Source organism: Vanellus vanellus (genome assembly GCF_965231255.1).
Source record: "Vanellus vanellus genome assembly, chromosome: 1".
In the NCBI taxonomy this organism is placed as follows: Eukaryota; Metazoa; Chordata; class Aves; order Charadriiformes; family Charadriidae; genus Vanellus; species Vanellus vanellus.
In genome coordinates, this window is record NC_138905.1 from 190,112,781 (window position 1) to 190,173,728 (window position 60,948).

Sequence of the window (60,948 nt, forward strand, 5' to 3'; positions counted from 1 at the left end):
CTGGGGGGAGCTGCAAAACAGCTCAGCCTGAGGTTATCTCAAGATTGAATGTAAGAACCAAAACCAAATGGCCCTTAACAAACAAAATGCCCTGAGTCCCATCCCACCACTACTCCCGTGACTTTGAGCGCCAGACATCACAAATTGGCAACAGAGACTTAGCTATCGCACCACCAGAGGTAAATATCCCAGACAGTGTAATCCACTCAGGCACAATCCTGCACCCTCACAGAGTCAGGAAATATAAACTGCAGGGTTTGGGGAGAAAAATGGGGAATCCTCCAACAATACAGCTGGCCTGTAGGAGATCCGTGTCCCCCCCATCCAGGACGCTGTACAGGGTAAGTTCCCAGAAATTGAGCGACCTTACCTGAGACAGGGTAAGTGACTAAGAAACATATGTACGGTATATGGCATGCTATTAAGTTTGTGATTGGTGCAGTCTTTTAAGGTATTAATATCTAGCGAGCTTGTGGTTTGTGTTGTTACTTGTTGGGATCATTTGTAGCTTGCAATAGTGTATCCCGATAATTTATTTTAAACTGCAATAGTGTAATCGCCTTTGTACACCCAGAACTTGCAATAGTGACATATTGGACCTGTGAGTGAAGTCCAAATAATTTGTTAATTTGAACCTCTCAGTGAAGTCCTTTTTCCCGTTTCGTCACACCAACTTCAGACTAAATTTCGGAAGCCAAGCTACAGCTGCCTTTGCTACAGCTGCCTTTCAATCATGAATAAAGAGCTGTAAAAAGTGCTATATTATGGGCACTGAAAGAGTGCATGTAAACAGAATTTCATTGTTGATCCTACTTGCCAACATTTTGGGATTTATGTCCCACCATGCAGAATATTTGCTTCACCTTTGTTTTATGGCAGTGAAGGGTTGCTCATAGGCTTTGAATTATGACAGAATTAGAATGTCTTCCACGGTAGAAAAACCTTAAATATACCCTTAAACATTTGAGCTTTATGTTGAGGTGATTATGAAGGCTGGATTTAGGCACCCTTATCTCCTTTCTCCCCAAAATGTGCCCTCCTTTTCTGTACTGGGAGTCTCACTGGGCAGACTTTCTAACAATTTCTGAAATCCCTGCCAGAGCTGGGGCTTTGCAGCTGTGGAGAGAGCCAAGCAAGGAGGTTACTTGGTTGGCTGCAAAGAGCAGCAAGAACAATTTAAGTAGCAACAGCCAAGAGGCAAAAGTGGGAGAAGGCAAGAAGCTCCGTGGGCTCTGCAAGTCAAAGGGTGAAACCCAGGCTGAGACCTTGAGAACGGTCTGAAAAGGGTGGCCACCAGATGAGGAGGAGGACTGGGAAGGAAATGGAAAGGCTGAACTGTTGGTGTGGTCAGGAGAAAGGTCTGAGAGAAGGACACATGGCATGTGAGGAAGTCCATGTCAGGGAGGTCACATTTGCACTGTGCCTTCTGCCCCATTGAAACCAGAAAAGCAGGATGCTGGAAAAGGATGGAGATGCCCATCCTAGAGAACTGTTGCTGTCACACTCATCCTGCCAGAAATGCACTGGTCCTTTCGCAAGGGGCACGCCCAAAAATGCCAACAGCACATTCTTCATTTCAGTAGGTATTTCAAGAACAAAAGGTGACAAGTAGCAAGAAGTAAATAGACCGGAATAAATGAATACTTGAGGAATATCCATCCCCCTAGAACTGGTTGTGAGCAGGCAACAAAAGCAGCATTACATAGGTCTCTACCACGGTGTACAAATTGCTCTGGAAGTTTAAGCTAGAGAAACTGTTTTTATTGGGGTTTTATTGCTTTTGTTTTGTTTTAATTCAGCAGCAGAATATTTGTCGGAGGAGCTGGAGAAGCCAGTTTCAGTCCACAAAAATGCCAATGATTAATTTATTGCTATCATTTAGGGAAAGGGCAGCAGTTTCTGGTTCTGAATATTTAACATCACAGGGAAAAGGCAAGCCACTCTGAAGCCTGCGTGCTCCAGTGAAGCACTGCAAACCAGCACACCTCCCTGGCCCCCCAAACTGGCAGGTGGGAGAGCTCTGAAGGTATGCCCCAGCATACTGTGACAGGGACTGAGACTTCTTCAGACCTCAGCTTGTGTGGTCATGAGCAGCCTGTTGAAGAGACCCTAGCCCCTTACTGAGAAGTGACCTGCTATGAAAGTCCAGGTAAGGAGGCGAGGTGCATCTGCAACTCAGAAGGCATTACCTGAGCAACATTCATCTCAGGAAAATTACATTTTGTTTTACTTTATGCATCATTTATAATAATTCCCAGGAGAGCAGATGGTTGGAGACATGAACATCATTTTTTTTTGCCTACCCAAAGCTAGCTACAGCAAGATGACTTTTGAAACACTTGCTCATTCTTAACTTCTTACATTCTTAGCTTGCTTCCCCCTCTTTCTTGGATTTTCAAGGGACTGAAGCAACAAGCCTCAGTCTCTCTAGCTACTAACTGGCCTAACCCACCAGATATTTCCCGAAAAAGCATTCAGGAGCAGCCGGGTCACAGCCACACATGGGCAGAAGGGAAATCAAGAAAAGACAATTTCCCATCCTTCTTGTGTGTCACACTCACTGGAGAGCTCCCCTCCTTCAACATGTCACCTACTGTGGTGGGATTTCACCACTGTTATTGGCTATGGAGGACTGCCTGACTGCAGATGGGACCAGGTGGCAGGAGGTGGCCAGCACTTGCCTCTGACTCTCTCCAAGGAGCCATCCAAGGGAGAAGTTCTTAGAGAAGCTGTTAGAGAAGCCTGTGCCTCCTTGTGACCTTTGCCATCTGTGAAACACCTTCAGCAGAAGAAAGGTACCATCACCACCCCTCAAGTGTATGGAAGAAAAAAATTTAAGGTTATTTTTAAAGGAGAGCATTTCAAATCAAATCTCATAGCCAACTTGCAAACTGATATTCCAGCTGCATTGTTTTAAATCAGTATTCAGCAGCACACACTGTGAGTCTAAGGGGCACAGAATTCAACAGCAAGATCAGTACACAACTTAGGACTGTCCTGATACTTTATTTTCTGAAAATCTCCTTTTGAATGCTTAAGGAAATAGCAGTTAAAAAGATTATATCTGGCTATGGTTATATCTGTCCTGGAGGCAGACCATCTAGCAAGCCTCTCACTGCCCATCGTGATACAAGAGTGAGATTTACCCATGCTCACAGTGGCCACCCACTAGCTGTCACCCCTGATTTAATTCCCTGATTTAATTCAGGGTGAGGCTTCCCAGGCCCCGGCCCAGTGGAAGTGGTGACTTTTTCTTCTGAAGCTTTCATTGTTTGAGTCGTGAAGGTTGCTTCCTCAGAAGCTGAAGGGAGCTCTGAAACTGTGAGCTCCCCGGGGTTTGGTCATGACCACAGGGTAAGAGTTGAACCACTATTGCTAATATGGAAACCTGGGTGCTCTTGTCCCTCATTGGAATACTTTACCTTTTACCAGGCACAGAGGCCTCCTTAATACCAGGCAATTAGTCAGACAATGAGGGAAACACATTTGCATAGCATGCTCAGACCAGAGGTTTCAATGAGTCATCCAGGCTGGTGTTTCCAGGACAAAGCTGTTGTTTCCAGTGTTGCTGGAGGGCGACAATAAATTGATTAGCCTCTTTAAAATTTCTCATAAAATTGTATTAACAAAATGGTAAATACATTACACAGAGACCGTAACCACAGAATGTTTACATAATGCCCACTGTGGATGAGTACTAAATACCATAAAAGACCTGAGACCCCCCCGAAAAGTCCGCAAGTTCTGGCTCTCACAAGGCAGCTAGAGCACCATAGTTTCTCCTCCTCCTCCTCTTCTTCTTCCTCCCCCTCACATTTCGTCTTCGGTGTTGTGAACTTTGCTGGTGGTTATTGCAATTCCTATCGCTAGACTTCCGTTGTCAGAAAAGAGCTGAGCCAGGGAAGTGTTCAGCACAAGGCAATCCCCGTCAGAAATGACAGAGTCAACACACTCCAGGACCGACCTGGGGGTTGCCTCCCATTTAAGGCGCCTCTGGTTCCTGTTGAGCTCAAGCCGGTAGGTGAAGTTGTCAGCTTGGGTCGGTGTACCGATAAGCATCATCGTAGCGAAGAACTGGGGATGGCCTTCATACTTCTCTTGCTTCCTGAGGACCAGTAAAAACTGGTGGCCAAGGCAAGAGTGCATGATGATCCAGTCTGTGGGTGCGGGCAGGTGCATGTCCGTGGCCAGGAAGACAATCTCTGCTCCCTGAAGGATGTTGATGCGGTGGGTCTGCCTCAGGTGGGACACCACCACCTCCAGGTGCCCTTCCCATGGGCAGGAGAAGAGCGGGCACGTGCAGGGAACCAGCTGGGGGTCGTGTACTGCTTCGTGGTGATGGCAGGGAGGAAGGACACCTTGCTCTGTGGACGTCTGTGCAGCTGCACAGCGGGTCGGTGCATACTACGAAAAGAGAGAAATTACAACGTGATAGCAGGTGGACGAGGAACTGGCGCAGACACACAAGGTGTAGACCCTGCAGACAACAGTCACCTAATACCCCAACCGAAACAGCACCGGTGGGAATGCCAGGAACTCAGCACTGCTGAAGCCAGGCTGAGATCAGGGGCATTCCAAGCCTGGATCTGCACAGCAAAAGGTGCTGGCAGTCGCCTTGTTCTACAGGAGAAGAGAAAAAACACTTGAGCCATGATAAGTTGTTTCAGATGAAAATGATGTATGTGTTTAAAGAGTGATTTCATTAGTTTTTTGGGGAAAAATCTGATTAAAAAGAAAAAAAAGCCCAACAAAGCAAGGACAGCATGGGGCATTTTATATAGTTAAGGCTCTTGCAGCTCAGAACAAGGAAATGAAATATGTATGGTTTTATTATTCTTTAATGAAACACACTGGCAAATACAGGCATTTCTCCTGAAACAATATGCTTTATAATACCCATAATTTGTGAAATAAAAGTCAGTTTTTATTGTATATGATGCCTTCATTATTTTTTTTTTGTCAATGTATTGTGCTTAATTGATGCGTTTATCTCCATAAATCTTAAATGGCTCTCAAAGGTGGATGGATGGCAAATTTAGGGCATTTTTATACTAAAATATATATACAAGTAAATTTGGATTAAGGTAAGGCAGCTAGCTGAAAAGGCAGCAGTTCTTGCGGAAGGATTCCATGTGAGGATTAGGAAGCAAACCACTCTACCACTGTCAAGCGGATGTTGTTGAAGAGAAATGAGTGAGTCTTGTCTTATTCAACTAAAAGTGTATCCCCACGTAATGCTATTCAGGAAGAGTAATGGCTCTCCAAAATAACTCTGTGAGTAGGCAAACCCTAAGGCACAGGCATGCCCGTCATGATTCATCCTACCCAAGTTTAAGCATTTACTTCAGCCATCCAAGACAGAAACTTGGTTACCTTGGATTGACTCTGCAGTCAATAGAGGGAGGCATCCTTTCCCAGCGGTGGATTCAGATCCTAGCTGGAGTAATTCACCTCCTAAAGGTGGTAGCAACCGCTGCCAGAGTGACTAAGGCAATATGTCTGTGACAGATACAATCTGTCTAGTTGTACCTACATTTTAGGTGATTAAACGTAGGAGGACAATGCCTCCCTCTGAATTCCTTTGGAGGTGTTTGTAGGGAGTATAAGAATTAAAAGTACATGTGAGTACACATATATATGTACATTTTGCTTTAACATAGGTTTTAGGAAGGTTGATGTAATTCCCAGGATACTGCCCCATATCTGCTTTTTTTTAACATATGTACGTACCCAAAATTGCGGGAACAACAGTACGTTTCTAACATCTAACAGTTCTTCTCCATGCCACATCTAAGTCATAGCAGATTTGGGCTTCATTCAGCTATTTTTGAGCAGACATTTGTTTTAACCAGGGACAAGCATCATCATAGAATCATAGAATCACAGAATCATAGAATAGTTTGGATTGGAAGGGACCTTTAAAGGTCATTTAGTCCAACCCCCGTGCAATGAGCAGGGACATCTTCAACTAGTTCAGGTTGTTCAGAGCCCTGTCCAACCTGACCTTAAATGTTTCCAGGGAGAGGGCATCTACCACCACCTCTCTGGGCAACCTCTTCCAGTGTTTCACCACCCTTAATGTAAAAAATATCTTCCCTCTATCTAGTCTGAATCTTCCCTCTTTCCGTTTAGAACCATTACCCCTGGTCCTATCACAACAGGCCCCGATAAAAAGTCTGTCCCCATCTTTCTGTAGGCCCCCTTTAAGTATTGAAAGGCTGCAATAAGGTCTCCCCAAAGCCTTCTCTTTCTCCAGGCTGAACAACCCCAACTCGCTCAGCCTGTCCTCATAGGAGAGGTGTTCCAGATCCCTGATCATTTTTGTGGCTCTCCTCTGGACCTGCTCCAACATGTCTACGTCTCTCCTAAGCTGAGGGATCCAGTATAATAGGTGCCAGATATGTTGCAAGTGGTGCATTGTCTCATCTCTCTATGGATACCATGATGTCTTTCATTACAGCCTTGACATGAATAAGCGTTATTACCCCAAGCAGTTTTTCCCACCAGAACTTGCACTTTTGCTTTCCAGGATGTTTTGGAAGGCAATCTCTGGGGTCAGCTCTCCCAACTCTCAGATGACCAGGGCTTCCTTGCCAACCGGATGACAAAGTCCTGGATCTCCATTCACATTTTGTCAGTAGCTGCCAAGGGACATGATGAGCAGAACAGCTGCTCCTGCGAAATTCATAGTTCTTCCCAAGGCACTGGGTATCACAGGGAGCTGTTTCTTCCTCCTCTGACATTTAATATGAAGAATAATTGACTATTTAAAACCTATTATTGAACCTTGAAGCTTCTTCTTTGAAGAATTATTATTTCAATAGTTCTGTTCTACTTTTCCCTTCCTCATATTTTATTTGTTTTGTTGCATAAAATTCAAGAATATAAACTTTCCAAGAAGATAATGAATTGAGGACAGATAAATGACTATCATTGTCTGAGGAATAAAATAGGTCATTATAAACTAATCGAGGTTTGTGGCTTTAGCTGCTTGCTTATCGCAGTGGGATAGCTGGTTCACACTTAATTCTACATTAATTTTTGCATCCCATTAGGATGAAAGTTATGGTTAATTTAAACTCTTTTTTGGTGAAGGAGGCTACTGCAATGGCAGATCATAAAAGCCTTTTAAAAAATCCCTGAAATGCTAATTGCCTCATAAAATGAATTTTAATCTCCCAATCTAATACAGTGGGTGTGAGCAATTACTTTCTCTCACCAAACTGTTAATGCAACATTAGTGATTATACTAATTAAAACTAATGAACTCATACTCACATGCTGATAAACCTCTCAACCACTTGACAAGTTCCAGCCTTCTATCAGTTTTATTTAACTCCTCTTTAGGAAGATGAATCTTAAATTAACCTCTTGAATAACATTCAAAATTAGGTTTTGAAATGTGAAGCTTTATAGACTGTGTATAATTCCTCTCCAAAGATTACCAGAGTCAGAGAAACCATTTCCACTGAGGTTGTAATTGAATTTAGAAATGCATTCTCCTAATTTGATAAGCATGGAGAGCAACGGTAGCTCATCCATCTAAACTGTATCCAAGGTAAGAAAATACAAGTATCTCCAAAAATCACTTTATGACAAGCACGTTTCTATGGCTCAGGAACTGGAAAAATAAGTTATGATGAGCAATTTATTCAATGTATCTTTCGTCTTTCCTTCATTTGTGATTTGTTTTGTGTGTGTACAAATAATTGAAATTTCCCTTTTCATCTCACATTTTTGAAACATTTCCTTGAATCACTTCAGTAAAGGACTTTTGGTCTGACTTTGCTCAGTTCAGGTTTACTGAAAATTCTGGAAATCCAGCACAAACCACATGATCTATTTTTATTCTCTGACTAGGTGAGAATCATCCTCAAAATCTAGTTTCTGAATTATTCAACATTCCTTTTTCTAAATTCTAAATTTTGAAATATTCTGAGGGAAATGTTTAAAAATTCTCTGTATCTGAAAAATAGTCTCACAGAAAACTTTTATTTTACTTTTACTTTCGAGGTATAAGGGTAACTATTGGGGTACCTGTGCCCTTGTTGGTCTTTCATATGGCTGTGAATCGAACCTCTAAAACTGAAATGCAAAATGGGCACAAAATGGTCACCTTGAGTGCATTTAAATGATGGAATAAATATTTATGAACATTTTTTCCATGTTTAATCTGCTCCAGTATTTACTTTCCGTCATTTAGTGCCTGATTACCTAATAAAATTAGGTTTATTATATTGTTGTGTCATGTGTCAGTTCAGTATTATTCTCAAATACCTTTTAGCACGTTGGCCAATTTCAGTCAAATTTACCTATGTAATAGAAGTCTCAAAGGCTTTAATTTTCAACTAGTTTTGTGGGAAGAGGCAGGAGGGTACAGAAGTATGACCCTTTCGCATCTCCGGGGAGGAACTGCTTGCCATGTGGGCAATATTACATTGTCAGATAGGAGAGAACCTAAACAACAGCAGTTTCACCCCAAATGTAACATCGACACCACAGAACCCACATGAGACGGCATCCTTATGAACAGGAGAAAAGGCTTCAGCCAGAGTGCTCCTCATTAGACGCAAGATAATCCCACCGCGAGACACCAAACCGCAGGAAACCAGGCTCTGCTGCTCACAGAAAAATTTCTTTTTAATGATGCAGCTTATTACAGTGTAATTCTCTTTAAAAACAAGTCATTTGGCAAAGAGTAGTTTATAACCACACGGTGCTTTTCTAATGAAAGGGAAAAAAAGGTTATATTTGGACCTGGGACAGGGGGCCTCTGGGTCCTGTCTCAGCCTTTCTACAGGCTTTCTGCTAAAAATGCAACAAACTGCTCTAGGTGTGACTCATCTGTTCTAACTTTGATGTCTGATGAGTAGGTGGCTAACTCTGAAGAACATCAGCTCCTTTTACAGCCCATGCAGAGCCATGGAGTGCAATGCACTTCATCTCAAGGGATGCTGAAGGAACATCCCCCCAGACATCACTCTCTACATGCAGCCAGGACCGAACCCATCCTTGGGGCAGACCCACAAAGGTATTACAGGTTTCTAGACGAGGAGCAGAAGGGTGCCCCTATTTGTGTCACGAGAGAGCTGTACCACTGTGGGTTTCTCCTGCTGCGCTGGAGAAAACAGTCTGTGGAGAGAGAAATAGATGCCTGTTCACATGAGGGTGTAAATCTGTGGCTCCCTACCACCAGTACAACTTTAGTCACCAGTGACTTGATAGAAAATCCAGGGGAAGGTTGAAGGGTAGGTCCAAGAGGTAGAGATCTCCAAGAGGTAGAGGAGACACAAGCATATCTCTGAGCCTGCAGCTGCAAAGCTGAGGAACCCACCCAGGGGAAAGGGCTTTGGTACTGCTCCTCATGCTCTGGGGAACCTTTTGTGTTTTGACTAGCAAAGACTTTAGGTCAAGTATGGTAAAAACAGTGGAAACAGAGGCCGCAACCCACACTGCATCCTTGCTGGCTGAGCTTCCAGCCCTGTGGGGTGCAAGCACCAGCTATACTGCGATCCCTCAAGCCCCGTTTCTCTGCTGCACGTCGGCACAGCTTCAAACCTGAGAGCAAAGCAGCCAAATGCCTTGCAATTAAGGTCCTGACTTGCAAATGGGGAATTTGCTCGATGCAAACCCCTCAGGATAAGGGAGGGTTGAATCCAGTCCTCCCACCCCATAGGAGAGGACCCGGACCCCGATGATCTGGAGTAAAAGGAGGGCACGTAGCACTGCCGCGTTGTAGAAGAATAAACTCTTCTCAGGTCTTCAGAGTGAAGGTTAATCGTCACCTTTCTGCACTTTCCAGTGTTCCCCAGTTTTATACTGGGAGCCTGGATGCCTCATTTGAATTTTTATTATAGTGATGCACATAATGTGCAAAAAATTAGCCTTTTACATGCCTATGAACAGTGCAGCGTGTGCCGAGAACATCCCAAGGAGTGAGGACAAGGACTCATTTTCTGCCCAGTCAATAAGGGTTTCTGACAGCAAAGCAGGTGCTGTGAATTATCATCCTATTCTATACACTTCACACCTGTGCAGCTGCATTTTATCCAGTGAACACACACAACTTTCCAAACACTCATTAATTCACCCAGGGGCTGGGCTATTTGCTCGGGGAAGTCAATGGTGTAGTCTGATGGCCATGACAGTAGAGCTTCTGAGCAGGGTCACACAGAAAAGGGTAGAGATGAAAACAAAGCCATCGGACACGCCAGCCAGCCTGAACCAGCAGAGAGTGCTCCCTCTCCACCACGGTCCAGTTTTAGCACACCTTTAGACACAGCCACCTAATCCTCCTCCCGAGGGGGAACCTGTGTCTGCTCCTTCTGCAGATCCAAACTCTTTCCTCCTCACCCACAGCTTTCTTGGCTGCACGACAGGAGACTTGGCACAGAAGCCACGCGTGTCTGCGGCAGCACAACAGCTTCTTCGGTGGGTGGCAGGGGTCGAGAGGGGCTGCACTCACCCACCGTGTTAAAAACCTGTGCTAACGCCGCCTCCTGCTACGGCCGACCCCACTCCGAGATCCAGTTCCCTATTGTGTACAGCTTTGTACAACTTCGGTTGCTTGGGATAACACCTGATTCAGGCTGACTTTAAAATATGTATTAAATTAAACCATGCTTACACAAACACACATACACATATTTATATAGAGATTCATAACACAGATCTGTTTCAAATGTTTCTAAGAATAAGGCAGTGGGGAAAAATGCAGTTTTGTCCAGGTTAAACTATTGTGATACCTCTTTTATTTATAAAATGGTGGGACCTGGGGGGATGGAAGCCCATGCATTTTGATGATGAGCTTATTTTTGCTATCCTTGTAAAAATAGTCCCAAATTTCAGACTGCTTTTTTTTTTTTTTTTTTTTTTTTAAACTGCCACTGAGAAGAGTTCATTTTGTCATGTATTTTTTCTTCTACAACACTCATTGCTGTGGCTGTCTCTGTGCATCACAGGCACCTGTTAGCTGATACCTATGGTGTCGAGCTGAAGTACAACAGCAGTATTATTTCCCAGTTTAGAGTGAAGGAATTTAGGCACGGAGAGATTAAAGATCCAAGATTATTGAGCGTATTTTGTTGCCCGTCTTATATCACACTGCTCCTGCTTTTTCATCATAGAATTGCCTCCTACAGTGCTTGATATTTTCAAAATCCAGCCTCCATTAACCTCAGGTGCAGCTACAAGTGACTAAACTATCCACAAATCAGGTCTAAGACTCTAGGTTGAGCAACTCGGGAGCAGAGACCGACTGACTAGAAGCCATCCATGGACAGCTTGCTGCTGGCAAACGACTCTCCTGTATCACACAGGGCTTTATCTCCTCCATCACCTTACGTGTGACAAGGGACAACACGGGATGCTGTCAGCCTGTAGGTAGGTGAGCAACCTGGAAACGTGCCATGAGAACTTGGTGGACTTCTGTCTTTAACCTCAGGATTTCTGCAGGCATGGAGGGAGCTGGGCCTGCAGCTTTGGGATGCTTTGGGTGAAAGCTTTCAGGGTTTCTGTTGAAACAAATTGACATTTTCTTTGCCAGTGAAATGTGCCATTTATTCAGTTTTCTTACTGTCTTCCTCCTCTTCCTTGGCTTCTCAGGGTCTGATTGCTTCTTCTCATCTGTATGGAAACTGCCTCCAATAATTTTCTAATTCTCAGCTTCTTTCTGCCTCGTAAAAGCTTTGCCACCCACTAACATCCACCTCCACGTTACTTACACCCACCACACAGGGATAGATGCTCAAAAGAACTATAAAGGTGACATGAAGAAACTAGCAAGTCTTTTAATCCTGGTCTTCATTTAATTTCTCTTCTGCTATTTTTTAGTATGCTAATGAGATTTTGTAAATCTCTCAGATGAAAGAAAAGAAGGAAGGAGAAAAAAACCCAACCCTCAACCTATTTTGTGAAAAGCTGTACTTCTATATCTGAAATTAAGAAGTCCAAGCCAGGACTCATGTTGGGGATTTATTTAAAATTTTAATTACACTAAATCCTATTCATTATGAATGCATCAGTTGAATTTCTTAAGTACTGAATATTAGTTGCAGCTCTGGCAGTGGAAGGATTTGTTTTCCCTACTATCAAATGGCAGCAAGAGGACAACTTCAAGCTCATTTTGCTAATCTCACTTTGGAACATAATCAGGCGTGACTTGGTGACACAGTGCAGGGGATGTGTTAATGGCTGTCCTCGTGCTAATTACACACCTCTGAGTATGCAGAGAAAATGCTGCTTTAGTACACGTCCGCACTGTAGCACCACACTTCTCTGTATCAGAGGACCCTGAATTTTAGATGAGGCCACATATTTTCAGAGGTATTTTGGAAAAAAATAAAATGTTTTTTATTTTGTAGCAGTTATAGATGTAGCAAAAATACGTTACAGAATTTTAAATGTATCCCAGATGGAAAGAAAGACGTTCTCAAATTAAAATCCCTTGCTTGCTTTTCAAAAATCAGGGTTTTTGGCATAGTCTGTCATGCAGTCTTGAAATGCAAGCAAAAAATATCAAGAAATTTGACATTCTTCAATATATTGAAAGCAATGTAATTATAATGAAACAGGATCCATACTAAAGTGTTTCAGTCTCATAGATGCTTTCTGAGAGACACCTAGGCGTAGACACCGGCAGGATGGAGCAGGGTCACGCTCTCCAGTTGTCCTGCTTTAAAATCAAGTTTGACAGACCATTGGCAGCCCAGGTGTGAGGACACTGAAACTTAACGTGTTTCAGACTGAAGGGAGATGTACCCCCTCGCTAACCCTCAGCCAAAGCTGCAGATGGGTCATGGACACCCAGATAAATGATCCCAGTTTAGCTACTGCGTTTGCTGGATCCTACCTGAGATCACTTTCTGTGCTTTCTTTGAGAAATAAAATACATTGAGTAGATACAAGCAAAACCATGGGCACGGGCAATTCCTGTGGAGCATCTGGCAGTTATATGCTAATATATAGCAGGCTGTGCCTGCTCCAAGGGCTTAATTGAGGATGAATCTTAGCTTTAAGATCTGTAACAACAGAAAAAAAGGCATCCTGGCTTTGAGTAAAGACAGTATGAGACCACGACTGTGGAAATACATAGGACCGGACACGCACATAATGTCTGAAGCATCCTTGCTCAGTGCAGGTTTATCCTGCACCCACACTCACTACCATCACCCACGTTGCCTTTCTTCTACTCTGTTACCCCTGACAGAAACATTGGCTTCCTGGAAATTTTGAAGGGCTTTTAAAACTAAGGGGAACAATAGAAGACAATAAACTGCTCCTGTTCCTTGAGGAGAAGCCCACAAGGGTGCTCTTTTCAGTACCGTTTAAGCCCTTTGCAGAGGTACTGAAGCAAGGAGCTGAACTGAGCGCGTTTTGGTAGAGTAGGTGCTGGTGTCCCCACTGTGACTGGGGAGGGAGCGAAGGTAGACTCTGCCTATACCACTCTCCCTGTACCACAGGGAGGTTCCCTGAAGTGCAGATGGCTACGGGGGACAAATCCAGACCCCAGATCCTGAGTTACAGCTACCACTAGCAACAGAGGTGGAAAGAGTGGGCAGGTCAGAAACGTGGCCTTTCTCCTCTGCTGGTAGTTTAGAGATAATCTGACCATTTCCCTCTCCATTTCGGTCCTGGAGGACCATGAACCTCCTCCTGGCACACTGCCCAGCCTTGCAGACAGGCTGTAGCCACTATGGATACAGAAGAAACCACACTGGAGAGTGGGACGTGCCCTCAGGGCCTGATTTGCTAATTGAGTTCCCTTTGCTGCATTTTGGGACTGGGCACAATGCAGTCATGACAAACCAAAGTAGAGAGTATTTGCTGTTGCATTGCAACTGCTGAGGCACTGGGGCATGGAGAAGTTTACCTTCTTCGCCTTGGAGTAGAATAACTTTCATACCTTGTTTAAGCAAGGGTGATGCCTCTAAACATCATCCCCTTGGCCACACAGAGAAAGTATCAGAAGCCAAATCATATACTGTCAGTTCTTGCTCCAGAAGGGCAGGGTGTAACCCTGTTTATCACCAAATCGCTCATGAGGCAATGCTGGTTGTGGCTCTGGGTGATGTAGTGAACAGCACGCATATGTAAAAAGAGATAATCCAAAATGTAAAATTATCTGAAGGTTCACTTGATCCTTTATCCGCTTTGTATTTTGCATAAAGCCTGTTAAAAAAGTGCAAATCCATTATAGGCTTTAATTAAAAGCAAAGTGATAAAGTAGTTACAGGCTGCATCTGCTCTGCCTGATAGGGGAGGCAGAGTTCACAAGAGCCCTATAGCTGACCTGTTGATTTTGTGTTTTACATTCACACTGAGGAAGAAATTAATATGGAAAAGAAAAAAAAAAAAAGAAGAAGAAGAAATTATTGCCCACTGTGCTCATAAACTTTCCAGTTCAGACTGGCTTTAATAACTCATCATCCAATATTCATTTACAAGTTACTACAGTAACAGCACGTCTCCAAGAGGAGCAGATTTTCTGGTGTCATCTGAGATAATTAGACCAAATCCACCCCAAGACAATCGAAATGCTTCCCTTCCATCAGGCAACCTCCAGCTATCACAGTTATATGACATTTAACTTTACTAAATGCTGTTTTAGGAACGCACCCTGGGAGTGCCAAAGGACAGCAAAAACATTAATGATCAGCTGGAAGGAGAGAAGGGATTGAGGTGGTGATTGTTGAGCAGGCCTGCAACCCCTCTTGGTGGGACTTATGTCTCCAATCACATACACCCCCAGCCAAGGATTTGCTCTATGGTCTATGACACATTGCTCTTGCAACTGGCATGGGATAATGAGCAATTAAGCCTATGCCAGGCAGATCACAGCTGAGTTCAGATCCTGGGCTGGGGCTGTGTAGGTGGAGCAGGGAGAAAGGACAAGGCACCCAACGCTGCTGACACTGTCTCCCTGTCCTGTTTCATAGGCTGTGCCCGCACCTACATCTCTGCAGCAATCACTGAGCAGCATATCAGCCATAGGATACTTCTTATTTTTGGTTAGGACTTTCTCCTGAGAACTGTGTCTGGAGGAATGCAAGACTGGCTTAAAATCATGTTTACCCCCCTCCTGCTGAGGCACCGCTGGTACCGGTGGGCGACAGGCATCTCAAACCTGTCCACAATGGTGGGGTGTGGTGGAGGTCATGCGCAGGTTTGGGGAGCATTAGGATGTGAAGAGGGGAAAGCAAAGTGTGCCAGGCTCAGAGTAACTCTCCTTTCCCTTCGTGTCCCTGCCCCTTCTCCATTACTGACCCAGCCCTGAGCTTTCGGCTTGCACTTGCTCTGTGTACCTGCAATGTGAGTGCGGCGCTGAATGAAAAATCTCCCTGTTACGAGACAACCCAAAATTCGTCATTACTCCACTGTCAGCTGAAAGTGTGGCTTGAGTTTGTGCAGTCAGTCTAAAGGAAGGGGAAGAAATGCAGAACAATCCAGAAAACCAATGTGAGCCATTACCTTTGGGCATGAAAAACAAACTGCAAGTCTGGGGAATTTTTTTATAGTTTGTGTAATGTATGCTGCTATTTCATGGATATATTCTTTGCAGTAAGGAAAGGGACATTTCTGTGGCTTGTGTCACAAATACTTCTTTGCATTTTGTGCAAATCATAGCCTGTTCCATCTTCCTCCCCCTCAAATTCTCAAAGAATAGTTCTTCTAGAAGTTTTCTTCACATGGGGAGGATACAGGTGGAAAGAAAGAACAGAAAGGGAGGCTCAGCTTAGCCAGAGAAGATAATGTTCCACCTACAGCACAAGAATTATCTCTATTAATAAAGTGAAAGTTTAAAGGGTTTTGTTGAAGACAAAAAAGCCCACACACAACAATCTTCTAAGTTAACATTCGTGTTTACGGAAAGGTACTGTATTGACAGCCTCCGAGTTTGCAGTGCTATGCCTGCAGAAGGAGCACAGCACAGAGAGCAACAGCATTCTTTTTTTTTTTTCAACCTGTCCTGTCAAAATGCCTCAGATCTGGGACAAAATGGTCTCCGCTAGCCAGGAGAGGTTGAGTCAGTCTCCATGCTGCCCCTCCTGCAGCATTGCCCTTTTGCAAAGGGAATCCTGTGGTATTCCCTATCCCGCTGGCACCTCCACTCTGACCTCGTGTGCCACCAGCAAGAGGGAGCATAAAATCACAGAATAGTTGGGGTTGGAAAGGACCTTTAAAGGTCATTTAATCCTACCGCCCTGCCATGGGCAGGGACATCTTTCAACTAGATCAGATTGCTCAAAGCCCCATCCAACCTGATCTTGAACACTTCCAGGGATGGGGCGTCCACAACTTCTTGGGGCCACCTGTTCCCATGTCTCACCACCCTCATCTTAAAAAATGTCTTTCTTATGTCCAATCTAGGCCTACCCTCTTTCAGCTTAAAACTGTTGCTGCTTGTCATGTTACACAGGCCGTGGTAAAAAGTGTCTGTCTTTTTTTATCAGCCCCCTTTATATATTGAAAAGCTGCAATAAGATCTCCCCGGAGCCTTCTCTTCTCCAGGCTAAACAACCCCGACTCCCTCAGCCTTTCTTCATAGGAGAGGTGTTCCAGGCCTCTGACCACTTTTGTGGCCCTCCTCTGGACCTGCTCCAACAGGTTCATGTCTTTCCTGTGCTGTGTACCTCAGGTCTGGAGGTGGACCTTCAGGTGAGGTCTCATGAGAGCAGAGTAGAGGGCGAGAATCACCTCCCTTGACCTGCTGGCCATGCTTCTTTTTATACAGCCCAGGATACAATTGGCTTTCTGGGCTGCAAGAGCACATTGCTGGCTCATATCAAATTTTTCATCCACCAGTATCCCCAAGTCCTTCTCCACAGGGCAGCTCCCAATTCATTCACTATCCAGTCTGCATTGATATCAGGCATTGCCCCAACCCAGGTGAACTTGGCCTTGTTGAACTTCATGAGATTCACAATGTCCCACTCCTCAGGCCTGCCAAGGTCCCTTTGGATGGCACCCTTTCCCTCAAGCGAACCAACTGCCCTGCTCAGCTTGGTGTCATCTGCAAACTCGCTGAGGGTGCACTCGATCCCACTATGTCATTGATTGAGATATTAAATAGTATTGGTCCCAGTATGGACCCTTATGCGACACCACTTGTTACTGGTTTCCACTTGGATATTGAGCTATTGACTGTAACTCTTCGGACGCTGCCATCTAGTCAATTCCTTATCCATCTAACAGTCTGTCCATCAAACTCATCTCTCTCCAATTTAGAGGTAATAATGTTGTGGGGGACTGTATCAAAGGCCTTACAGAAGTCCAGGTAGATGACATCCACAGTTCTTCCTTTGTCTGCTGATGCAGTGACTCCATTGTAGAAGGCTGCTAGATTAGTCTGGCATGGTTTGTCCTTGGTGAAGCCATGTTGGCTGTCTCTAGTCACAAAGCTGTCTTCCATATGTTTCAACATCTTCCAGGAGGATCTGCTCTATCATCTTACCAGGCACTGAGGTGAGGCTGACTGGTTGGATGTCACCAGCGGATGACAATGTTGTTCATAGGGAAACCACGAACAATCCAGAGGCGAGAGATCTGTTGCCCAGCAGAGCTGCAGATCCTGGAGCCCAGTTATTTTTAAAGCCGGGGAAGCTCTTCCTGGAAATCCATTGGCATAGGCTGTGCAGGTCTGGCTGCAGCACTACAGGCTCTTTCCGTTGGCTCTGATCTCTCTGGCTCTCCATCCTAAAATTTCCTAGCAAGTATAGCATTGGAGAAAGGGGGCAGAGGTGTCACATTTCTCATTTAAAGCGATTCTTGCACTTTAATTTTCCCCCTTCACACCCTCACTTGTCTTGTGGGAAGTTTTTATGTTTTAATTTCAGCCAGGTCCTCCCCATGCAGGTAGCTTAATGCATGTTCTTATAAACTTGTCTGGCTGTGCAATACTCCGTACCTTGCACATCATAAAAGTGAATAACTGTACAACTATTCTGATACACTTATGGGTTTTGAGGGTTTAAGAGTGGGGTGGATTTTTCTTTTTTTTTTTATTTTCAGCTTTCTGTAGAGAGATTTTTATAGAGCTTTCTATGTGATGTTGTTGAACAAGATGACAGACCACTCATTTCATCACATCAAAGGCATTTCAGTCTTTCTTTCCCACAACAAACCTCTCTCCTTCTTCCCAAAGGACCAGCAGGGCTGGAGGGAGGAAGCATGGTGGCTCAGGGATGGGACACTGAGGGAAGATCTGCTCCATGTCTCTCGTGCTGCAGTGTTGCCTACCTGCTCCCTGGGTCAGGGTGTTTACATGCGAGAGGTCATGGCTCCACTGCTGAGGGCTCAGGCTGCTCCCTGCTCCCTGTTGGGATGTCACCTGAACAGCATGGCTTTACTGCAACAAACTGCATGCCCCTGTGACAACTTGACTTAGTTGGGATGAGCACTACATCCCTTTCTGGTTTTCTATAGGGCTAGGAGAGCTCTGGGCAGGCCTCTGGGACCAAACTTAACAAGCAGATGAGGTGTTTTGTGTAACCTGTCAGACCAAAGGCATGAATCACTTGTGTAGCTGCTTCAAGAAAGAGACCCACACTCCTAGGAGGAGCCACTCAAGTGTTTCTGAGACTTCACCAGCAGCTCAGTGAAGGCTGTTAGGTACCTGCAAGTCTTCATGCCCCGATCAACATAGCTTCCAACTGTCTTTAAAACTCTTCATTTCCCTTCTTTCCACCCTATGAGCGTGCAGTGATGGCTCAACCTGTAATTTCCAAACCCACAGCAAGTCCATGCTAACTGAGAATAACATCTTTTATATGCATGGGGCCTGCAAAGCCTTCAAGGAGAAGGATAGCATTACCTAGCAGAAGAAACACCTGTGACAAATGACCGGATAAATTTTGGGTGGGATTTGTCTCACCTAAATATATATGTCTAAAAGATAGACATGTTCAAATTTGAGCTACTCACCTGAAGCTCCTTAATAATGGAGGTAAGGGGTACCTCTACAGAGCAATTAATCTCCCTTATCTTGAACATCCCCATCTTCAGGGAAAGATGAAATTACTGTGCAGCACCTATAGGAGATGTCCACTTCTCTTCCATGGCTAGAAGTGGAGCTGGGGTCACTGGCCCAGAACTGGACATCAAACTTGAAAAGTTTCACCATGTTCAGTGCAGCAGGATAGTCACGACTCAAGTAGCAAAGAGTGTCAGGAGACAGCTGCTGTGACTGTTTAATGGGTGATTATGAGCCGTCTATTTGCCTAATGCAGAAAATCCCTTGAGCTGACACATTTTCTCCCCAGCTAAGGTCTGGTCATCCTAATTTTCAGGCCTCTAGATTTAACAGTGAAATAAAACTAATTTACAGCTTTTGCCATTAGGAGGACAAATTTTCATCTCCTTCCTTCGGGTGAGAGGCACTATAACAAATGAATGATTACTGACCCATGATACCTATTAGAGATTGCAGTTGGGTCATCTCATTTGTTGTTTTAACACAAGAAATTAAGAGCTCTAGCAGGGCTGTCACAAAAATTGAATTGATAATGAGATGAACACTGCTTTTACCAGAGGCTCTTTCTAGAATTACATGTGGGAAAAGCTCAGTGATGAGAGGACCTTGGACCTGTGGGCCTGATTCGTGGAGCTCAGCAGGACTTTCAGCTTGCACTGGCACCTGGAACTGCAATCGAGCTGCTGCACGTTGGACATCATACAGACTAAAGAGGAGTTAGCCATGTACTTGCTTGGCCCTTTTCCCTCCATCACTGTGCGCAGCTAAATTGCCCACCAAAGAGGTTTTGAACCAAAAGGGGGACAGTGTTGGGACAGTTTGCTTCCAACAGCAGCTACTGTTGCAGACTCCTGTGCTCTTAGCCTGATGCTGATTATAGACCAGCCCCTGCTGCCAAGCGACAACTCTGGTCTTCAAAAGCATCCTCAGTACTGGGAAACCAATAACTTTCAAGTTCTTCAAATACTGAAGAACGTGATGGATAACCTGACTATGTGAAGGTAGAATTAGACCCTAGCAGTCCTGCAGAGTCTCAAGCTCAAGACATACATATTTGGCCTCTGCTCAGACCCTCTTGCCCCTAGACCGAGGGGGCTGTACATCAGGCACATGTAGCTCAGCACCACAGCGCCTGTCCCAGTCTGAGACTGTGTTCCAGCTGCACTCTGGGCCCTTGGATCTGCCAGACATCTCTGATCTGGGAACATTGCTCCTCCCTGCCACCTATGCTGACACGCCAGGCATTTCCCATCGTGTGACACAGTGCCCTGACATTGTCTCATGTATTGAAGGAAAGAAAATTGTAAGAATTGACTGCCACTTAAACATTAGTTGACTAGTTGTTCCTTTTTCTGACCTAACATAAGATGGAAAACTGTCCCATTGCCCTTAGTTCACAGACATCTGTTTAGTGCATCCACAGGCAGGCAAAGTACTCAGAGTAGTATCCTACTCTTAATTTGTGGAGTTGGCTTATATCCTTCCTCTCCACACTGGGGTTTCAGCTTAGCGTTGGATGTAAGGAAATCAGAGCTATAACTCTTCTGCAGCAGAGCAGCCGAGTTGACTGCCCTGTTTTCATGGACTCAGGGAATCACAAACAGGAGACTCTGCAAGGTTGTAGTGTGAAGCTATATGGCAAGACATGCTTCAAATTTAAACCATAGCCCAGAAGTTAAATAACCAATGAAGAACTTAATATCTTCCCTGCTTTCCTCCATCCACAGCCACTCAAACCAGTGCATTCCAGCACAGAGCAGAGCTGTACCAACAGAGCTCCTCCAGCGCTGCAAACCAGAGCAGACCTAGTACTCACCAACTTAGGATGCAGGTAGAATCAGACTCATGGAATTATTCAGGTTGGAAAAGACCTTTAAGATCATCGAATCCAACCATAAACGTAACACTGCAAGTCCACCACAAACCCATGTCTCTAAATGTCATATTTATACATCTTTTAAATACCTCCAGAGATGGTGACTCAACCATTTCCCTGGGCAGCCTGTTCCAATGCTTGACCACCCTTTCAGTGAAGAAATATTTCCTAATATCCAATCTAAACCTTCCCTGATGCAATCTGAGGCTGTTTTATCTTGTTCTATTGCCTATTACTTGGGAGAAGAGACTGACCTCCGTCTCACTACAACCTCCTTTCAGGTAGTTGTAGAGAGCGATAAGGTCTCCCCTGAGCCTCTTTTTCTCCAGACTAAACAACCGCAGTTCCCTCAGCTGGTCCTCACTTGTTCTCTAGACCCTTCACCAGCCTTCTTGGCCACGTGGACACACTGCTGGATCATATTCAGCTGGCTGTTGACCAACACCCCCAGGTCCTTCTCCGCCAGGCAGCTTTCCAGCCACTCTTCTTCAAGTCTGTAGCGCTGCATGGGGTTGTTGTGACCCAAGTGCAGGACTTGGCACTTGGCCTTGCTGAACCTCATACCATTGGCCTCGGCCCATCGATCCAGCCTGTCCAGACCCCTCTGTAGGGCCATCCTACCCTCAAACAGATCAACACTCCCACCTAACTTGGTGTCATCTGCAAACCTACTGACGGTGCATTGGATCCCCTTGTCCAGGTCATTGACAAAAATATTAAAGAGACCCAGGCCCAATACTGAGCTCTGGGAAACACCACTTGTGACCAGCTGCCAACTGGATTTAACTCCATTCACCACAACTCTTTGCGCTTGACCACCCAGACAGTTTTTTACCCAGCGAAGGGTACACTCATCCAAGCCATGAGCAGCCAGTTTCTCCGGGAGAATGCTGTGGGAAATGGTGTCAAAGGCTTTACTAAAGTCCATGTAAACAACATCCACAGCCTTTCCCTCACCCACTAAGTGGGTCACCTTGTCATAGAAGGGGATTGGGTTAGTCAAGCAGGACCTACCTTTCATCAACCCATGCTGACCAGGCCTGATCACCTGGTTGTCCTGTACGTGCCGCGTGATGGCACTCAGGATGATCTGTTCCATAACCTCCCCTCACAACGAGGTCAGACTGACAGGCCTGTAGTTCCCTGGATCCTCCTTCTGACCCTTCTTGTAGATGGGCATCACATTTGCTAACCTCCAGTCAACTGGGACCTCCCTGGTTAGCCAGGACTGCTGATAAATGATGGAAAGTGGCTTGGTGAGCACTTCCACCAACTCCCTCAGTACCCTCAGGTGGATCCCACCTGGCCCAATAGATCTGTATGCATCTAAGTGGTGTAGCAGTTCACTAACCATTTCCCCTTGGATTACGGGGGCTTCATTCTGCTCCACATCCCTGTCTTCCAGCTCAGGGGACTGGGTATACAGAGGACAACTGGTCTTACTATTAAAGACTGAAGCAAAGAAGGCATTAACTACTTCAGCTTTTTCCTCATCCTTTGTTGCTATTTTTCCCCCCACATCCAATAAAAAATAGACATTCTCCTTAGCCATCCTTTTGTTACTAATGTATTTATAGAAACATCTTTTATTGTCTTTTATGGCAGTAGCCTGATTAAGTTCTAGTTGGGCTTTGGCCCTTCTAATTTTCTCCCTGCATGACCTCACAACATCCTTGTAGTACTCCTGAGTTGCTTTCCCCTTCTTCCAAAGATCATAAATTTTCTTTTTTTCCCTGAGTTCCAGCCAAAGCTCTCTGTTCAGTGAGGTCAGATCATTAACCTCACCCCTGCTTGAGGTCTTGTCAGCACTGGTGAAAGCAACTAACTTCAGGCCAGGCAGTGGAGAACCTGTTTCCACAGAAAGTGCTGATGCAGTTACGGTAGGAAACCACCTACTCCCTTTCCATTTCTGCAGTCCCAACTCATTCATCAGAAATGCTCTTTCCCTAGAGCTGCTTTGTCTTTCTGGTGGACCTGATGTTGCGAGGTCAGCACTTCAAAGTTGGACCTGCAAGTCACATCTGCATTTTGCTTCCCACATGAGCTTTCTCCTCATTTATGCTGCCTGTTTTACATGAAGATCTGCTTTAGTTTTTGGGCTTGCTCCAGCACCACTTGCTAAAATTATATCAAGTATTGATTGGTAACAGATATATTACAGGGGCAATGCTATTGAGGATACATTAAGTAAATGGAGGAGCAGGCCCATACTGCTTTATTCCTTTTACTCTGTTGCTGTTTATCAGAATGGCAATCAGCAGCAGCAGAGATGTACAGGATCTGAATCAGCCATGGCTTAAACTGGCCAGAGATCGTCCAAATTAATAGGTTATGGAGAAGACTCGGTGTTGTGTTAAATAGCTGTGGGCCTGGTACTACCCGTGGTTACACAAATAGATCTTGTGAAACGAGAATGGTTCAAGGAAAAAAAACTCGTGGCTCAAGAACCTCAGCGTTTTGGTGGTCTGCCACACTGCTCCATGTTTCATTTTCACTTATTATCACTTAATATTTTATTTCCTTCTGCATTTAGAAAGGTGCCAAGCACTGGTGAAAGTGGTGGCTGGCTACTATTTTTTAAGCCATGCAACCCAGGTGGTGAAGTAGGAAAGACAGTAAGAGAACAGGAAAGGGGAGACACAGTTGCAACTGCAGGTGATGGACATCAGGGTGACGCTGGCAGAAAATAAGAGGAAAATGAATGTTTCACGTTGAGAAACTGAGGTAAAAAACAGTTTCAAGCAGCAAATTTACACTGAGATATGGAGCAAAGTAAACCACAATTCTTTCTTAACAGTCAAATGTGAAAATGAGCATCAGTGGCACCGGTATCAACCTAAACTGACTTGCAAATGCCTTTTTGCTGGAATTCCTTGCTACTGACAGGTGACTGTAGTTAAAGGAATGCAGGCTGAAAAATTAGACAACCCTTGTAGGTGAAATAACATCAGGAATAAGTTAAACCATCTGAAAGTGTAGAGTGGCAGACTAATAGCTAAACTTCATTTCCAGTTCAGTCTGTCATTGTCCTGATTCTGGCATTATTTGGCTATTTCTCTCCACTGCCTGCAAGGGCAGTTGAGGGTGAATAAGCCAAGCTCAGACACAGACATCTGGTTTTCAGCTCCTACATTCAGCTGAGATGAATCCCACTCTGCTCCTGCCTTGGCTCCTGAGCTTCCTGGTCACCCTCAGCCTTCTGATTCTGTCTCTTCCTGATCCATCTCCCTGTCCTTGCATTGGCTTGACCCTACATTGCCTCAAACATGGCCCCCTTGTTGACCCCATGTCCTTCTTGAGATTAGTACCTTGATGAGTTTAGGCTCTCCTAATAACATCTCTGCTCTTTCCTGAATTCTGCCCTAAATGAGCCATGAGACAGGACTGTTAACATCTCACTCTAACCCAAGACTGCTTTCGGGATCTCAGCTAGCCAGCTGGAGTACCTGCATGCCCTCTCTTTGCTGTGTGAAGATGTACCTTGGCACTGATCTTCTAGATAACAAACTCTCTAACTCCTGGTCCCTCATGTGAAAGACTCTGTGTGACAAAGGAAGCATCCCTGTTGTCATCACAACTTGCAGCCTTTAAAGGACAAGGATACAAAGGACAATGTGCAAGGTATAAACTGCCAAATAAAGGAGGAGTAGGGACAGACGGCTGGTTCTAAGCTCAGGTGACACAACCTGGCTTAGAGACAGTTCTTCATTGAAGGGACACAGTGCAGTCTGAACCCATGCTGAGGAACAAGGGGTGCAGGTGGTCAAGGTCCAGACCTCATCTCTAATTTGTTATCCTTTACGCAGGTTAATAAAACAGGCCAGGAGCCATTCTCTGGCCCTAAAGACAAGTGGCACAGCTTGAGTCCATGTGGTTCAACTTGCCTCTCACACAGGGTGGCCTCTGCATTGTGCCTGGTGGGAACAACACCTGGTGTCTCCCAGCCCATCAAGGAGAGCACTTGCTAGCCCAGAGAAAATCCAGGGAGAGTGTTGGCGACCATAAAGCATGGGTGATTGCAAGTTGGTGCTGTGGCATGCTGCAGCTTGGTGGATACAGCCATACCCAAATTTCCTATGCCCAGAGGTGGCTCAGCTTGCGCAGGCGAGAGGCAGAAATTCACATCGGGGGAGTTCATGTGCTGCTTCCCGAGCTCTTGAAGGTTAATGTTTGCACGGAAACTGTCAGCCTTCAGGGACATCTTTTGGCACCTTTACTAAGCACTCGGTCATTTGGAAGGGAAAATAATAAGTGCTTTCCTGTGGAAGGCTTTTTCTTTTGGCATCTTATGTCAAGATTCAGTTACATGTCAGCTACGTGTTTGTTTTCATAAGGCACTATGTAAAAAAAACATCTCTTCCTTCAAGTGCACGTTGTGTCAGCAGCTCTTTTGGACCGATTTTAACTGCTCGGCCACACCGCAGCTCTTCTACAGCTAGAAGAGGGCATTCAGGCTTTACCTTCCCTGTCAGCTGAAGAGTCACACTGCTCTGCAAACTGCCCTTGAAATCAATGTGGTTGCTATATTAGAAATACTTAGCACATAAATTGTAGGACATGGAGGCAGTGCATGTTACAAGGCATGATAAGTGTGCAGTGAACCTGCTGTACAAGCTCATTTCAAAGTCTAGAACAAACTCCTTCCTCTCCCGCCTGCTTGGTTCAGAGCTTTAAGGGAGGGCATGCTTGTGAGGGTACATGGCTAACCCCATCCAAAATCCAGTCAGCCAAAAAAGGGGCTGAGCTTTCTCACACATTATATTTTTTTATGCTGATATGCCCGCACTGCAGGTTTGATGGTAGAATGAGCTTTCCCACCTAATTAGTGCACTTTCACCTGAATCTGAGGATGTTACTGGGTGGGCAGTGGTTAAAGAACAATAAAACAGGAATGGAAGTGGCATTCCCACATTTCCATGGGGCTTGATTTTGTGCACAATGATAAATAAATGGGCACCTTATCCTTGAATAGTGAGACAGCAAGGGAAAGAATGGGAACTATCTGTGCAAGTTTTCATGTGGCTGGGTATTTGAAAGCCAAGGAGACCACAGTAAGGATGCATCCATAAGGTGTTCTTGTTTCCAAGCGCACCAAGGAGAGCTATATCTAGGTATGTAACTATTAAAGGCATATCTTCTGTGTTCGCAAACCCGAGCCTATAAAAAGACAAGCTCATTTACCAGGGAAAGTCTTTCTCTGTGAAAAACCTAAAGGCTCTTTAGACGTGCCAAATTGATTTCTTTGTCTTCAAGCACGAATATCAATTAAGCTGAGGTTATGTCCTAGCTTAAAAGCAGGGTGAGATTTATGTGAACAATCAGTTTCAGTTACAGGGAATTAATCTTAAGTGTATAGTCCGGGCATAGGAATGCATTACTTTCCTTTTATGTCATTTGTTTCCTGATACTGGCACTCTGGAGCAAGGGTATCTCAAGTAAATTTGGCTTCTCATTATACATCCAAATCCCATCAGCACAGCTACAGACACCTGGCGAAGGGTCACATTCAGTTGAACATGCTCAGCTGCGTTCAGGTGACATCATGTTTCAGTGGAAACCTCAAGGTTTCAGAGACGTTGCTGATAGAGGAGCCATGGTTCCACGGAGAAGAGCAGATGCTGAGCAGCCAGAATGGGTCTCATTTGCGCTGGAGCGATGCATTTCTCACTTGGCTGCTTTACCATTGTGCCACCCTCATTATTTCTGCTATTGTTATTTCTCCAGCACTGAGCATAACAGGTACCTTGAAAAACGGACCGTACAGAAAGGGTGAACTGCTACAAACGCAAATTCTCAGCTGAACAAAGCCAGCACACCTCCACTGCAGCCATTGCACCTCCGTGACAAAGCTGTGCTGCTTGGAGCAGGGAAACATGGGGACAGCAGAGGCTTTCACAGTTTGTGTGCTGCCGTGAGGGAAGATAAATTTAGGATCCAGTCCTAGTTTTTGCGGATTGTGTTTTACACAAGACAGTCAGTAGCTAAAAGAAACGAGGCTGCTGTTCACTGTTTCCACAAGAGATGTGGGCATGGAGTCATATTTCTTCTACCCTAAGATGCTTGTGGTTTTGACTGCATGATGACCTCACTTCAACAGAAACAGTGGAGGGTGATCCTTGCCCTGATCCCTTCCACCATTACAGCACTCCTGTGGGAAGTAGGAGATGCGGCTCCCACCCCATGGGAGAGATTTCTTGCATCTAGGTTGCTCTGCAAGCAGTGAATGAAACATAGACTTAAAGCTGCTGCCAGTGTATTGTGTCTTCTCCTTCCCTCCATGCTGTCACTCTGTGTTTGATACACTCACAAATTAAATGCAGGATCTAGTCCCTCAGGGGGCATGGGCCTGCCTGATTTTGCACCCAGAGAGGTACAAGGGGGAGATGCTGAGCTGAGAAAGATGGTGTCCTAAGATGTCAGCCCTCTGGGGACAAGGAGGCACAATAGGCACATTAGCACATCCTCAGTACCAGCTTTGTTGTACAGGCACTCTTACAGTGTCTAAGTGAGCAGGTGAGTCTTTTGGAATTAGAGACCAAGTAGCATCTAATTGTATTTTAGCAGATGGATCTTGCCCTGAGTCCCCAAAAAGTCATGTTCATGGACAGGTAAAGGAAATATCACAATTTGCTCCTACACTGGCGAAGGCACCATCCATCATGGGAATTTATCCATCCCCTCTATACTGGAGGACCACTGAAAACCTTGGGTATCTCAGTCTATTGGCTGCAGAAGAGTTCCTCTGCCCTGTGACACCACACTCGAACTTGCACCAGATAAGTCTCATACAGCCACCAGAGAAAAAGGGGACAACTTCAACGAAGATATTGGGAAAGTGCATTCAAAAGGAGGGGCCAGGTACTGGAAGTCTCTGCTCTGCTAATGGGGGCTGAGCCTGGTCGCAACTGCGGCTGCAGAAGAGGATGGGAAAAATGAAACGAGGCTCAGCCAGACTAGAGGTTGAGTCTGAAATGCTTGTATGGGGGTTCCCTAGATGAGGGGCAGACGATACTGGTGACATGCAAGCCTGGCATGCTGCCAGGGCCTCTCAGTCGTAATATGCATCCTCGCCAGCACTGCTGATCTTGGTGCCTAGCAAAAAAATCACTTGTGGATCTGCACACCCATAAATCACTTATGCCCAGACACACTTGCAACCTCTTCTCTTCCTAGAAATGTAGCTCTCTGTGATCCAGGGATCTGGCATCTGGCTCTGGTTCAGCCCAGCTACAGAGCCTTGGCTCAGACTGCTGAGGAAGAGCTGGGAGAAAGTCAGTAGAGCAGTGACTCACGAGATGAGAAAGGTGAAAAGGCAAACAAAGGTAGGATTGCTGAGATGGAGATAGGGAACAACTCAAGGATTAAAGATGAAAAACACCAGCATGGAAAGATATGAAGTCCTAGATGGCAACACAGAGAGTTGGAAACTGGAAACTCAGCAGCACTGAGGACCTTTTGCAAGTGCAGTAGAAACCTACCCTTCCCCACCTGATGGCTGACTGACTGGCCAGTAAGGACTCTTCAGGTGTCTTACTGGGGACACCGAGCATACTAATGCTTAATCTAGGGCAGCACATTAAATCTCACCTATCTCTTGTCTGTGGCAACGAATAAATAACCATCTTATACTTCAAAGTTGTGTATATCCTGCTTACAGAATCTCTTTGTGCATAGCAAAAGGTGCCTGAACAAAGCGACCTAGAAAAGGAGGGTTACGCTTTCCTCTCTCCAGCATAGAAAGCCAGCATGACCAATAGAGGAAAATCCGGTTTCTTTGTTCATGTTCTCCCTTTTATTCTTCATCCTCCCATCTCTTGGTGTGTGGGCTTACCACAAAGGCAAAGGGATTAAAAACGCAGCCAGCGTTGTATTTCCACTTGTACACAAGAGGAAAGTGTTGTGTGTAGTACATTATGGTGTTGACTCTTTTCAAGGACAAAAATTCAAATTTTAGTGAGAGTCACAGAACAAAATACCTTTGAAGATCTGGACCGTTTAGGTAGCAGAAAGTGACAATCTGCTGGGCTAGAGTATCTACGGTCTCAAAAAAAAAATGGTTAAAGTTTTATGCTCTGTGTTTCAAAGTTTTGAGATCACAGAAAGGCTTCAAAAACAACTCCAAGAAAAAGCCTGATTCATCTAACATCACAGGTTCACAGGTGTCTGCATGTGATCTAGTCCATATAGGCTCTCCTAACAGTCAAAGTAAATAGCATAGTCCTCTGGGCTCGCCTCCTGATCTGCTTTTGCATCTAATCTAAGCATGCCTATTTCCCTCCACTGGGTAAAATGGGGCCTTACATTTAGTCCGGCATCTCCTGTATTGGGCACCAGAATGGAGCACTATGCACAAAGGGAGGAGTCACTGAGGGTGTGGAGCGAAATCAAAATAAGGAGCACTTGGTCTGGTTGGGATGGAGTTAGCTTCCTTCACAGCAGCCCTTACAGTGCTGGACTTTGGATTCATGACCAGAACAGTGTTTATAACACACAGATGTTTTAGTTATTCCTGAGAAGCGCTTGCACAGCGTCAAGGTCTTCTCTGTTCCTCACTCTGCACCCCGCAGAGAGTTGGCTGGGGGTGGACATGAGGTTTGGAGGGGACACAGCTAGGGCAGTTGACCCCAACTGGTCAAAGGGATATTCCATACCATATAATGTCATGCTCAGCAATGAAACTGGTGGGTAATCTTTCCAAGGTAAGTCTTTGCTTGGAGACCAGCTGGACATTGGTCTGCTGGTGGGAGGTGGCAAGCGACAGCATTTGTATCACTTGTTCTTTGTTTTCTCTCTTTCCTTCATTTATTAAACTGTCTTTATCTTGACCCACAAATTTTTCTCACTATTGCTCCTCTGATTCTCAAAAACCTCCCCACTTTGTATAAGGTCTCAGCAATATTACTATTGCAATCCTGAAAATCCTGTTTGAACAACGCCAATTGCGGGGGCGCCCACACTTAATGAAAGAGCAATTTGGCAAACAAAGCTGAAACATGACCCAAAGCTAAGACCAAAAAATGCAGGAAGTGAAAAATTTTGAAATACTGAGAATGACACATTTGGAAACAAACTTGTGTTTGTGCCATTTATGGAAAAGATAGTCCACAGGGCTGAGCCATCTCTGCCTGCAGTCTAGTAGCAGGGAAAGATTTGCAATACAATGCTGAGACAAGGCAGAAGTGACAAATGTCAAATGAGCCTGTCTCTGGCATCCACTGCTACTACATGGAGAAAATGCAGGGTGTGCCATCAGCCTGAATGACAGCAGCAACCTCAGACCTGCAGTAGAATCACCTGTAGAGAAAAGGTAGCAGGAAATATTTGCCCGCGTGGTTTGGAGGGCTGACGCACACCACACACCACTTGTCTGCAGTGGAGGAACCGCATGAAGAGCAAGCAGTGTGGAGCACCGGCAACTGGAATTGCTGGGGTGATTTTGTGATTTGCATCAGGACAACCAGAGAATAAGTGCATAAGAAATGAGAGGTCAGGGCAGCACGTAGGCATGAGGCTAAGACCAGCACGCTAGCTTTGTCAGAGATGTCCTCAAATTAAATGGGCTGAGTCAGTAGTGAAGACTGGATGCATGGTCTTCGGCACCTGCAGATGAAGGTTAACTCAAGCTGTGGTAGCCTGCTCACATTTCAGGTGTGTTGGTGAAGGCAATGGCTGAGCAGCTGCCTAATGCCAGGGGTGAAGAAGGGGGCTGTAGGCATAAGGTAACACCATCTTTTTAAAGTTAGTTCATTTGCAACCTCTGATGGAGAGCTACAGTGGAGGGAAGTGGTAATTTGCACCCTGTGGCCAGATGAAAGAGCCCATACAAAAGCTTGTCAATGTTTCTCTCCACTCAGGCCTGCTCCAGGTGAATGCAGAAGAAGAGAAGTGATCTTCTCTTTAATGTTTCCACACACCTCCTTGGTGTGGGATCATCTCAAAACACAGCACAGATGTGGCCCGACCACAGGCACATTCAGCATCCTTTATATCATGTGTCTCTCCTCTGATGGGACTCATCCTGCAGCTCTGCCCTTCCTTCCCTGCTGCTCCTGACCTATTCTGGTGGCACATAGCTCTGAAATGAGTGTGGCCCCCACAGCCCACCCTAACCCTCTGGTCTGCAACTTTCTGCCTGTGATGATCCCTGTGCTGATAACCAAATCTTGGCTCACTGGCCAACACTGCAGCAACATGTCTTTAGTGCTTCCTTCCTGTGTCGGTTACTATTATTATTTCACAAGAGCTCCTGGTAGTTTGGGGGCATCCTGTTATTTTCTGACCTTAAGCTAAACTTCCTTATGACTGCATTAACTTCTTGTCTGGTTGTGTACGGCATGAAGTGCTTAGGAGGTCTGGCAGCCGAACACTTTGTGCCAACACTTTGGCAGTTTGCTGTCCGATGCACTGGGTTTCTTGTGGTCCTCCAGCACACTGAGGTAAAGCTGTGTGATAAATCAGATGTGACGAACCTGATCTGGTGCAACCACAGGGACCAGGTTTGGGACCTCTTTTTGTATGAAATGCACTTGTGGAAATGAGGCAGCCCGTTGCTTCCAGATAAATGCAAGTAAAGAAGGAATGACTAAAGTGTGTCATTCTCCCTTGCCTTTGGATATGATGAAGGACACCACATTAACAAGTCTCCTAGCCACCACGGTAACATTTCTGAGCATGAAGCCAGTGCTGGCACCCTCAGTGTCTCCTTTCCCTACCTCCTCTGAGACAAATTGACCCTGACTAAGTAAGAAAGGACTTCCCTAATCACATTAGGATCAGCTTAGATGGCAGAAAGGGTAACAAAATTAGAGCTTTTAAACCATTATCTTTTCTTCATGAACATCTGCGTTGATAGAAGCCTGCAGAGAGTTAAGGAAAGCTGAGCTATGGCTGATCTCATTATAGCTTTAAAAAACAAAATATGTGATGGAGAGCTGGTCCACAGCTGTAAGAAAACCATCAGTCTTTTTGTAAGAGGCAAGAAAGGGCTCTGCTCAAGCCCAGATTGGTTATATTCTGATTCTTGATTTAAAAAATAAAATTATCTCCAATTCCTCAAATCTTTTCCTGGGCCTCATATGCAAACTAATATATACACATATACCTAGTCAGGTAATGTGCCTATAATTTCATATTATATGTGTCATGCCATAGTGTTTTAATCTTGTTGTCTGCATCCTGTTTGATGTAATAATTTACTGTAATATTTTGCATAACCAGAGTTGATATATTGTATGGAGAAGCCAGGGAGCGTGTCTGATCTCCTTGCTATGACAGCAATAACTGAAGTGATACGGTTATTGTACTCGGAGAGAAACATGAACTCTGCAGAAAAACTGGACTGGATGAAATAGGGGATAGGACTGGGGTTTGGCTAATGCAAAGCAGAAACCTATATGGCAGATGATACAGCGGTCAGGAGTTTTACAGTGCAACATGTTTCTCTTAAAAGCACTAAACAGGAACTATTCACATATTTCTTAACATAAATCAGGAAAAAATATTACTTCCTATTCAAAGTATAATTTACTATGAAAAAAACCCTCCTTTTATCTATATGCTTACATATACAAATAAAACTAAGAAGGCCACAAACCAAATCAAAATATTATGAATTTGATTACATCAGACAGATGGGCCCAAAACACAAAGCCAGTATGTGGAGCTGGGTACGTTCCATGCAGAGGGATATATGGCTATGTCCAGCACAAGAAGAACAAGTAGTGAACCCAAGCACCGGACTCCTGATCATCCACATATCTGAATTATGAGCTCACTCCCTGGCCCTGTTTGCACCGCCCCAGCTACTTCTCTCCAAGGCGAAATTGTTACAGCGAGAGCTAACCCTAATCAGTTGAAGAAGTCATTGGCATTTAGCTTCAGGCAAGAGCTTGCTTCCCCTCCCTCTTTCATTTAGCAGTATAGATATAACCTGCCAATCTTGGACTTTGATACTATACTTTCTCCGTGCAAGCATCACTTCTGCCATGCCTGCATTCTGATGTGTATAAATGCACTACGTGCACGCACGCACACACATATGTCTTCTTTGTTGCTCCAATTTGGCAGAAACCCGAGCCTCATTTCGAAATGTCACAGCTCAAATAAAATCCCCCAAAAGAGTTTGCAATGCAGATCGCTTTGGCAATCTGGTTCACAGCACAGCCCCAAAAATGGTGATATTGGTAACAGACTGAGATGAGAGAGCAGGAACTTTTAAAGTCAGCCTCACCGCTGGGGTCTATTATGAAACTACCCTCTCCATCTACAGACATTTAATTGCTACCAGGCTTTTGGCCTCATTTAATTCCAGATAATTAATCCCCAAGTACTAGATTTTCATTCTGCCCCAAGACACTTCAACAGGTTTTCTTAGCAGTGGCCCTGAAACGATCATTTCCTGCTCTCGGTGCTGAACATGCTGTGCCAAGCAGTTTGATGCGTGTCTATTAATAGTGGACCACTCTGCTATATTAAGGGGACAAAAAAGACAGGAGAAAAGTACAAGCCCTGCACTATCATCGGTTTCGCTGTGAATTTCAGTGATCAGAAAAATGCAGATTCGACCACTCGTAGGACAATTACCCTGTTGCTCTTCAGGGAGTTCGGTTTGCAGAACGGCCAAAGAGCAGGGATGAGCTTCAGAGCTGCTGCTGCCAGAGCTCTGTCACGCACCGCTCCTGCCCCAGGGTTGTCACCTGACCCATGGGGACACGACCATACCCATCCAAAGGGAAGGGACAAAAACCCGGTCCCCCTTTTTGGCGTTGAAACCACCTCCCATTCCACTCTCCATTCTCCAGTTCCGGTTCAGCGGTGGATAAAATCTCAAGGAAACGAGCACAATGCACTCCCCATTGTGAAACAGGGACGTACAACTCAGCTGTAATTTAGTTCTAAGCTAATTCTACCACAGAATTAATTCAATCAAAACTTCTCTCTTCCTCTTAAATAATCAGCAGAAGGTGTTTGCTGTAGGTGTCCCCTCCATGACCATCACCAGAAGAGGCTTATCTAGAAGGCAGCATCCCGTGGGCGATGCCCAGGCACTGCCCTCAGGGACAAACAGAAGGCATCTTGCATGAAATTTGCACTTTTGCCCCTGGAGACCCAACAGCATCTTCGTTTTTGTTTTGTTTGTTTGGTTGGTTTTTTTAATTGAGACAATGCAGCACAGATATTGAAAGTAACTTTCCTAATTTATTTTCTAGACTGTTGAGGCTGGCACAACAGCCCTGTCCGGAGCTGACGTCCTCACAAAGCTTCTGGTTCATGTACTTTGAGGTGTGATAGGGAATAGTGTCTGTCCTTCAACGGGCACCATTTCTGGACTGTAAATGCTATCAGCTTACATTTAGTTTTCTTTTTTTTTTTTGTAGCACTGTATTTCTGTTTGTTGTACGTGGCAGGTGCCTAAACTGATTATCTCTGAAAGCAGAGTAATTCATGCCTTTCTGGACTTCAAAATCTAATGTATTTTGATCAACTTCAAAAAAAGCCCCTTCTTTCTGCTGATAGGAGGTGTGAACCTGTAAGTGCCGAGCCCCTGAGACTTTCCCTGACTTCAGAAGAGGTTTCATCTCTTGTTCCTCAGAACGAACGCCTCCTTAATGAAAAGAGAGGAGACTGGGGCTTTCTCCTTTCTGCGTCGCAGACCTTGCTTTAACCTCAGAAAGACCTTGTTTTTTCCACCTCTACAACACAGGTAACAGTATTTATAAGCACACTGGGAGTTTCTACTTGAGGAACATTTTATGAAAACCTGGCTATGTGCCAAAGACAAGCACGATATTTTCCAGGCCAATGAGCCATGGCCTCTCTACCACAGGGAAAAAAAAAAAGTACAAGAAGACCCAGTCCCCTGAAACAGGAGTCTCAATATTTAATTAGAAGTGGGGCATTGAGGCATCATAACACTACTAGGCTGGTACCCCCAAGGCTGAGGGAGCAGAAGGCCTGATCTCCCTGATGAGGGATGACCAGGGCTGCTTCAGGAGCCCGCAGGAGCAGATACTTTGCAGGGAGAGTGCTCTCTGACCACTCCTGGATGGGGAAACCAGCTGGATGGGTCAGGATGTGACTGGGGGAAAAGTAAAGGAGCAACCTGGCAAAATGAGGCAGGGGGAGGATGCTGCAGCTACTGGGGGAAAGCAGTGGAGAGAGCTGGGACTCTGCTGCGGGGGGTAAGCGGCGTGTGCAGACGTCGCTGGCTTTTACAGGCTGCTGAACCACCAGTCGGTGGTTTTTCAAGCTGGGGTGACTTTCACGAAGCCTCAGAGGGCAAGAAGTGCTGATCCAGCAGCTGAGATGAGCTGCAACTGCACCTGCGGGAGCTGGGAGAGAGAGGAGCACAGGGGAAAGCCACGGTGGAGGGAACAGGCTGATGTGGTGAGTGCTGAGGGAATGTAAAGCTATCGCAAAAGTATCCCAAGGAAGCAGAGACTCTCCAAGATGATACAAACTTCTATTGTCAGTCAGCTGTAATTGATTTTTCTGGGGTTATTCCATTGCGTTTCCCCCTGCCCCCTAGCAAAGGTTTCTTTGGTTTTTACAACATATGCAGTATTTCTGTGGGGATATCAAAGTTATCCCAAGCAGGAGGGAGGGGATACTTAATTTTCAGGCTTTTGTGTGGGATCTCAAGTTGCTGCTATTTTGTGAACATTCAGGAAAATGAAAACACTGAACATCCCCTTCCCAGATTCCCCAAAGCCTTTCTTTCAGGGAAAATCAGTAATCAAATATAGCTGTTTTTTCTGCTGACAGTGCCATTTCTAAAAATATCATATTTTGCTCATAGACATGTGATCTCTATCAATGAAAGTCATTGTGTCCGAACTAGAGGTCTTTCTAAAAGACATCAGGGAGCTCAAGTTATGGACTTAAGCTCCTGAGAAAGGATCTTGGCTTTGGATTTAGGCAGCTGGCCTGGTTATGTTACCATAAGAGCCTCTTCAGGCTTTAAAGGATGTGAAATTATTCCTGGGAGGCAAGAAAATTTCACTTTACCCTCATCAAAGCTTCACCCTGTGTTATGTCAGTGGAGTTTCAAAACAGAATCCCTCCTTTTGCCTGCCCCTTCTGCCAGCTTCACAGGCTCCATCCAGATGCTTGTCCTCAGTGATGGATGAACATGCTGTGAGTACACAAAGTCAATGACGAGCAGTGGAAGATCCTCAGCCTTGCAACTTGTGCTTCATTTAGGCCAAAGAAGACACAAACGTGATGCACTGTTGTTCCTGGGGTTGGTGGCTAAGAGGCAGATCAGCAGTCCCAGGGGATGGTGGTATGACTCTTGTGTGAGGGACCAGCACTGCACTTCCCACGAGGACTATACCCCTGAGCACGATGCAGAAACAGAGGGGCCATTTAACTTTTGCGATTCCCATCTTGTCCAGGAAGCTACAGCAGAAGGAACCCTTGAAGGACCACAGTGTTAGTAGGTCCTCACAGATGTAAATACCCTTCCCAGTTAATATTTGTTCATGTGTACATATCACTTAACCCAGATCTGATGCACAGAAATGTGTTGTTCATGGCAACAGTCTCCTCTCCTTTGGTCATAACAGGCCAGGAATTTTATGAAAGTCTTTGTTACCTGCTGTGTCTACAGAAGGGTTGATTTATGGTTCACTTAATTAATGTTGTTCTATTGCATATTGATTTTCTGTGTGGTTAATAGTTGAACTTTAAAATGATGTGAAGGCCATAACTACATTAAGCCTGTATGAACAGCAAAACTCCCCGACATAATAAAGCAAAAGATTGTTGCTGACCTGCAGCTGGTGCGTGCTCTCTCTGAGAACCTGCTTAAGCATCATAGTTAACACATTCTCCGAAATAATTTTTCTCAGAGGTGAGCTCATAAGCAAGCTAATTAAATACCAAATTGGTTATTGCATGTGCATTTACTGGGCATGAAAATGTGATGTAGCTCTGACATTTCCCTCTGTAAATATGTTTTAAATAAGTCGTTGGTAGTTAATTACCATACTGTAAAATTAAGGCAAATAGATGTGTTTTGGATGCTATAAGGCAGCTGTTTTATGGTAATTAAATCACATCAGTGGATTATACTTAGATAAAAATTCTGGAAAATCAGGAGCATCACATTATGGTATGGCATTTATTGCTTCCCCAGGCATAGCTTCTGGGCTGGAGGAGGCACAGAGGATATGTCCACATTAGCGACGAGGGCAGCACAGAGCAGGAAGGAGGGGGCTGATTTGCACCAAGCTGTTATATTTGGAGGATGACCTGTCCACACCCCCTGTTTCCTGGACATGAAGGAAGGTGGCCCACACTGGAGACATTCAAAACCCACCTGGATGCCATCCTGTGCAACCTGCTGTAGCTGACCCTGCTCCCGCAGGGGGGGTTGGAATAGATGATCCCCAGAGGTCCCTTCCAACCCTGACCATTCTGTGATTCTATGAAGTTTGGGGCAGCTGCCAATGCTGTGCGTACACCACAGGTTCCTTCCCACCAGGGTAGCACCTACGCATGAGCTGCAGGGCACAGCTGCAGGTTTGGGACCTCGGGGGTCACTGCACCCCTGCCGCTCTTGTTCGGAGAAGTATTTACAGCCTTGAACACATGCATTTCTCCCCTTCTTCATCTTTGGGACTGGGTTTGAGCGGCAAGCCCACCAGAAAGACAAGCTTCCTGCTCTTGCTCCTCTCTTTTCTTTGAAACTAAAGCAGCTGCCCAGGGTTGATGGGATTTGCACCTTTTTGGGGATTTGGCTGTGACACTGTTGCATCCGAGATGCAATTCAGTGAGTCCCATAGACTAGTCAGCACATGAGCAGCCTCAGCCTTATCTCACACACTGGAAGTGAAGATAATACATGAAAAAAATCATTTGGGACTGTGACAGCCTCAGTACTCATTTCCTATGGTGACAGGTATCTGGAAAATGAAGTTCCCTGACAGGACAAAGGAAGACCTTGCCTTTGACCACATAGTACATGTACATCTACTGTTGCCTGATATGCCCCTCCATTCTTGTTTTACCCTGTCTAAAGGTGCTACAAAGTACCCCTTGAATTTTCTGCCAGCTAAGAACCTCCTGAAGGTCACTCAGCAGACAAGTTCTTTTATTTGCCATGTGACATTAGGACACTTTCTACAAGAATTAAACCCCCACCCCTCCCCTGACATTAAAGCCCAGAGACCAGCTGGCTGTACTGCAGACACTGTGATTTCTGTCTCTACTGCAGCACTGGGAACTCACCATGTTCAGGACAGAAAGAGGCACAGTCTGATCACTGTTATGCACGGGGAACCACCAATAAAGCTCAAAGTGGTGGAGAGCATTCCTGCTTATCAGTGAAGATAAGGCAGGTGAATTCTCCTTCCCCCCCCCCCCCCCCCATTTTTTTTTTTAATTGGGTTATTGGTGTGGCGAAGCCTAGATAAATTGCAGTTGACCTCCCAAGGACTTTGCCTTTGCTAGGGAAAAGCACAGAGGTTGCTGCACTGACACACACCTTACAAAACACTACCTTCAACCTTGACCTAGGTGGCTGAATTTTGCTTTGGTGGGAAGCTGAAAGTAAAAGGCGCCAACTTTGCTGCCTTTGTTAGGGAAAAAGTCAAGAGGTTGGGGCAGATCTGCCTCAGAACCCCAGTGACGAGGGAGGTTGCACATGCCTTGTGGTGTCTACCTCAGACCATCGTTTTCTCTCCACCTCTGCCTCCTCCCACGGTCCCACATGGAGGGGACATCCTCCACTTCCCTCCTGAAGGCAGGCGGGGACGGCGTGCTGCGTAATGCTGGAGCGGCATGATTGCTTCATTCCCTCTCAGTGGTGGCTGCATATTAACTGTGGATTAATGAGACCTCTAAGTATTACTTAATGCTCCTGGAATGCTTTATATTTTCTACTTACAGTGTAATCATCATTAAGGGATTACGGTAAAAAAATTATAAACTTAGGTGGCTACAATTAAGCTTCAGCATCCTCATTTTGCATCTTAGATATTTACAGCCCGACTGTGAGATTGGAAGAGCATATCCCTCCAGTGCCATTGACCCCAAAAGGATTGGCGTATTCACAGTATGGCAACAGGGCGGGTTTTGCAGATGGGTCCCTCACACACATACAGCAGCTTAAGCTACAGCAGGAGACTTGACTATTTTGGCCTCCATCCAAAACCACCGAACTGGCGTTCAGAGAACATTGTCCCCCACCTCATTTACAGACAGAGAAACCAGAGACGTAGATGCCTGCAGACCATCCCCGCTAGCTGATGGACCACTGCAGCCCGGGGATGCGCCCGTCAGGTTTGGAGGCAGATAAGTCCCGACACCTCGGCAGGACGCCGCAGTGAACAGATCCTGTCTCCTGCAGGGATTATTAGTTCGGGCACAGCACCCGCCTAACGCAGCTATTTAGCTGCTCGGCTCAGACTGGCTCGTATCCAGCCTCTGCCGCGTCCCCGCTCCATCCTTTCTCGCACCCCAGCTTCTGGGGCAAGCGGGGCAGGAGACAGGCAGCCTGCCGGTGATCTCAAGGTTTTGTTTGTACCTGGAGGAGAAAAGCTGTTTTGGGTACAGAGGTAAGCACAGCAAACTCTCGGTCACTGTTAGCTGTAGCCTGGGCTCAGAACATTGGGTCAGTCATCACTGAAAGCTCTCCAGGGAGCTCAGCCTAATTTTCCCCATGAACCCAGGGACAGATGCTTGCTGGGAAAGTCCGGTGATACCCACCAAGAGGTAAGATTGTTCACCAACACAGAAACAAATCATCCCCAAAACTGGGCATAGGCTGCTGGACTTCTCAACTGCAGAGGGCTAGACTAGATTCTCGCTCGTCTTTCAACGCTCAGCTATTTGCAGACACCAGGTGGCACAGGTCTTACTGAGTGCCTGAGCTGTAATTATGGGTCAGCCAGGACTACATCTGGCTGCAACCCGCCGCGTGATTGCCTGTGGAGAGCATCAAGGCCCTTTTTCATGAAAAACAACTCAGAAGCTACTTGATCTGAAAGTTTCTTCTGTGTTGTAAAAGTCAAGAGGCAAAAGTTACTGTTACAGAAAATGCTAAAAGGCTGCTTTCGGCATCAATTAATTTTCCCTATGAGTGAGTAAAGAAAAGGTCTTTCCTTCCCTAACATCTGCTTCATCAGACTGAGTTCTCTTTCTATAGGCTGTTGATTGGCCTCTGGCAAATTAAAGTTGCTTTAGTTAAAGCAGCGAATAGGCAAAATACCCAGACGCAGCCTGGATTTATCTGTGAACTGGGATGTTGTTTTCTAATCACTGGCTTATTATTAAAAAATCATTAAAAGCTTAAAAATTATTAAGAGATACCTCACCAGTAAGCTCGTATTTAGCTGCAGCACTAAATTATCTCCAGTTGCCTTGTGAAGCTCCTGGAGATTAAGCTGGCTTCAGATCTGTTTTCTGATAGTGCCTTCATCTTTTACCAACAGCCTGAAAGAAAATTCAGTCTTTATAATCAGTTATTTACAAACCAGTGGTTATATTTGTGCAACCTTGCATGACCTTAACAGTTTTTAGTCTCTTTTGTGAAATATTTTCTGTGGCAGAAGAAACCCAGCAAAAGTTTGGCTTTATTTTTAAAGCTGTATTATTTCCCATATGATTTAGACCCTTGAGATTCCAGGCAGGAATTGTAATTGGACGAAAGATTCCAATTTGGCTGTAAGGGGGAAACCAGATGAAGCGATGATGAATTACTGCAAGCATTTGTGTCTTTTTTTCTCCACACTTTAAAACCTTGAGCTGGGCATAGCCTGTAAACACACCGTTATTTGTAAGGAACATGCTCCTGCTGCATTGCTGCCTTCTTTGAGTTTGTGTTCTGCTGAGGTTGGCATGTGGCTGTGGAAATCATGTCTTTGCACCCACTCCCAAAAGCACAGGTTATGAGATGTCTGAACCTGTGTACATGTCTTGAGGCAAATATTTATATGGGAGACTGCTTGACTCAACAGTGGTAAAGAGGTCCCCACAAAACATTTGCCAGAACAATGGCGGAGAGGAAACTAAATGAGCCAGACATGCCTCTTGACCACGTTGCATCCATTTTGTAGGAATACGAGGAGAGAAAATGAAACGCGAACATTACCCCCAAGCCAACAAAGCTTAAACACCAACATAACATTTTTCAAGGACCGATGCCTCAGGCTCCCGTCAGATATCTTCTGGTGAAGCTTGCTACGGTGGCCTACGACATTCCTGATCCCGGTACCTGCATGGCCACTGCTGGGAGTCACATTCCCACAGCCAAGGCAACAAAGGGGAACATGTGCCTGTGTTTCAGCTGCCTCTTCAGTCTGACATACTAATGCAAACTCTTTTAATAAACCCACCAAGGCCAGTGAAATGGGATGTGGCATGAGGACCAAGCGTTATCTCCCCCTCTGCTGCCCCTGCGTGAGGGCAATGACAGCTTTTAGGGGACCAACAAAGTCACATGGGATGGTAATATTTTAAGGTGCTTCCCAAAAATACAGGTCACCTGCAGACTTCCATACTGCAAACCATGAGTTGGCCTAAAAAGGCTGGGTAAATCAGCATTTCCTCACCTCTAGTGATGCTATCTCATCCTAAGTCACCCAAATCTGTGTAGCACCTCTGGTTTTCACTGCTTGAAGATAAACAGAAACAAACTGCATCGAGCCTGGAATCAGACCCAGAGCCCAGGCAGGGAACAGAAACAACACTACCTAAGTAGCCTCTCTGCTTTGTACCTCTTTGCACAGCTAATTAACACAGCTCACACGCCAAAAAGCGGGTCTGAAGCATTAGGGATCCTGCCTTAGGGGGAAAGCAATCATGAAGCCGTTAATTGAATAAACCCAGGGAAAGTTTGTTCTGCTGGCAGCCACCCCATAAGGAGAACGAAAGGCAGATTTGTCAGAGTGGATTATTTGCTCCACGTGACTTGCTCCACGTTGTTTGCTCCACTCAGCGCTCTTTAGGAATATGTTTACCTTTGTGCCGTGGTGCAAAGTCTTTTCCAATAGATGCTGAACAATCTGTCCTTTGCCCTTCAGAGTTTATTTTGTGTTGCTTGTAATTATCAATGAGGGTGCTTATCCCAAAGCATATTTTGAAGTATGTCTTGCTCGCTTTGGCCATCCCTCATCTGCCACAGTGACTTCCTTTCCAACCCAGACTGATTTCATTAGCTGGCAATGTCCATGGGCTTTGGACTACCATAAGGATTTGCATTTCTGATGAGTTTAAATTACCAGATATTCGTGTAACTGGTATAGCTCCATGCTTTTTCACTGGTGTCCGTCTCCTGTGCTGATCCTTGGATTCCTGAGAGTGTCTGTCTGCCTTCTTCACTCTTTTCAGATACATCTTTCAGATATGACTTTGGCTTGGTCATTGTTGATGCAAACATTCAATGATTGCTCTTGAGACCCTTATACTGCTGCCACCCCTCCTTGCACACCAAGCTCTGTTTTTATGTAGGATTGCACGGTCAGAACAATTCAAGGGAGAAAGAATCTCTGAGCATTGTGTTGTCCAGCCCCTGCTCAAAGGACAGTCAACTGCAAAGGCAGGTCAGGTTGCTTAGGGTCCCATCAAGTTTTCAAAATCTCCAGGGATGCAGGTGGCAGAGCGTCTCTAGGCAGCCTGTGCTAGTGCCTCATGACTCCCATGAGAAGGACTTTTTGCCTCATATCTAGTCAAAATATCCCTTGTTTCAGCTTATGGCTGGTCCTTGTTATTTTTCTGGTGCGCATCTCTGGGAAGAGTCTGGCTCTGTTTTCTCTATATAGTCCCATTCGTTAATTGTAGGAAGCAATTCCCTTCTCTTCTGCAGGCTGAGCAAGCACAGCCTTCTGCCTCTCCTCTTCTGCCTCTCTGCTTCTGTCTCCTGACCAGCTTGGTGCCCCTCACTGGGCTTGCTCCTCTGTGTCAATGCCTTTTTTGGGGTGGGGAGCCCCAAACAGGACTCGATCCTCTGGATGTGGTCTTGCAAGTGCCGAGCAGAGGGTAATAATGATTCACCTGAACCAGCCAGCTACACTCCTGCTCACAAAGCCCAGGATGAGGTTGCCCTTTGCCACAGGGGCACATTGCTGGCTCACTTTCAGGTTGTCCACCAGAACCCCCAAGGCCTTTTTTGCAAAGCTTCGTGCTATCCGCTCAGCCTCCAGACTGCACCCCACTGCATGGGGTTATTCTGTCCCTGATACATGACCCTACATTTATCTTTGTCCCTCTGTCTTGCCTGGCAATGGTGGCAGCATCCATGGTCTAATCACTTGTGTTGCCTGAAGGTCTCTGTTCTCAATTAGTCCAAAAAGTTATTCCCTACTTTTCTCTTGATGGGAAGTTCCTTCTAGTAGAAATAAATTGAAAGCTCTCACCCTGCAGTTATGTTCCCAGACCTTTTTTTCTGGATCTGAAATCTCCCTCAAAATTTGCTTTTGGGGAGTGACAAGAAGATTGTCTTACCTGAACCTGTGTAAAATAGTAGTGAATATAATACTTGGTGTTACTGTGCCCAAACTTTCTGGATTCATCTTAAGGAAACAGTTATCCTGATTGGGTTTTCTTTTGCATAAGTCAGAGGACGGTTGGATATGGGTGGGGTACATTTCATCTAACTTCAGCTAGATAAAAATGCTGTACCCATCCCAAGCTAGTCTTCTGGCTTCCTTGATTGTCAGTGGCCAGAAAGACACTATTCCTTTGAGGACAATTTGTCTCACCGATCCTAGACTGCAAAAGCTGTTGCATCTCAGAGATGTCCTCAGCTCTCAGGAAGTATGAGTAGGGCCCTCGCAGTGCTGCCCCACAGGCAAAGCCTGGCCCCACTGGTCTGTAAGGTGCATTTTCATACCATGGGGATCCAACCAGCAGAGATAACGCATCCCTGCGGGCAACCAAGTATCCTCATCTGAGCAGATATTGCAATGCAGCAGCGAGACATCCAGGCTCACTTCCCTATTAAAGAAGATGTCATCAATCCACCCTGCACTCTTCCAAAGAGATGGATAAGTTTGCTGGACTCCAGCAGGTTTTTCATATCATCTTTTGCTGAATCAATTTTGATAATATTTAGAATAAATACAAAGGGTCTGATCCTGCAAAGCAGACATATTTTTGAATCTGTGCACATGCTTGACAGTGAACCCCAGAGTGGCCTTGCCGAGTTTGAGGCACTACCATGATATGCAGTTGAATGCACACGTGTTGGTGGGAGAGGGCTTGCCAAGCTACACCCTCTGACACCGCATGTGCCGCCATCCTGCCATCTCCATTCCAACCTCTCGTTTCCGCAAAGCCTGAAGGTGACCTTAACCATCCCCTTACCCCAGCTGCCCAACGTAATCCTTGTGTGGTGGTTATTTACTCCATTTTCACACTTATTACTTTGCTTATTTTCCACATGGCAGTCCCTAAGAGTGGAAGAACATTTTCATCCTCTGCTGATGTGGTTTTCTGCTCCATAGCAGCCACCTCCTTGCTCATCTATAGTGTTTGTTTTCTGCACAAGGGAATGTTACTGATTTCATCTTTTTTCTGTCTCATTTATGCTCCATTTCTCTGTTTCTCTTTCCATTTCAGCTGGCACTTGATGTGAGAGAGCGTGTGATCTTGTGCTTAAGGTATTCACAAAGACCCGTGTCTCTTCCCCACCACACATTTCCCAGGGGTTGATGGGCAATATGCCAACCACTCTGTAGCTTAATATTTCCATGCGTAAAATACCGGTAACAGCACTAAAGCTGTGCAGATGATTTATTTTTTACTGAGGAGGCCATTCTGGAAGGAAAAGGGATTTCAGTTTGGATCAGCTCAGAACAAAATTTCTCTAAAAGAAAAGACTAGAACCGAAAGCACTACATCTGGTATGGAAGTAACTGATTAATTCCTTTCCAAAGTTGTTTCAAACATTTCCACCTTTTAAAAAAAGTACAACAAAATAAATACACAAAGTACTTGGAGGTCTCTGCCATTTTCCTCCAGCGATGCTTTCATGTTGTTGCTGAGACTAAAGGGGACAGCTAAAGATAAATCCATTAATGTTATATAAGGTGCTCAGAAATGCCTCTAAATAAATAAAAGTGCTTCAAATTGTACACTGCGTATGTGTCAGGCAATTCATCAGCAGTGCCAGGACGCTCTTCCTTCTTTGGAGGAGAACGCTGCTGGAGAGCTGAGCAGGAGTATTTCAGGTGACGGTTAGCATCAGGTCACCCAGAGTAATTCTCAGGAAATGTCCACGCATGGCTGAAATTTTGCCATTCAGCACAGCCCTCAATAATCCCTGGGGGTAAGAGCTTCGTGGGAGGTTGGGAAAACCAGCTGAGGCCACTGCTCTGCCCAGCTGCTTGCTCCTGCAGCACGGAAGCAGAGGGGACGTGTGCCTACTCCAGCAGTGTACACACCAGACCACCGGTTTAAATCCCCACTGAAAGTGGATTTGCACTGCCACGCTGAAGCAGAGGGAAGATATTCTCTTTTGCCAGCGCTGGTGAATGGATCGTGATCAGGGCTCACTGTGCTGGGTGGACAGCAGGCGGATGTAGCACCTCCAGCCGGACCTGCTCAAACCCTGATCTGATGCCCGATGGCAATAAGGATTTGCAGTCACGTAAGGCACTTGACTTCCTCACCAGCTGCACCATCAAATGGTGACAGCAACGTTTTGCTGCTTTTTGTAGCTCTCCTCATCTTGCTGACAATCATTTTAAAGTGGAACTTCATCTGTCAATAGGTAAATTGGTGGCACCGAACAAGCTGAGGATTGAATGATTGTGATTTTTTCTAAAGGAGCTTAGACGAAAATAAGAGATCCAAAGTTGCAAGTGAAATTAGCGATGCTTTCCTTTCAGCGGGAGTGAAAAAAGGCCAAAATTAGGTTATTGAATGACAGGTGAGGAGAATCTTCTGCTTTAAGACTTTGGTTTAGTGTGGAATGGGCATGATGAGGAGGAACAATAGCACAGAAGAAAAGGTACTTAATGAAAAGAGACGAGCTATGGAAAGAAAGAAAAATATCGCAGCCTGATAAGGCGTTAAATGTCTCAACATCCGTGCTTTTCATTTCCAAATACAGCACATGCATACAGAGGTGGGCTGGGAAGTTGCTGCCATTTTCAGCCATTTTCAGAGTAGAGAGTTCATGCCCAGTGTCTCCAGGCTCTATCAGAAGCTAGACCCAGATCAGCTGAATGTGGTGACCCAGCTCTGCTCATCCCTGTTGTAAAAATCACACCAAAAGCAGGACCAGCACATTACCTAAATCTCATTCAGCTCTCCAAAGGAATTATCTCCTTTTTGGTGGCTCGTGTGCTTCCTGGCACCCACCTCCAGCAGCTTCAAGGAGGATTCACGGCTCTGCACCATGCTGCGCCATGCTGTGCCATGTGTGCCGGTGCCAATACCACTGAGAGGTGCTGAGGGCAGCACTTCATGGTCATCGTTCCCATGGTCATTGCTCCCACCATGCCAGGCGGGCAGCAGCCCTCATCACTCCAGCCTCATGCAGCCATAAGAGCATGGCTGTGTCCTCCCACGCTCCCCACTGCCTCGCTCAGTTCCTGGGTAAAGATTGTCCTCCTTCCCACCACCCTGTGAAATTATTGCAAGATTCACAGTTTTTCGCTCTTCTGCACCAAGCTGAGAGACATTGATTGCCTGTTGTGATGGGAAGGCTTTGAGGGTGCCAGGGGGGACCCAAAGTCTCATGTCTGAGCCAGGCAGAACAAGGATTATGGTCTTTCTAGGGTGTAGAAAGCACGGAAGCCCCAGGGAGACAGAGCGCAGCCACCACAGCTCCTTTCCCTCGCTTTACTGGAGCTCTCAGGATCTGCTGTGCTTCCTTTAAACTCGATTTTTTTTTTATTACTTAAGAACCTCCGATTGTCTCTGAGGAAAAAAGGAAGTTTCTAAGTGCTCCCCAGCTAAGTGTGCTGGGAGGTCTTTGATACTGGGACAGCATCTTAATGATTAAACAAGAATTTATACTCTCTGCATACTCTGTAAATTCTGACTTGGAGGCAAAATTCACGATGCTTGGGAACCTGCCCTGGGACTTTTTAACACCTGAGCCTTGCAGAACCCTATTCAGTGCTTGGCTTCTCTACTGGGACAATCAGCAAGGTGTGCTAATTAATGCCAGTTGTGGGAATGTCTGGGGGTGACTTACATCTGCTGAGAAGCAGACTGAGACCTCACCACTCATTTCATGTAGTCAAGGCTAATACTAAAACATCCCTCTTTCCTCCACACCCCATGTGTTAGCCACAGCAACTGCTTTGGAAAAGCATTTCTCCTGAGGGAGGTATATCTGGGCCATTTTTGGCTAACCCAGAGGGCTGCACTGAGAAATTCTTGATATCCTGAGCCGTATCAGAGTGGGAGGATTACAAAGTGATATTGTGGTGGTGTCTGATGGCTACTCCTCACCCTGCTGTCAAACAGCCTGTTGAGGGGAGACGCATTTCTCTAATATAATAATGGCACTGTCTCCCATTGGTAACATCTGACTTGAAATGTCCTGTGACCAGGTTGGGTTTATTATTAAAATTCACCCTCAAAATCAAACGTGGGTAGGAAAGGACTTGATGCTTACCCACACTATCCCACCTCTGGAGTTGTAACATGACAGGCAGTGCCAGTTAACAGCAGTAATTTAATTTTCCGCAGTGGTTTTGGGGCAGGAGGAGGGGGAGAAGGAAGCCAGAGCACATTATCTCAGAAACTTCTGAGACAGCAGCTCTTCTCCTCCCTCTCCCTCTGCCGAGGAGACGATGTAATTGTTATTCTGGGAGACCTCACTGAAGCTCGGAGCTGCCCTGCTTTGCAGCACGCTTGGAGCAAAGCCCATGCCACCCTGCTCGCCCATGCCATGGTGCCGTGGGTTGTGCCGGTGTGTGGGTCTGTGGGCTCAAGGTTATGGGTTATGGGAGAAGAGAGCTCCTGGGGCCAGACAGCAGCAGTGGCGGGTGGAGACCCCCCTCGGGGAGAGCTGCTGGAGTGTACTCTGCCTCCCCTCCACCGAGCATCATTACGGTCGCGTCTGCCACCGGTTGTGGATGCACAGACGAAGGCTCCCAGGGTGCTCGCGGTCAGCTTGGTTTCCAGTTTTGCCCACTGAAAACTTCAAGCAGAGGTAGGGCTGAAGGAGGGGGCAGCAAAGCAGCACTGCTTGCTGCCGCCCGCATCCCTATAAAAGGATTTGAAAGGCTGCAGAGCCCGGTGGTCACACAGCCCTGTCCCGCGGCTGGGATGGGACCCAGGCGCCTTGGCAGGAGCCCGGGTTTGCAGGCAGTGGGGGGTTTTGTAGCCCCCTTCTCACGATCCTGCTGGACATTGGGGCCAAACACCACTTGGGCTCCCCAAAGCACAGCCCTGCATGGGAGATTTGAGGGTGTCTGGGCCGAGACGGAGGCGGAGGATATCTGGGGGTTGTTAGCAGCAGGTTTCAGAGTCCCTCTCCTCCCTTGCACCAAATAAAGAAATAAATCTCACGGGGGTAGAATGCACCGTAGCACTTTAATCCTGCTGGGGATAAAGTGGATTACAATGCTATTTGGCTGGCCGCTGCACGCAGAGCCAAACTGTTATAACAGGACTCAAATCCCTTCCCTAACTCAGAGCAGATTTGCTCCTTGCTTTAAAAAATAGCTAAAAGACAGCTTGGCCCCATAAACCACACTACGACCCTTTTCCAATAAAGGTTGAACTATTTACACCCTCCTTTAAATACGTTTCTTTTCATAATTCAGTGAGTTCCTTTAAGTCCTACAGAACTGGAGAAAAGTGGTTTTTACAAGAACATTGTAAACACACTTTTTTTACTCTTTACAAGAACATTTTTCACACTCTTCAAAGAGTTAAAGTGGCATGTAAAAAGCCAGTAACTCCTTGAAGGAAGAGGATCTGCTTCACCTGGCTGTACGCAGCGCCTGGCGAAGCATCGGCGCCTGGCTGAGCTGTGATTGCCCTGCAGTCCCCTGCTGCGTACGGCTGGTTTTTGGGGAAGGGACCGACGCCAGCTAAGGAGCGAGGACGCAGCTGCCCACCTTCGCCTTCTCCCCAGCGTGCAATTAGCAGTGCTGGGGAGAATTGCTATTAACAGGGGGAAAATGCAGAGGAATTCACTGAGCTTCATCTCCACCGGGATCAGCAAGCCCTGCGCGTTCCTTCCACGCACAGGGAGCACCTTAAAACTTTCCCTGCCCGCTGGGGCCTGCAGCCAGCAGAATAAGCAGTGCTCCTCTAATTAATATGGCCTTGGAGGGAACAGCCACTTTTCTGGGGAGCTCCATTGCCTGGATGTGCCTCTCCAAAGGGAGACGTCAGGGTGACTGTATGCTTGAAGGAAGACAGGTTACAAGGTAATGCATATAATATGATCGAGAGTGAAGGTGACCTATAGAAGTGTGGTAAATATGTGGTTTTCTCTGCTTGGCAAGTGAATTTTGATCCCAGTGTAGCGCTGCATCGTAAGGTGCTGCTGCCATGCTGGGGAAAGCTTGTGGGAGTATAAAGAGCAGAAAGCGGCAAGAAGGACAAAGAGGCTCCAAAACAACCCCCCCACCCTATTCATAACCCTGCCAAACCGACGACACGGAGGGGGACAATTGCAAAATTGTCTTTGCTTGTTTAGAGATGCCTGTGTCACAGCCTGTTGTGCCCAGGGAAAATAGCAGCAGATCAATAGAGGTGTCTGTGCTGACACTCTTACCGTCTTCTCCTTTAAGATACACTGAATCACTCATCAGCTTTCCCAGTTAATGAGCCTTTCAGTGGGAAGAAAGGCACGGGTTTCTTTCTAAGCGTGTGCTTCTCTGCCAATCTCCAGACCTCCCCTAAAGGAAGAGGTAAGTGATGAACTCTGGTCATGGTCAGAAGTCCGGACTGTGATTGCGGTGACAGCGTGCTGACATAACTTTGCTGGAGGCCCACCTTGGTCTAGCTATGGGTCTGTGACAGCAGAAGCTGGTTAAAACTTTTCCCTGGAGGGTACCTGGGCTCCCCTGCCCTCTGCCGCTCACTAAGTGCTTTATGCGATGCCAAATCTCTGACACACATACATGATCACCAGCCATGGTTCCTTGGGGTGGGCTGGGTCCCACCACCATCCCTGAGCACTCCCCTGGGTAGAAGGAGCGAGAATAGAGGTCCTGCTGCAATTTGACTTTAATGGAGTTATGCGTGTTGGCACTGATTGAGGACCTGACCTATGTGAGGGATGTCAATGTGCATAATCACACCAGAATGTGAAGTCTGTCATTTATCATTTGCACCAGTCAGCCAGGACCCCCCTCGCTCAGGTGCTGTGGAGATACGGAATGAAATAATCCCTTTGCAAAGAGCTTACAATTTTCGAGTAACATTTAAGCCTTGAAGGGAAGGGAGAGAAATTACATTGGTCCTAGCCCTTGTTTCCAACAGGCTTGTATTCATCGACCGCGAACCTTAATACAGTTTTCACTCCACTTGTCAATTGTTAAGATAGATTTGGGGGCTGTCAACAAAATGTTACAGTTGAAATGACCCAGACAGAAATAATAGACTATGAAATATCAAAGTAGTCATAATACTGTAAACCACCGTGGAGGACTACGTTTCGCCCTTTCATTTTTAATGGTACCTCAGATGTTGTTTGGCATATGGGACAGACTGGGGGGGATTTCTCTGTCCCAGCTTGAGAAGTGTCTGTGCCAGATTGCTGGAGGCAGCAACCACAACCTCCTTGTGCATCCCTGGGGGGAAAACGTGCACCCTGAGAAGCAGGTTCATCTGACTTGTCTTTGACACCAGTTTTTGGACAATGTGCCTTGCCAGATGCAGTTGACCACCCGTCCATCACCAGGCAAGAGCCAGTAGGGCGATGTGTCTCGCTTGGAGACAGTTGGCGTTGGTGCACGGGCTCCTACTGCTCACTGGTGCTGGAGGATGGGCACCAGTAGAGCCCTGCTGGGCACAAAGGGGTCCGACCCACTCATCTCTTCTGGGTCCTGGCACAAAGTGTTGGTGCATTCCTTACAGAGCTGGTGGGAAACCAAACTGAACACCTTGAGAGTGGATCAGTGCTAAAGCCTGCCATATTTACCCGGCTGGATGTGAGCTGGGTAACTCGGGAGCACCTTCGGTGTATTTCACTTCAGTCAGAAGGCTTTTTTCAGGGCAGAAAGGTTTCTTGTCAGCTTGTCCCATCTGCCCAGTGTCACAACAGGTGCATGTGGGATAACACTTCTCACTGTAATCCCTACCATGGGAGCAATTCCCACTGAGGTCAAGATGATTCTCACTGGGGCTTCACTGACATGTCAGACCTTTTCCTAGAGGTTCCCATTTGTTTCCAAGACCGTTTTGCACCCAGTGCCTACTTTCAAGAGCTGCCAAGACAGTACCGAGATTACTCATCTCTCTCAGGTTTATTGTCTGAGCAGTGAAGAGCTTGGCGAGATTTTAATACATGAAAATGCTCTATATGTTTAACAGAAAGGAAAAGAAGCATCAACTTTTTTTGGTACATTCAAGTTAAAACGCTGCAGCTCCTACAACAGCAAATCTGTAACTCGAGAGGATCTGAACTGATAAATTCAGGTCTAGTCCTAGATAGCAGTGGAGCAGTCAGTGGACACTCCTCTGTGCGCTTATGGGACCTCATCAGACAGTGCCACTAGCACTGAAATTGTATTGTGACCTTCAATAACCTTTTTTCTGCTAATTTTTTTTTTTTTAATAATTAAAATTATAGATGAAAGTAGCAGGAGACAGTCACATAAAAGGGGTCGAGCACAGAAGCATTCATTTACAAAATCTCCCCATGCACTTAGGAACGCAGCTATTTCTTTTATCCATTTGGATGGCCAGACCTTTTCACAGAATGACACAGCTGTGTGTTTTTTAAACAGCTTGTATCAGCGGAGAAGCGCGATGTCGGGAGAGCCGACCTTGCACCCGAGCAGTCCATCCCCTGGGAGCGCCTGCCCCAGCCGGCAACGCTCCCAGGGCTGAGCACAGCTTTGCGGGGAAATCCTCCCGGAGCTGGAGCCCTGCTAGAAACAACCTCTCCCTGCCTGATACTGGAAATATAACTGGTTTGTTTTTTTTTTTTTGAGGGGGGGGAGATGCTGCTCTGAAGAGGGATTTACCCCTTCAGCAGACCTCCCAGGACCCTGCGGCTGGGGAAAGATGCTCCCTGCAGCCCCTCCGAGTCCCTTGCAAGGACCCCAGCAGAGCCAGATATAAGTTTTCCTGAATTTATTTTATTTCTGAGCTTGTGTCGGGCTAGTGGAGCGGCATCGTAAGTCAGGTCCGCAAGGACTTTCCACAAAGCAGGAGTCACTTTGTTAAAGTTGGCCATTCACTACCGTGACAAAGTAATTAAAGCCTCCCAGTGGCTCTCTCCCCCTGCTGCTCCTTCTCTTCGTACAAACATCAGGGCTATGGCATAGACGGAGCTGTTGACACTTTGTCAGTGAAAATCCAGAACTGCGCAAGTAAGAGAAATGCTTTATGCGGACTATAAATAGTTTTGCATTAAGGCAAATGTATTCTCCCGCCTAAAATAGATTCACCTTGCAAACGGCTTAAGGACACTTCCAGCGCCAGAGCAATGCCTTCAGACTCCCCTCAGGAGACAGAAACAGCCTTTTTCCCCAAAAAAAGCAAACAAGACCAGCAGCCGGAGACCCCTGTGCTGATGTCCCCCCTCTCCCTGCTCCCCACCTCTGGGCAGCAGCCGGCTGTGCCTGGGAGACCACCCAGAGTCCTTCCACCAAAAAGGGACAATAATTCGTCCAACTAACTTTTCCACTAATTTTTTTTTCCCCAGGCGCTTTGCAACACGCGTGCTCATGACATGGGTGAAAGGGACGAGGAAACTTTGGGGAGGGGGGAGCAGCGACTTCCCACGATCGTTTGGAGCAGCGGGTTGCTTCTCCTTCGCTCCGAAGGGAACCGTGCAGGCAGACAATGCAAACATCCTCTCTGCCAGGGCTGCAATGTGTTAACAGCACTCTCCCCTCGCTGCCAGAGCATCATTTCATTCCCTGCAGAGAAACACCGGTGGCGGTGGGGGAAAGTCGAGAAGATGTCAGAAGAGAAAATATATTTTTAACTCACCTTTAGGCTGTGCGTTGGGTTGACGACGCAGACAAGTTGCCCGGCAGCTGAGAAAACCCTCTTTGCCTTGTAGTGCTGAAACCGCAGGTGAATAAGATCTAACACAGCCCCAAAGCACTGGGTGAAGAAAAGCATCACAACTTTTGGCGTTTGCTGCCGCCGCTGCCGCTGCTGCTGCCGTCGCCGCCGCTGCCGCCGCTGCTGCTGCTGCTGCTGCTGCTGCTGGCGGTGGGCAGGGGAAGCAGCGAAGGAGCTCCTGAGTCCTTGAGCCCGGGGAGGGAGCGGAGAGCAGTCGGCGAGAGCTGCGCTCCGGCACGGCTTAGCATGCCTTCATATTCATCATCAAAATAAGACGGGAAGAGGCTTGCAGCAGCGGGGCGGCCAATGGAAAGGACAGAAATGTTATCCTTGAGGTCCGGAGGCAGCCAATAACGGATGCCTCCCCTCCAGAAACTCCCTGATGAATTGAGCCTGGTGGAGAATGTATTATTGAACATTACCATACATCAGCACGTTGCATTTATCTTGTGATTACAGCCAGTCATACGTAAGGCTGTGGAGATATGCAGGCAAAATTGATTGCTTAACGTCTCCATTTATTAATTGCCTTAATTTAACAAGAGAGCGCTCGGATACCAAAGCTAAATGTAAGGCGTGGGGAAGAAACCCACCAGTGAAACTGTTAGAAAGTAGCAAAAATAGGTTAAGTAGACTATGTTTTACTGAGGGAGAAAAATCAAATATGCAAAGAGAGTTACAGTTCCTCTCAGGGGTTAAGCAGAAGTAAAGCTCGCTATATAAATAGATTCACGTCTGTGCGGGCTTTGATTTGGATTTTCACCGCTCCAAAGTTTTCTGAATTTTGTATTTATTCTGCTACTTCACAAGGGTCCCAGCACGCAAGTAACATTTCCCCCCACCGCTAAAAATAGGGGAGGTCAGGTCTGTGGTGTAACTTGGAATAACTCCATTTAAAGTCAGAGGGGTTTTCCGGATTTACATTAGCCGGTGGATCAGGTCGACTGGACACAAAACACAGTAATTACTGGCTGCTGGAACTATGAGAGCATAAAAAGGCACAGAGCATGCTTCTAAAAATAATGAAATACATGATGCATGAGAGCACACACACAGAGCAACATGCACTGAGGGAAAAGTGGCTTCTAAATCAACAGAATAATTAAACATGCAGAAGGCTCTTGCTTGTCATTCATCTGCATATCGGTGGGCAGGAAATTACTAATTAGCCATTAGATCGTCCTAGGCATTAAAAAGGAATTAGGGAAGTGCAAGGAAAATAACATGCTTTTGCGTATTATTACCAGCGCGTATCTCTCTTGGTGGGCAGGGATCCTTCTCGAGCCATTGAGTCTCATTAAACTTGAGTCCCCATAACCGGGTTTTCCGGGAGGTGACTGCGCCAAAGCAGCCGAGGGAATCAGAAAGCACATTCATTTCATGGGACAATCCTGTGTGATATGTTGCTCTGCTTGTTAATAAATCAAAGAGGGTTAATTTAATTAGCTCTCTGCCAGGACTTCCTATCAGGGTGCTATTTAGGCTTGCTAGCTAAGCACTCAGATGGCTTATTTAGCCTTGGTAATCCTTTTTCCCTTCAAAGCAGAGCAGATAAAAGTAGCTTTTCTTTCTTTTTTTTTTTTTTTGCTTTTTTTTTAAACCTGAGCCCAGAGCTGGGCGTGAGGCTTGTGCCCCCGTAGAGCGTGGGCTTCAGCCTGGGACTGGATTGTCACAACTGCCTCTTCTTAAATCAATACCGCAATACCGGCTCTGCCAGACTGCAGAGAGCTGTGCATAAAAAAAAAAAAAAAAAAAAAGGTTAAAAAAAAAAAAGTAAAAATAAAAAACATAAAAAAGACCTGAGTAGATAAATAAGTGGGATGTTGTGAATGCTGGGACAGCTGACGATACAATCCCCACCCAAAAAACCCCATTAAAGACAGGAGGAATATGTATATCTCAGTTCTTAACATTTGCTTGTAAATGAGAACAGGAGATAATTTTTGCAGCGCTGAGAGACACTTGGAGAATATTTTCAGACAGACTTGAGGACAAGTGAGTGAATTGATTTGCTTAAACGTATCTTTTTCTCCATTCCCCAAGTAACTGAGAGCATCCAGCTATTTATTATTTATTTCTCACCGATTTGTAGTTGGTAGCTACACAAACACTTTATGCCAGCAAATTTCAGCCTGCAAGTTACCAGCGCAAGTATTCTGCCGTCAAAGCCTTAAATGAGCAAAAGATGCTTGTTATTTACATTGATTATCACCATGTAAAGTCACTGGTTTTTTTTCTGTTTGACTGATTGACTCAACTGAACATGTAGCTTAGGGGGCAGGACCCCCTCGGTGGGCAGCAGAGACCCCTGCCGTCCAGTCAGCCTTGGGGCTCTGGCAATGCCATGGTCCAACCCCCCCTGAGACCCAGCTGCCTTTCTGGGGGGGGGCAGGAGAAGTGTCCCTGATGCCACAGCTGCAGGGAGACATCACCTAAATATTCATCCTGGCCGCTGAGCTGGTATAAAAAACAGGGTTGTCGCTCTTGCAAAGAAAAAGACCACCTTCAAAGGGTGGGCAAGGGACCTCCCTGGTGCCCAAATCCCCGTCTGCAGCTGCGCCTGTCTTGCTTTCTACATGCAACCTTCTGAGGAGCAGCTGCCCACCAGCAATATTTGTGAAAAAGGATGAAAACAAGCACCCAGTGCATCTGAAGGTAACTCCCGCCCAGAGCGTGTGTTCACGTGCGTGGCAATGCTTTGGCGAAATTTTTTATTGCCCATATTCTTTGTGTCCCGAGACCCGCACGCAGCACCCGCTTCGCTGCATTTCAACAGAGAACTTCGTACCGGCTTGCCAGGGGACCCTACATCTGCCGAGCCACAGCAGCCGGCCACGCGCGCAGCTTGGCTTGCAAGCACAAGCTCAGCAGCGTGGTCTGGTGGGGGGATGTGAATCCAGGTCTTTCTTCTGCTTTTGCACGCGGGGGCTCTCAACCAGCGTAACCCCGTTAATTTGAGTTCGCGGTGCTCTTATCAAGGCTTGGGAATGCAAGGTCTGCTGCCCTGCCTGGCCTCAAACCATGGACCGGGTCTTCAGTGGCTTTATTTAGATGTATGGATGCAGCCAGAGGGAGGAGGAACAAGTCCATGTGCAAGGAGCACTGGGAAAAATCCCATTTAACTGCTGGTTGCAAATTTCTGACAACTGTAGCCATTATTTCCAAGACAGTTGATTCTGCAACATGCAAGCAGGATGTGGCAAAAGGCCATAGGCTAAATCATCTTTAGGATCCGGATTCTGCCAAATTAGCAGCTCTAGCGGCATCACCGTAGTACCCAGGGGGTTACAATGCTCTGGCAGCTCAGCTGCTGGTGCGGCTGCGTTAGGTTAGCATCGTAATAGGATCGGCTAGACAGAAAAACTGGCCGCAGCAGCGCTAGCTTTCTGGTTTGCCCGCTTTTCTTTCGGTCGGAGATGCTGAGGTGAAAGGGAAACACTTGCGGGAAACCCGCTGGTTTCTGGACACCCTGTGACTTGGCAGGACAGCAACCTGGGAGATGCATCGCTCAGTCCAAACCCAACATTACGTTGCAGGGCTTGGGTTTCTGTCGGATTTCTTTATCTTTCCTACCGGGCACTTTTGGGGGTCACCTTCCTACATGCTGCTGTCTCTCCCTTCCTGCCCCGTCAGACACCACAGGCATAGCAAACCCAAGTTCCTTCTCACCCCCACCTGTATATCTTTCTGACACCCACAGGATGGTTCCCATGCAGATGGCACCAGGCTGCCCTCCATTACCAACAGCCATCGGGGAAACCTAACCCGCCCCAGACAACACCAGCACTAGTCTTTATCCCAAGGACAGGAGAGGCAGATGCTGCTCAGGACATGGTGAGTATCCATTCAGGCAGTTTACCAGCCTGCTCGCGTGGCCTCGCTTCTGACTGCTGATAGGATTTCTGGCAGATCTGGCTGACATGGGACGTACTCTGGTTCCACTATTTATATTTCCTTGGGGAAGGAGCCAGGCCGAGCTAACCTGCAGCTGCCCTCTAGCAGGGACAGCCCCACGTGGGCACCTTGGAGCAGGGAAGGACCCCTTTTACGCCCTCAGCCCTGCCTTTTAGGGGTGCTAGCTGACTATTTAAACAGGCCACTGCCCCCATCTAGCTAAGGTTCAAGTCCATTTTCTGTCTGGCCAGGGGCTGGAGGAGCAGGGACCATGCCAACTAGGCACCTCTCCTGTGAGTGCCTGCATCTGAGTCCGTCAGCCCAGCTCCCTTTACAGTCATGGGGGGAGTGGGGTGCGCTAAGGATGCATTTCCCCTGGCCTGGCTAGGACGTCAGGGGTTTTCTGTACCCTTTGGATGAAAACTTAATGTATGGAGCTTCATCTGCTTTCCTGGGTCTTGTGGCAGGTTTTGAGGAAAGGTGTTTGTACTGCAAGTTAACATTTTTCTCTGTTTTCCAGCAGACCTTTTAAGCAAGAGCATAAGAAGTGTCCCACTAGCTTAGGGCAATTGTCCCTCCAGCCCAGCACCTTGTCCCAGCAGTGACTGCTGGAGATGGCATTTTGAGTCAGCTCATAGTCAGGGGCCACCACCTGCTGTCCATCTCTCCTGGTATTCCCTCAGCACCTACAACTGCCGTATTGGGGCATTGGAGGGCACATCCCTAGGGAAGCAGAGACAGCAATTTATAAAACTGGGAGGAGAGTTGTAGTCCTCTAACTCGACCCTTGTAAAGCATGCGTCACTTCATATTGACTGCTTTGTGCTTTGATTGGAGCCCATCCTTTCCAAAAATCCTGGATTTGAAGTTTCCTGTAAAGGAGACCAGTGGCATTTCCTGGTAAGGTCTTCCAAACATTATTTATCTTCACTGCTAGCATTTTTTATCATATCTCCAGTCTGAACTATTTTCCTGCATAAACTTCTGTCTGCAGAAAGTCATTGTGCTTTCCCTTGCTGGGGAAGCCTCTGTCATCCACCGACCTTCTCCACGTGAAGACACAGTTTTTTGCCTAAACTCTCCTTCAGTGAACCCAAGAGACAGATAGTGTTTCCCTTGCAAAGCACCTTTCTTTCCCAAGATGAGGTCGCTCTTGCAGCTCCTCTATGCATTTTCTCTACTCCCTCATCATCTCTTCTTTAGCCTGGTCTGCTCCTCACCGTTGATGAGTACAGAAGCAAAAGGACCCATTTGGCTCACAGCTTCACGTTTCACTGGTTACAGGAGTGACACATCCACTCCTTTGTGTCCCCGTTCCCACACCTCCTCTTTGCTTGCAGGGCAGATTTCACACCGCTTCAGCACAGCCACGCGGGAGCCAGAGCTGCCTGCGGGCAGGGAGGAGAACCACAAACCTCCCTGGAAAATGCACGGAGGTAGTCCCTCCTCTCCTCTCCTCTGGTGTCTGCAGTGATGAGAGGCAAAAGCAGCAGCAAACCTTTTCCCCTCTTTTAAAAAATGATCTGCTTTTTACAAAAGCAAAGCGCCGTCAAAAGTTGTTGGCTTTACCAAGGTATTTTGTTTGTGGTGAATTATTTTGCCAAATGTTATCAAAAACTCGTTTTGACTCTATGCAAAGATATAAGCAGTAGCTGCACTGGAATTGTATGGATGCCTTAGAAACTGATCTTAAATGTCTCAATAGTTTTTATTTTCTCAAAAGAACAGCTTTTAGTGGGCAAGAACTATCAAAAGCAGTCCTTAAAGCTGTTAAATAACATGACAATTAAGGTATCAGTGATAAACGCCACAGATAATCTTACAAAACTAGGAAGAAAATGGAATTTGCTGAACTGGAACCAATTCACAATTCTGAGGTTCTTCCCGACATTTCCTCAGTCCTGCCTTCCTCCTCCCTCGGGGCAGCTCTCCCTCATGGTCGTCGCTCTCAGAGCTACTTTGCAACGCTGCACATCCAGCACCACTGCCAGAATAACTGGGGATGCGCGTGGCCATCGTTTGCACGCTCAGGCCACGTCTACCCCATCTGTCACAGGGCAAAAGTCATTTCTGCACCCCATGGCCGCCTGCAGAACACCATCAATGCACAGCTGCTGAGCTGGGCTTTTCCTGCTAATCTGCCTTCGGCAGAAACTTACATTTCCCTCTGGTATTGAAGGACACTAATATGGCAAGAGGTGTTTTTCTTTTATTCCTTTCAAAGCCATCCTTCCTACATTATTATTAGTGGTACATGAGTTTTCTAGTCGCTGGGTCAAGAGGGGAATTCTTAATTTCTCCTTGGGGATCGTTTGCTGCCTAGGGAAAAAGGTTGCTGTCTCCACCTTCTTAATTTTGTCCCTTCACACCGCTGCATTTGGTATGCTCTCCCTTCCTCTGCTCGCTTATTAATGGGAGAGTTTATGGCAATATCTCATGCCACTTCTCTCTGCAAATGTTATACCCGAGAGAGCACCTCCTTTAACTCTCACCAGCAAGCCAGCAGCTCAATAAAGACACTTTACATTTTCATGCTGTTATTAGATAAAGTAACTGCCATCATTTCCTTTTCATAGTGGCTGCCTGGTGCCCACATTACCATAAGGATGTATTCCTTTCAATCGCCAGCCTAACGCAATGCCCAGAGGAGAGTCCTGCTGCCCCGGGGCCATAACGGCATGGGGGATGGAGGGACATTGGGACAAGGCATTGGTTGCCTTGTGTCAGAGAGAAAAAGCTCCAGGAACCAGTAGTGATGGATGGAGGAGGCTCCTTTCCCTGCCGACAGCCCGGGCAGCGGCTTGTTCAGAGGCAGCTTCTAATTCTGAGCAGATTTTAAGGGCCGGAGCGTTTGTCATTTGCCAGGGACCCTGCTGGAGAGGCTGTCTCTGGTCACGCTCTGCGGGCTGGTGTTTTGCTCCCAGGGCTGCGCTCGGCTGGGGGAAGCGGCAGTCGGCAACGCAGACTGTCGGCAGCGCTGGTGTCACCCTTTAATCTCCTTAGTGCACTCTCAGCTCCAGCACTGGTTTGTAATCAGGATTCTGGGGGCCTCCCTGGGAGCCTGCCAGAGTCACAACAGGCCTTTTTTCGGTCCAGCTGCTTTAAAGCAGACCCAGAGACACATGCACAGAGGCATGAGAAGGACAGACAGGTAGCAGGAATGAGACAGACTTGCTGTGCTCATGTCAAAGTGGGAGCAGCTTCTGGGCGTGCAGACGAGCCCTGCTGAACCAGGTCGTGATGCTCCTGCCTCCCCCGTGGAGGAGGAGGGCCTGGGCAATGAAGAGGTGGAGGGCTGTATCCAAACAACCCAGCAAGACAGACTGAAGTCCCTGCTCTTCTGGGTCACGAGGATGATAAATAATTCAGGCTTGCTTCAGAGCTTTGGCTCCTACATCCATGTTTTCCTTGTCTTGGACTTTTCTGTCTTCAAAATCTGGTTGGGGCAGATCTAGGAGACATTAATCAAGGATCGAGGTGGCACACATCTTCCTCTAGCAGATCCCTATGAGTTAGCCAGCCGTGCCTCCTGAGACAGTGGGGAGAAGCAGGTCTGGGGCATCTCAGGTTAAAAGAGATACATAAAATGGATTAGATGACTTACCACCTGAATGTACCAAATCGCCTCCACTGATTGTATACCTACGATTCTCACAGACAGGTGAGATGAATCCCAAGACCAGCAAGCTGGGCATTGCCACGTAAGCAGCAGCTCCAGTACGTGGCATCCTGCAACCCCACAGGACACCTAGACAGTGGGTGCCATGGCAGGGGCTGCTTCAGTGAGGACCTGCTTGTCCCTGGCACTGCTCGGCCAGCACTGCAGGAAGGCCAACCCTGTCCATGACCAGGGGCAGTAGCCTCTGCAAGGGGTCCTGCCTGTGCAGGGGTACATGCATAGCCCACGCTGCTCTCTCTGGCTGCGGCATCCCTCTGGCCTGGCCCTAGTGAAGGCCCCAGAGCCCAGGTGACTTCAAATTAGTCTGGGTACACACCAGTGAAAAAGCCTCTGTGTCCCCTCCAGTCGCCATCCTACTTTGGGCAG

The 60,948-nt window shown here is 46.4% G+C and overlaps 1 protein-coding gene across 1 annotated transcript; it reads right to left on the reverse strand.

The window, feature by feature from the left end:
* Positions 1-3,810: 3,810 nt before the first annotated feature.
* SIAH3 (siah E3 ubiquitin protein ligase family member 3) lies at positions 3,811-53,066 on the reverse strand (the record flags this gene model as incomplete). The annotated part of the gene is made up of 2 exons (XM_082498586.1): positions 3,811-4,404; positions 52,932-53,066. The coding sequence occupies 2 exons, from the start codon at positions 53,064-53,066 to the stop codon at positions 3,811-3,813; spliced, it is 729 nt and encodes a 242-aa protein (XP_082354712.1).
* Between the last annotated feature and the right edge of the window lie 7,882 nt (positions 53,067-60,948).